This window comes from Ranitomeya imitator, chromosome 2, assembly GCF_032444005.1.
Source record: "Ranitomeya imitator isolate aRanImi1 chromosome 2, aRanImi1.pri, whole genome shotgun sequence".
In the NCBI taxonomy this organism is placed as follows: Eukaryota; Metazoa; Chordata; class Amphibia; order Anura; family Dendrobatidae; genus Ranitomeya; species Ranitomeya imitator.
This window is the reverse complement of record NC_091283.1, coordinates 359100261-359156050: the sequence shown is the minus strand read 5'-3', so window position 1 is coordinate 359156050 and position 55790 is coordinate 359100261. Positions and strand designations below refer to the sequence as shown.

Below are 55790 nucleotides of genomic sequence, written 5' to 3'. Positions count from 1 at the left end.
TCTCATGGGCACTGCACCCTTCCCTGTGCTCTTTGCTATCTGTTTCCCATTTCTGCCTGCTCTTTCTCTCTGTCTGCGTTCTCTGGTCTTTCTGACTGACACTGATATCTCACTATGTAGCTTCTTTTGTGCCCACCTATCACTGCCTCTACCTCGTAACAACTTAGTGACCCCGCACTCACGTATCAGTGCTGGGGTGTGTTAACCCCTAAGTCCCCTCTCCTCTCTGCTGCTCCGTACCTATGCTAAATACTCAGCCAATAGGCGTGCAGGGGACAATGATTAGTGATTTGGCCCTTGTGACCGCCGCAGCGTCACTCACTAATCCCACTCAGGCCTCCTGATCTTCCTAAGGGCACCTCCGTCAGACTTAATATGGCATACACAGAAACCCTGTATACTAACCAGAGAACAAAACTAGCTAACAGCAGGCAGATTAATGTGACCAAAATTCTCTCCTGACCTACCAGCACCATCTAGGGAGGCGCAGCTTGTGCGTGCAAGGACAGATAGACACAGACAGACTTGATCTCTGACCCAGGATGCCCCAAGGAATCACCATAGAGAACTGCAGAGACCCTAACCCGATTCAACTGGCTTTTTACACCGTATCTCTATCTCTCCAAGAGGACGTCTCCTCAAGGGTGAGTCACACACTCATTCACTCTTCAGTCATGTGCTAAACATATAACAAGACGTATAACAGCACATAAAATTGACCAATCCAATATGCCTTTTAAGTATCACTTGGATATTCTATGCTTCTTTGCCAAATAATATGGACGGCCTTGTAGGAAGACCTGACTATATCATACCCTGAAATCCGGCTGCAGATTGTGGGACAGTTGGAGACACAGAGAGATTGTAAGAAGCTAAGGTTCTTACCTTCACCGGTGATGTTGTCTGTGTGTCCTGGTCTCAGGTCTGCGGCTGCCGGACTTCCAGATATTGGTGGTCTTCCGTTTGGCCGCCCACCCAGGGGAGCCAAAAATGTTAGGGCGGTCTGCAAGTCAGACCCTCAGGGATATTGGATGGCTTCCAAATGTGTGAGTTTCTCCAGAGAAATGACAGACCGGGACAGATGGAGATCTGTATCAAGCCGTAAGTTTATTCCAGGAAGGACAATCAATTATATACACTTTTGAGTAGGCGTATACATTATGTCCGAGCGCCAATCAGCTGTTTATTACATATGAAATCATCCTTAATTCATCAGGTGATCCTTACATAAGAAGTGGACTATGGATAGACATGTAGTGTTGGAGGTCCTAAGTCCCATCTAGATTGGCCTCACCCCGTAAACAACTTTAGTCAATAGTCAGCAGAATCAGTCTCAGCCAGGTGAAACATGCCTGGACATATTCAGAGACATATGTATGAATTATGAGAATACATTAAGGTGGTCCCTGATTTCCCTATCAATACCAAGATCCTGGGGTTCCCACCAAACCCCCATTCAGCATTCTCCCATCAGGCACTCCCAACACAGTCACATCCAGCTTCAAGCACCAACTCTGACCGTTAGTATCATCCTGTCTCCAGCATACCATACTTAAATTATGTCTAAACCCCCAAGACCAGTAGATGTGTACCCAGATCTGCTCTTCTCTGCAGGGCTACTCACAAAGTTCACCATTTTGAGATGTGCTCTTCATACCAGTTTAGTAAATCTGGAGCTAATGCAACAAGCTGTCAGACAGCCGCAAGCCACAATTCATGGGACTATGAGCCACATGTGGCTCCCGAGCTACAGGTTGGGGACCCCTGGTCTAGGGCAAGTTATCTGCATTGCTCAGGTATCACTGTGCGATTTCATGCGGTTACAATTTAAATAAATCATTTACAAGTACGATGAACTGTGGTAAGGTACTGCATCCCCGTAGGCGATTTTACATTAAGGGGTTAAATAAAAAATGGATCACACCTGATGTTCCTACAAAGAAGGAATGGATCGCACATGTAAAATATAAGTTGTAACATGAACATGTTTAGAAGTGTAAGGTTTATAAGTTAAAGACTGTTCAGACAGGGAGATTGTGCATTGGAAATAATGAATGGCTTATGGCGGAAGAGGGAGGAGTAAATATTGGATATTTATTTTTGAGAGGCTTAAAAACTATTGCAACACTTATGTTGATGTAATAGCATATACATAAATAAATGAGAATATGAGATATTTAATGCATACTCAACGTTAATTTTTATTTGCTTTTTGAATGACATATTAGTAACTGCATATATTTTCAATTCTAGTATACAGTGGGGAAAAAAGTATTTAGTCAGCCACCAATTGTGCAAGTTCTCCCACTTAAAAAGATGAGAGAGGCCTGTAATTCATAGGTAGATCACAACTAAAGCATGAGAGTCAAAATGAGAAAACAAATCCAGAAAATCACCTTGTTTGATTTGGCAAGATTTATTTTGCAAATTATGGTGGAAAATAAGTATTTGGTCTTTAACAAAATTTCATCTCAATATTTTGGTATATATCCTTTGCTGGCAATGACAGGTCAAACTTTTTTTGTAAGTCTTCACAAGGTTGGCACACACTGTTGGTGGTATGTTGGCCCATTTCTCCATGCAGATCTCCTCTGGAGCAGTGATGTTTTGGGCCTGTCACTGGGCAACACGAACTTTCATCTCCCTCCAAAGGTTTTCTATGGGGTAGAGATCTGGAGACTGGCTAGGCCACTCCAGGACCTTCATATGCTTCTTACGAAGTCACTCCGTCGTTGCCCCGGCGGTGTGCTTTGGATCATTATCATGCTGAAAGACCCATCCACGTTTCATCTTCAATGCCCTTGCTGATAGAAGGAGGTTTGCACTCAAAATCTCACGATACATGGCCACATTCATTCTTTCATGTACACGGATCAGTCGCCCTGGTCCCATTGCAGAGAAACAGCCCTAAAACATGATATTGCCACCCCCATGCTTCACAGTAGGTATGGTGTTCTTTGGATGCAACTCAGAATTCTGTCTCCTCCAAACACAATAAGTTTTGTTTCTACCAAACAGTTCTACTTTGGTTTCATCACACCATATGACATTCTCCCAATACTCTTCTGGATAATCCAAATGCTCTCTAGCAAACTTCAGATGTACTGGCTTAAGCAGGGGGACACGTCTGGCACTGCAGGATCTGAGTCCCTGGCGGAGTAGTGTGCTACTGAAGGTAGCCTTTGTTACGGTGATCACAGCTCTATGCAGCTCATTCACTAAGTCCCCCCATGTGGTTCTGGGATTTTTGCTCACTGTTCTTGTGATCATTTTGACCCCATGAGGTGACATCTTGTGTGGAGCCCCAGATCAAGAAAGATTATCAGTGGTCTTGTATGTCTTCCATTTTCTTAATATTGCTCCCACAGTTGATTTCATCACACCAAGCTGCTTGCATATTGCAGATTCAGTCTTCCCAGCCTGGTGCAGGGCTATGATTTTGTTTCTGGTGTCCTTCGACAGCGCTTTGGTATTCACCATAGTGGAGTTTGGATTGTGACTGTTTGAGGTTGTGAACAGGTGTCTTTTATACTGATAACAAGTTCAAATAGGTGCCATTACTACAGGTAATGAGTGGAGGACAGAGGAGCCTCTTAAGGAAGTTACAGGTCTGTGAGAGCCAGAAATCTTGCATGTTTTTAGGTGACCAAATACTTATTTTCCACCATAAATTGCAAAATAAATCAGACAGGGTTATTTTCTGGATTTGTTTTCTCATTTTGACTTTCATTGTTGTGGTCTACCTTTGAGGTCAATTACAGGCCTCTCTCAACTTTTTAAGTGGGAGAACTTGCACAATTGGTGGCTAACTAAATACTTTTTTCCCCACTGTAAGGGTACCGTCACACAGTGGCATTTTGATCGCTACGACGGCACGATCTGTGACGTTCCAGCGATATATCCGTGACGTTCCAGCGATCTCGCTGTGTCTGACACGCTCCTGCAATCAGGGACCCCGCTGAGAATCGTACGTCGTAGCAGATCGTTTGAAACTTTCTTTCGTCGTCTAGTGTCCCGCTGTGGCGGCATGATCGCATGGTGTAACAAAGGTGTACACGATATTGTATACAATGTGCGCATAGTAACCAACGGCTTCTACATCGCACATACGTCATGAAATTATCGCTCCAGCGTCGTACATTGCAAAGTGTGACAGCAGTCTACGACGCTGGAGCGATATTGTTACGATGCTGGAGCGTCACGGATCGTGCCGTCGTAGCGATCAAAATGCCACTGCGTGACAGTACCCTAAGTTTTAAATAATTTTCTCTTTCTTGTGTACTTATACGACTGTCTCATATGTCTTCTTGTACAATCTAGTTATTTCTGTCTGATTTTTTTTTTATGGTCAAAAATATGATTTTCCAGTAAATATTTCTCACTTTCTAGGTCTGATAAAGGCTTCTTCCTATGTGGATTTTTTGATGTTTAAAAAGGTGCGATATTTGGGTAAAACATTTGCCACATTCTGAACATGAATACGGCTTTTCCCCTGTGTGAATTCTCTGATGTCTAACAAGATGTGATTTACGTAGAAAACAAATCCCACATTCTGAACATGAAAATGGCTTCTCCCCTGTGTGTATTTTCTGATGTGAAACCAGACTTGATTTATCTGCCCAACATTTTCCACATTCTGAACATGAAAAGCGCTTTTGCCCAGTATGAATTTTCTTGTGTTTCAAAAGATTTGATTTATCTGCACAACATTTTCCGCATTCTGAGCATGAATAAGGCTTCTCTCCAGTGTGAGTTCTCTTGTGAATTACAAGAGACGATTTTTGGTTAAAATATTTCCCACATTCTGAACATGAATATGGTTTCTCCCCTGTGTGAGTTTTTTTCTGGTGTTTAACAAGATGTGATTTGTTTGCAAAACCTTTCCCACATTGTGAACATGAATATGGTTTCTTCCCTGTGTGACATCTCTGATGGCTAAGAATATGTGATTTTTGTGCAAAAGATTTCCCACATCCTGAACATGAATATGGTTTCTCCCCTGTGTGACTTCTCTGATGTCTTACAAGATGTGATTTATTTGCAAAACTTTTCCCACATTCTAAACATGAATATGGTTTCTCCCCTGTGTGACTTCTCTGATGTGTAACAAGATATGTTTTATCTGCAAAACGTTTCCCACATTCTAAACATGAATATGGTTTCTCCCCTGTGTGACTTCTCTGATGTCTTACAAGATGCGATTTATATGTAAAATATTTCCCACATTCTGAACATGAATATGGCTTCTCCCCTGTGTGTATTTTCTGATGTGAAACCAGACTTGATTTATCTGCCCAACATTTTCCACATTGAACACACAAAAATGGCTTCTCCCCTGTGTGAATTCTCTGGTGTTTCAAGAGCCTTTGTTTGCTTACCAAACATTTTCCACATTCTGAACATGAAAAGGGCTTTTGCCCAGTATGAATTTTCTTGTGTTTCAAAAGATTTGATTTATCTGCACAACATTTTCCGCATTCTGAGCATGAATAAGGCTTCTCTCCAGTGTGAGTTCTCTTGTGAATTACAAGAGACGATTTTTGGTTAAAATATTTCCCACATTCTGAACATGAATATGGTTTCTCCCCTGTGTGAGTTCTTTGATGTCTAATAAGAGTTGATTTTTCTGTAAAACATCTCTCACAGTCTGAGCATGAAAAAGGCCTTTCCCCTGTGTGAAATTTCTGGTGTTTAACAAGATGTGATTTATTTGCAAAACCTTCCCCACATTGTGAACATGAATATGGTTTCTTCCCTGTGTGACATCTCTGATGTCTAAGAATATGTGATTTTTGTGCAAAAGATTTCCCACATCCTGAACATGAATATGGTTTCTCCCCTGTGTGACTTCTCTGATGTCTTACAAGATGCGATTTATTTGTAAAACATTTCCCACGTTCTGAACATGAATATGGCTTCTCCCCTGTGTGATTTCTCTGATGTCTAATAAGATGTGATTGATATCCAAAACAAGTCCCACAATCTAAACATGAATATGGTTTCTCTTCTGTGTGAATTACCTCATGCTTATCAAGATTTGATTTCTGGCTAACATATTTTCTATACTTAGAACAAGAAAATCTAGTATCCTCTGTGCTAATTGTTTGTTGTGCAACAAAAAACAATTTGAGAGAACTTTTTTCATACTCTGAACATGAAAATAGCTTCTTTGTTGGAAGAGTATTTTGATTTTTTACTCCCCATTTGTCAGTTTGATTTTCCTTAATAGCCTTTGATGGATCAGAAGATAGGACCTGTTTCAAATTATCAGATGATAGATCTTTTCTGTGAAGGGATGAAGGTATATCTGGAGAAATGGCATTCACTTCAGTTGTATCCTGTGTGATCTCAAGGTCATCTGATTTAAAGATTGAAGATGTCAGTTGTTCCTCTGATCTCCTGGTACAGTAATCTGTCAATAATAAAAAAAACAATTACTAATTTTGAATAAAATATCCTTAAAATTATATATTTTTTTATTTGTATATAAAATATTTATAAAAATTCCATGTTATGTTACAAAATATTTTTTTTTCGACCAATACAAAAACAGTTCACAATCTAAGGGCTTGTTTTCACTTGCGAGGAACACGTCCGTGTCTCGCATGTGTAAACGAAGCTCTGGCGCCAGCACTGTGGAGCAGAGCGTGCGGCCGCATAGCAACACATGCAGCCGCACGCTCCGCTCCGGAATGCCGGCACCAGAGCTTCGTTTCCACATGCGAGACACGGACGAATATCTCGCAAGTGAAAACAAGCCCTAATAGTAACTCTTAGACCAGGAACCCTCTATGTTAATTCTGCCTCCAAATATTTTTAATTTGTTACAGGTCGAGGGTCTTCAGGTGGATTGAGAGTGGAATAAAATATTACAACAACCTGTGTGTTTATTTAATTAAAATACTTTGCAATATTGTGTGTGTGTTTTTTTTAACCATTTCATGCTATTGGATTAATAATGGATAGGTGTCATAATTGACACCTCATCATTATTAATCTGGTTTAATGTCACCTTACAATACCAAGGTGACATTAACCCTTCATTACCCCATATCCCACCGCTACACGGGAGTGGGAAGCGAGTGGCCAAGTGCCAGAATAGGCGCATCTTCCAGATGTGCCTTTTCTGGGGTGGCTGGGGGCAGATGTAATTAGCCAGGGAGGGCCAATAACCGTGGACCCTCTCTAGGCTATTAACCCCTTCATGACACAGCCTATTTTGACCTCAATGACCTGGCCGTTTTTTGCAATTCTGACCAGTGTCCCTTTATGAGGTAATAACTCAGGAACGCTTCCACGGATCCTAGTGGTTCTGAGAATGTTTTTTCGTGACATATTGGGCTTCATGTTAGTGGTAAATTTAGGTAAAATTCTGCGTTTATTTGTGATAAAAAAGGAAATTTGGCGAAAATTTTGAACATTTCGCAATTTTCACATTTTGAATTTTTATTCTGTTAAACCAGAGAGTTATGTGACACAACATAGTTAATAAATAACATTTCCCACACGTCTACTTTACATCAGCACTATTTCGGAAACAACATTTTTTTTTGCTAGGAAGTTATAAGGGTTAAAATTTGACCAGCGATTTCTCATTTTTACAACGAAATTTACAAAACCATTTTTTTTAGGGACCACCTCACATTTGAAGTCAGTTTGAGGGGTCTATATGGCTGAAAATACCCAAAAGTGACACCATTCTAAAAACTGCACCCCTCAAGGTGCACAAAACCACATTCAAGAAGTTTATTAACCCTTCAGGTGCTTCACAGCAGCAGAAGCAACATGGAAGGAAAAAATGAACATTTAACTTTTTAGTCACAAAAATGATCTTTTAGCAACAATTTTGTTATTTTTCCAATGGTAAAAGGAGAAACTGAACCACGAAAGTTGTTGTCCAATTTGTCCTGAGTACGCTGATACCTCATTTGTGGGGGTAAACCACTGTTTGGGCGCACGGCAGGGCTTGGAAGGGAAGGAGCGCCATTTGACTTTTTGAATGAAAAATTGGCTCCACTCTTTAGCGGACACCATGTCACGTTTGGAGAGCCCCTGTGTGCTTAAACATTGGAGCTCCCCCACAAGTGACCCCATTTTTCTTTCCTCAAAAATGATGTTTTAGAAAGCAATTTTTTATTTTCACAAGGGTAACAGGAGAAATTGGACCCCAGTTATTGTTGCGCAGTTTGTCCTGAGTATGCTGGTACCCCATATGTGGGGGTAAACCACTGTTTGGGCGCACGTCGGGGCTCGGAAGTGAGGGAGCACCATTTGACTTTTTGAATACAAGATTGGCTGGAATCAATGGTGGCGCCATGTTGCGTTTGGAGACCCCTGATGTGCCTAAACAGTGGAAACCCCTCAATTCTACCTCCAACACTAACCCCAACACACCCCTAACCCTAATCCCAACTGTAGCCATAACCCTAATCACAACCCTAACCCCAACACACCCCTAACCACAACCCTAACCCCCACACACCCCTAACCCTAACCACAACCCTAATTCCAACCCTAACCCTAAGGCTATGTGCCCACGTTGTGGATTCGTGTGAGATTTTTCAGCACCATTTATGAAAAATCCGCGGGTAAAAGGCACTGCGTTTTACCTGCGGCCGCGGATTTCCAGTGTTTTTTGTGCGGATTTCACCTGCGGATTCCTATTGAGGAACAGGTGTAAAACGCTGCGGAATCCGCACAAAGAATTGACATGCTGCGGAAAATACAACGCAGCGTTTCCGCGCGGTATTTTCCGCACCATGGGCACAGCGGATTTGGTTTTCCATATGTTTACATGGTACTGTAAACCTGATGGAACACTGCTGCGAATCCGCAGCGGCCAATCCGCTGCGGATCCGCAGCCAAATCCGCACCGTGTGCACATAGCCTAATTCTAAAGGTATGTGCACACGCTGCGGAAAACACTGCGGATCCGCAGCAGTTTCCCATGAAAAATCGCTGTACACATGCTGCAGAAAAACTGCACGGAAACGCAGCGGTTTACATTCCGCAGCATGTCACTTCTTTCTGCGGATTCCGCAGCGGTTTTACAACTGCTCCAATAGAAAATCGCAGTTGTAATACCGTAGTGAAATGCGCAGAAAAACCGCGGTAAATCCGCGATAAATCCGCAGCGGTTTAGCACTGCGGATTTATCAAATCCGCTGCGGAAAAATCCGCAGAGGACCAGAATACGTGTGCACATACCCTTAGGCTACTTTCACACTAACGTCGGAATCTCCCCGTCGCAATGCGTCAGGGAGAGATTCCGACGCTAGCGTTTAGCTCATTGCACAATGGAGGCAGCGGATGCATTTCTCCGGCGCATCCGCTGCCCCATTGTAAGGTGCGGGGAGGTGGGGGCGGAGTTCCGGCCGCGCATGCGCGGTCGGAAAAAGCGGTCCGTCAGGAGCAAAAAACGTTACATGTAGCGTTTTTTGCTCCCGACGGTGCGCAGAAGCACGACGCATCCGTCGCTCGACGGATGCGACGTGTGGCAATCCGTCGCAAATGCGTTGTCAATATAAGTCTATGGGGAAAAAACGCATCCTGCAAGCACTTTTGCAGGATGCGTTTTTTCTGCAAAACGACGCATTGTGACGGATTGCAGAAAACGCTAGTGTGAAAGTAGCCTAAGAAGAAATAAGGAATCCAGCTCAACGAGGTAGTGAAAAAAACTTCTTTCTTTATTCACTTTTTCACTGAGATTCTTCATGATTAAGGGTGCTTGGTCACCAGAAACGCGTTGATATCGCTTTTTATTTTTTGTAACTGCTGATGTTTTTATCCTCCACTGAATATATTTCCAAGTGAATAAAGAAAGAAGTTTTTTTCACTACCTCGTTGAGCTGGATTCCTCATTTCTTCTTTGATTTCCTACGCCCTGACACAGCGGTTCCGTGCTCCGAGTCTCCAAGGATGTCGACCATGGTGAGCTGGACTTTGTTCTATGTTGCACATACCCTAACCCTAACCCTAGTTCTTACCCCAATCTTAGTGGAAAAAAAATAAAAAATTTCTTTATTTTATTATTGTCCCTACCTATGGGGGTGACAAAGGGGGGGGGAGGTCATTTACTATTTTTTTTTATTTTGATCACTGTGATAAAACCTATCACAGTGATCAAAATGCACATTGGAACGAATCTGCCTGCCGGCAGATTCGGCGGGCGCACTGAGCATGCGCCCGCCATTTTGGAAGATGGCAGCGCCCATGAAGAAGACGGACGGATCTCGGGAGGCTCGGTAAGTATGATGGGGTGGGGGGAGCACGGGGGGGTGGATCGGAGCTCGGGGGTGGTGGATCAGAGCGCGGGGGTGGATCGGAGTGCGGGGGGGTGGATCGGGGCGTGGGGGTGGGTCGGAGCACGGGTGGGGTGGATTGGAGCACGGGGGGGTGGATTGGAGCACGGGGGGTGGATCGGAGTGCGGGGGTGGATCGGAGTGCGGGGGTTTGGATTGGAGCACGGGGAGCGGACAAGAGCAAGGGGGAGCGGACAAGAGCACGGGACTGATCGGAGGACTGGGGGGGGGATCGGTGGCGGTGGGGAGGCGGGGGGGGGGCAGACCAGTGTTTCCAGCCATGGCCGATGATATTGCAGCATCGGCCATGGCTGGATTCTAATATTTCACCAGTTTTAATAGGTGAAATATTACAAATCGCTCTGATTGGCAGTTTCACTTGGGGCGGTGTAGCCACAGGGGGGGGGTGTAGCCACCCCCCCTGGGCTGTACTACCACTCCCCCTGTCTCTGCAGATCGGGTGAAATTGGAGTTAACCCTTTCACCCGATCTGCAGGGACGCGATCATTCTGTGACACAGCATATGCGTCCCAGGTCGGATTGGCACCGACTTTCATGACGCATACGCTGTGTCACAGGTCGGGAAGGGGTTAATATCTGCCCTCAGTCACTGGCTTTACCATTCTGGCGGAGAAAATTGCACGGGAGCCCACGCCAATTTTTTCCGCCATTTAACCCTTTAATTTAATAGCTAGACAGCCCAAATTTTGCACATACACACTACTAACATTAGTAGTGTGGATTATGCAAAAAAATGGGGATATGACATGGTTTACTGTATGTAACCATGTCTCATATCATGTCGGGTTTAGGAAGGAGATAGCAAAGCCGGCAATCGAATTACCGGCTTTTAAGCCATCTCGCGCTGGATGAAATATTAATATATATATATATGTGTCTCAATGATAGAATAGGTATATATATATATATACCTATTCTATGTGTACACATTTATTCTACCTATTCTATTGTAAGCTGTCAGTGTGATTTTACTGTACACTGCACTGAATTGCCAGCTTTTCTCTCTAACACCGCTGCGTATTTCTCGCAAGTCACACGCATGGTCCGTGTGTAATCCGTATTTTTCTAGCCCCCATAAACTTTCGTTGGCGTATTTTTTGCGCAATACGGTGACAAACACAGCATGCTGCAGTTTTCTATGGCCGTAGAAGACCGTATAATAGGGATCAGTAAAATACGGCTGATAGGAGCTGGGGCATAGAGAAGCATTGTACCGTATGCAATCCGTATTTTCAGCACCTCTCTTACGTCCGTAAAACACGGTAGTGTGACGCCGGCCTTACAACACCATTTTTTTTTTAGGGACCACATCTCATTTGAAGTCATTTTTAGGGGTCTATATGAAAGTAAATAACCAAGTGTGACACCATTCTAAAAACTGCACCCCTCAAGGTGCTCAAAACCAGATTCAAGAAGTTTATTAACCCTTCAGGTGTTTCACAGGAATTTTTGGAATGTTTAAATAAAAATGAACATTTAACTTTTTTTTCACAAAAAATTTACTTCAGCTCCAATTTGTTTTATTTTAACAAGGGTAACAGGAGAAAATGGACCCCAAAAGTTGTTGTACAATTTGTCCTGAGTACGCTGATACCCCATATGTGGGGGTAAACCACTGTTTGGGCGCAAGGGAGAGCTCGGGAGGGAAGGAGCGCCGTTTGACAGGAATTGAGATGGGACGCTATGTTGTGTTTGGAGAGCCACTGATGTGCCTAAACATTGAAACCCCCCACAAGTGACACCATTTTGGAAAGTAGACCCCCTAAGGAACTTATCTAGATGTGTGGTGAGCACTTTGACCCACCAAGTCCTTCACAGAAGTTTATAATGCAGAGCCGTAAAAATAAAAAATCATATTTTTTCACAAAAATGATCTTTTTATTTTTGCAAGTGTAAGAGAAGAAATTGGACCCCAAAAGTTGTAAAATTTGTCCTGAGTACGCTGATACCCCATATGTGGGGGTAAACCACTGTTTGGGCGCATGGCAGAGCTCGGAAGGGAAGGAGCGCCATTTGACTTTTCAATGCAAAATTGACAGGAATTGAGATGGGACGCCATGTTGCGTTTGGAGAGCCACTGATGTGCCTAAACATTGAAACCCCCCACAAGTGACACCATTTTGGAAAGTAGACCCCCAAGGAACTTATCTAGATGTGTTGTGAGAACTTTGAACCCTCAAGTGTTTCACTACAGTTTATAACGCATGGCCATGAAAATTAAAAAATCTTTTTTTTTTCCACAAAAATTATTTTATAGCCCCCAGTTTTGTATTTTTCCAAGGGTAACAGTTGAAATTGAACCCCAAAAGTTGTTGTCCAATTTGTCCTGAGTACGCTGATACCCAATATGTGGGGGGGGGGGGAACCACCCTTTGGGCGCATAGCAGAGCACGGAAGGGAAGGAGCGCCATTTGGAATGCAGACTTAGATGAATTGGTCTGCAGGCGTCACATTGCGTTTGCAGAGCCCCTCATGTAACTAAACAGTAGAAACCCCCCACAAGTGACCCCATATTGGAAACTAGACCCCCAAGGAACTTATCTAGATGTGTTGTGAGAACTTTGAACCCCCAAGTGTTTCACTACAGTTTATAACGCAGAGCCATGAAAATAAAAAATCTTTTTTTTTCCACAAAAATTATTTTTTAGCCCCCAGTTTTGTATTTTCCCCAAGGGTAACAGGAGAAATTGGACCACAAAAGTTGTTGTCCAATGTGTCCTGAGTACGCTGATACCCCATATGTTGGGGTAAACTCCTGTTTGGGTGCACGGGAGAGCTCGGAAGAGAAGTTTTACTTTTTCAACGCAGAATTGGCTGGAATAGAGATCGGATGCCATGCCGCATTTGGAGAACCCCTGATGTGCCTAAACAGTGGAAACCCCCCAATTATAACTGAAACCCTAATCCAAACACACCCCTAACCCTAATCTCAACGGTAACCCTAACCACACCCCTAACCCCGACACACCCCTAACCCTAATCCCAACCCTATTCCGAACCGTAAATGTAATCCAAACCCTAACCCTAACTTTAGCCCCAACCCTAACCCTAACTTTAGCCCCAACCCTAACTGTAGCCCTAACCTTAGCCCCAACCCTAACCTTAGCCCTAACCCTAATGGGAAAATGGAAATAAATACATTTTAATTTTTCCCTAACTATGGGGGTGATGAAGGGGAGTTTGATTTACCATTGATAGCGGGGTTTTTATCGGATTTTTATGACTGGCAGCCGTCACACACTAAAAGACGCTTTTTATTGCAAAAAATATTTTTTCCGTTACCACATTTTGAAAGCTATAATTCTTTCCATATTTTGGTCCACAGAGTTATGTGAGGTCTTGTTTTTTGCGGGACGAGTTGATGTTTTTATTGGTAAAATTTTCTGGCACGTGACTTTTTTGATCGCTTTTTATTCCGATTTTTGTGAGGCAGAATGACCAAAAACCAGCTATTCATGAATTTCTTTGGGGGAGGGGGGTGTTTATACCATTCCGCGTTTGGGAAAATGGATAAAGCAGTTTTATTCTTCGGATCAGTACGATTACAGCGATACCTCATTTATATCTTTTTTTATGTTTTGGCACTTTTATACGATAAAAACTATTTTAGAGAAAAAATAATTATTTTTGCATCGCTTTATTCTCAGGACTATACATTTTTTATTTTTTCGCTGATGATGCTGTATTGCGGCTCGTTTTTTGCGGGACAAGATGACATTTTCAGCGGTACCATGGTTATTTATACAGTACCTGTCTTTTTGATTGCGTGTTATTCCACTTTTTGTTTGGCGGTATGATAATAAAGTGTTGTTTTTTGCCTTGGTTTTTTTTTTTTTTTTTTTTTTTAACGGTGTTCACTGAAGGGGTCAACTAGTGGGACAGCTTTATAGGTCGGGTCGTTACGGACGCGGCGATACTAAATGTGTACTTTTATTGTTTTTTTTTTTTTATTTAGATAAAGGAATGTATTTATTGGAACAATATATATTTTTATTATTTATTTAGGAATTTTATTTTTTTTTCCACACATGTAAAAAATTTTTTTTTAACTTTTTTACTTTGCCCCAGGGGGGGCATCATATTTTATTGACAGATCGCTGATCTGACACTTTGCTGTGCACTGTGTCAGATCAGCGATCACACAGGCACAGCAGGAACGCTTACCAGCGCTTGCTCTGAGTAGGCGCTGGTAAGCCACCTCCCTGCAGGACCCAGATGCAGCCCCGCGGCCATTTTGGATCCAGGCCTGCAGGGAGGAGGAGGTAAGAGGCCGTCGCAGCAACGCGATCACATCGAGTTGCTCCAAGGGTCTCAGGGAAGCACGCAGGGAGCCCCCTCCCTGCACGATGCTTCCCTATACTATCGGAACACTGCTATCATGTTTGATCGCAATGTGCCGGGGGTTAATGTGCTGGGGGCGGTCCGTGACCGCTCCTGGCACATAGTGCCGGATGTCAGCTGCGATAGTCAGCTGACACCCGGCCGCTCTCCCCCCGTGAGCGCGGCTGATCGCTCTGGACGTACTATTCCGTCCTTGGGAAGTAGGGCCCACCCCACATGGACGGAATAGTACGTCCAATGGTAGAAAGGGGTTAATTCTGCTTCAGTGCACATTAATCCTGCACTCTATGCTGAGCGCTTACACCAGGGTTTCCGAAGTAAATCTCTGAAATACGTGATTCAGACGGAACGTCCAGAAGAAGGTTTCCTATAATGAGGCAGATGGAGGCACTGTGGACACCATCCGGTAGCGTCCGTCTTTTTATGATTGCATTAAAAGTGCCATTGGACACAGTTTTGTCCACTTCCGAAAAGAAGGACACAGCTGAACAGAGGCCAGACGAAGTCCAGAGTAACTCTGCTGCCTCATTATAGTGAATGAATCACGGTGGCTCAATGGTTAGCACTGCAGCCCTGGGTTCAAATCCCACCAAGGACAACATCTGCAAGGAGTTTGTATATCCTCCCCGTGTTTGCGTGGGTTTCCTCCGGGTTCTCGGGTTTCCTCCCAAATTCCAAAGACATACTGATAGGAATTCTAGATTGTGAGCTCCATTGGGGACAGCGATAATAATGTGTAAAGTGCCAAGGAATATGTTAGCGCTATCTAAAAAAATAAAGATTACTATTATTATTAATCCCTCATGTTTCATCTGAATTAAAACACAGAGATTTAGATGGAAAACTTACTTAAAGTAAGTGTTTAGCGTAGAGCGCGGGATAAATGTGATCCTATACGTTATGTAAAATGTTCCCAATAAAAGCTTCAACTCAATCCACAAAAAAACAAGTCCCCACTCAGGTCTGTCATTTGTTAATATAAGGGTTTTCTCATCCACAGCCGCTTCTGCAGACTTCTCCATCTTCTGCTGCAAATCTCCATATGATGCCCTTAAAGATAGCAGTGTCATTATAATGCTCCTGAATAAAAATATCTGCCCTACGCTGAGTCCTGAATAAATAATTACCCCTCACTATATTCCCTACACAAAATATGAGCCACACACTGTCCTTCGTACAGTACATGCTCTCCATAGTGACCTCTGCTTTCCATACTGGGACCCCTCTTCATACTGTCCTCTCACACGGTGTCCTCCCTATAGGGTCCAGCCTCTATACTGTACCCTTTCATCACACTCCCCACCCCTTGGTATACTCTTTCCTACTGGCTGTACCCTTGCACTGTCCCCCCATGCTAATCCTCCAATACTCAGTCTCTATTCTGTGCCCACTCACTTTTCTACCCAATACTGTCTCCTCACACTATTTCCCTCCCTCCTCATACTGTCTCCTCTCACATCCCCCGTTTACCATACTGTCTCCTCATATATTTACCCCCTCACTCTCTATACTGTCTGCTCACACATACCCCCGACTCCACATACTGTGTTTGCACACATCAATTCACCCTCACTCCCCATACTGTGTCCAAATACATTTTTCCCATGACTACTCATACGGTGTCCGCAAGCGTTCACCCCCATAGTCTGCACCCATCCCCCCACTCACCATACTGTGTCTGCACCAATCCCCCATACTGTTTCTTCATACATGCCCCCTATACTGTTTCTTCATACATGCCCTAAATCCCCCATCTCCAATCCAAATCTTCCCTCACACATTAAATCTACCCATCCCCAGTCCAAATCTCCCCCACACACAATAAATCCCAGCATCACCACTCCAAATCTCCCAACACAAATTAGATCCCTCCACCCCCACTCCAAATCCCCCCATCCCCACACTAAATCCCCCGTGCACTTAATCTTCGGTGTCTTCAGCTCCACTGGAGCACTTACCACCAGTGTTCACCTCTGCAACGCGGGCCAGTAACATCAGCAGCATGATCACATGACCTGATCACACTGATGGCATCACTCTCAACCGGCGGTCAGAGCTTCAATTGTACTCGCATCTGTTAGACGTAAGTAATATTGAACACTGGTGTGCTGCATCTTCTCTGTGCCGGCTGCCAGCTTGACAGCCGGCAAAGTGGACAAGGGAATACCAGTCTGTGGGTGGCAGAATGCAGCCACCAAAGGAAACACTGCGGATTGCCACATTAGGCGGCCCTCCTGCTGGCTGCTCCTGGGACACATGCCCTGGCTGCCCCCCTAGATATGCCTCTGATTACAAATGCACTGGAAAAGCGAAATGACTCCTCTCCTTTCTAAAGAAATGTTGTAAATTCTGAGCTCCCAAATCCAAATGCCCCCCTCCCTCCTGAGCCCCACAGTGTACCTAAACAACATATTTCTCCAAAAGCACACGCTGGGGATAACGTCCTGGTGACTGCAACGAACTGGTCACTACAATGTACTGGTCAGTACAATGGCAGTTTGCAATTTTCATTCTGCAACATCCACTGCTGCCTGTTTCTGGAAAACAGCCATGGAGTCAAAATCGTCACTACACCTGTAGATGAATTCACAAAGGGGTATAATTTCCATAATGGGGTCACTTGAGGAGGGATTCTGCTCTTCTAGCAATTAGGGGCTTGGTATATGGAGCCTGCAAACTGTTCTAGGAAAATTTGCACTCCAGGTACAAATAGCGCTCCGTTCCTTCCGAGTCTCTCCATATGGCTAAGCAGTACTGTACAGTCACATATGAGGTATTGCCACGTTCAGCAGAAATTGTGGGACAAGTCGTGGTGCTATTTTTACCCATTTCTTGTGTGAAAATGTAAAATCTAGGGCTAAAACTAAATATTGGTCGTAAAAATGTAGTTTTTTCACTGCCCAATGGTAAAAAATTATGTGCCGCACCCGTGGTGTCAATATGATCATTGCACCCCTAGATGAATTCATTGACAGGTGTAGTTTGTAAAATGAGTCACTTATGAGGAGCTCTGCTGTCCTGGCAACTTATGGGCTCTCCTAGTAGGTGATTTTATTGTTTGCATGTGCAGAGTCAAATCTGGCGCTCCATGCCTTCTGAGCTTTGTACAGTGCTTGAAAAATATTTATTTATTACATATAGGGTATTGGTGCACACTGAAAAAAATGGACTTCTGTTTGTTGTAAAAAAAAAATTTCTATTAGCCCTTAGAAAAATTAAAAACTTGGGGTTAAAACAACATTGTAGTGGTAAAAAGAACATTTTTTTTTTCATGGCTCAGCGTTACAAATTTCTGTGAAGCATTTGGACAAGTTCCTTGAGATGTCTAGTTTCCAAAATGGGGTCAGTTTTGTGGCTTTTCCATTGGCTAGGCACATCGGAGGCTCGTCAAACGGGACGTGGCATCTGCTTTCAATTCAAGCCAATTGTTCCAGCAAATTTTGCATTCAAAAAGTCAAATGGTGCTCCTTCCCTTCCGAGCTCTGCTGTGCACCCAAACAGTGGTTTTCTCCATCATATGGGTTGTCGACATGCTCAGGAGAAATTGCACAAGAAATTTTAGGGTCCATTTTTTCCCTGTTACCCTTGTCAAAAATAAAAAAAATGGGGTCTGAAGTAATTTTTTTGAGAAAAAAAAGTTAAATGTTAATTTTTTTTCCACATTTCAAAAATTCCTGTGAAGCACCTAAGGGTTAATAAACTTCTCCTAGAATGTGGTCGGGTGTGTCTACTTTACATCAGCACAATTTTTGAAACATAATTTTATTTTGTTAGGAAGTTAGAAAGGTCAAAAATTTGACCAGCGATTTCTCATTTTTACAACAAAATTTACAAAATCATTTTTTTTAGGGACCACATTTGAAGTGACTTTGAGGGGGTCTATATGACAGGAAATACCCAATAGTGACCCTATTCTAAAGACTGCACCCTTCAAAGTGCTCAAAACCATATTTAAGAAATGTATTAACCCTTCAGTTACTTCTCAGGAACTGAAGCAATGTGGAAGGAAAAAATTAACTTTTTTTTTTTCACAAAAAATTTACTATAGACCCAAACTTTTTATTTTCACAAGAGCAACAGGAGAAAGTGGACCACAAATTTTGTTGTGCAATTTCTCCGGAGTACGCTGATACCCCATTTGTGGGGGAAATTGTTGTGAATTCTGCTTCTGGGCTCCCTCCGGTGGTTGTTGGTGGTAATGCAGTTGTCCATGAGTCGCAGTCCTGGTCAGGTATTTCTGCTAATTGCAGTTCTGACTGGGGTATTTAGGTGTGCTGGATTCATTAGTCCTTGCCAGTTGTCCATGGTTTTTGGAGGTTTTGGATCTCTCTCTGTTCCTCCTGCCTTGCTGCCTAATCTGCAAAGATAAGTGTCTGGTTTTCTTTTCTGTGGCACCCTTGCCGTGTGCTAAATTATTTCAGTGCTATTCGTTTGTTTATTTTTTGTCCAGCTTAGATTGTGTCTGTACATTCTCAGTCTGGTTGGATTCTCTGGAGTTGCAGATATACGCTCCACATCTTTAGTTAGATGGTGGAATTTTTTGTATCATCTGCTGTGGATATTTTTGGAAAGGTTTTAATGCTGACCGCTTAGTATTCTGTCCTATCTTTCCCTATTTAGTTAGAAGTGGCCTCTTTTGCTAAATCCTGTTTCCTGCCTACGTGTGTCTTTCCTCTTTACTCACAGTCAATATTTGTGGGGGGCTGCCTATCCTTTGGGTTTCTGCTCTGAGGCAAGATAGTATTCCTACTTCTTTCTATAGGGGTATTTAGTCCTCCGGCTGTGTCGAGGTGTCTAGGATTTGTTAGGCACACCCCACGGCTACTTCTAGTTGCAGTGTTAAGTTCAGGATTTGCGGTCAGTATAGTTTCCACAACTCCAGAGAAAGTCCCATGCGGCTCCAAGGCCACCAGATCATAACAGGAAATCTACTGTTTGGGCGCATGGCAGGGCTCAGAAGGAAAGAAGCGCCAGTTGGCTTTTTGAATGTAAAATTTACTGGAATCATTAGTGAACGCCATGTCGTGTTTGGAGAGCCCCTGATGTGCCTAACCAGTGGAAACCCCCCACAAGTGACCCCATTTTTTATTTTATTCAGAGGTATAGTGAGCATTTTTAATCCACAGGTATGACACACAATTTGATAATAGATTATCAAATTGAATACATCATCAATACTGTAGAGCGCAAGCGCTCTCTACTCTAGTTCACTCGGGTATGCACCGAAGTGGCATGCTTGAGTCCCTACCCTGCATGTTTTGCAACACCCAAAAAAATGGGGATCCACGATACTTTGTACATACCCGAGCACCCAATGCACTTGCATTTAACACTAGCCATCATATTGTCATCATTTTTTTTTACTTTTGAAAAAAAAAAACTATTCTAACTCCAACCCTAACCCCCAACCCACACCCTAATATAACCCTAACCCAACCCCAAAGAATAGAAAAAAAATTAAAAAAATGTATTTTATAATATTAATCTAACTAAGGGGGTGACAAAGGGGGATTTTACTTACTTTTTTTTTCTTTTGATCACTGTGAAAAGGTCATTCATAGTACCAGTGTAGTGTGTTTTGGGGTGGCATCATTTCTCTCTCCTCTGTCATGTATATCATGTCAGAAGAGAGAGAAATGATTTTATCCTTAGGCCGTGATCATATTCTCCAGGGTCTCAGTTATGCCCGGTAGCCAAGACCCCAGATATTTTCCGACTCTGTGGAGTGCTATAGCCTTATTCCCAATCGCCCTTTTAAAACGGCAATGACGGAATAAGGCCCCTTAGCGGCCGCCGTTTTAATGCGTATGGGCGGTCGTTAAGGGCATACATATTAATAATTTTGAAAAAATTTTATATTTTAAAATGTTTGGCAAATTTCAGATATTTTTATATATAGACGTAAAATATATCAGCCGACCCTTACCAGTAACTTAGTGTGCAATATGTCACAGAAAATGACAATTTCAGAAAAACTGGGATCTGAAGAAATATTCCGTGGTTGTCACCATATCACCCTTAAGAGACACGTCAGATTTAAAAAATGAGGTCTGTATAAAAAATAAATAAATAAATATTGGAGCTACTTTGAATCCTGACCAGAAAAGTAGAGAAAATATTAGTTCTGCCAAGATTGTGCAGTAATTTTAATTCCTTCGGATAAAAAAAAACATGAAATTCATGACAGAGTCAGTAGAGCCCTCAACTACACAGCTTAGAGATATATCATGGGATAAGTCTGACTTTTTTTCTTTAATTTAGAGTAATCCTTTTTAAGGTTAGTTGGTTATTTTTAAAGGAGACTGAAAAGTCAGTATAAAGGGATACTTTGTTGTTATTGTACAAAAATTGGCCCTCACTGCAAATGGGATGATGTCTTGGTCATATCACCAAACGTTGATCACAAAGATTCAAACTGGTCTTGTAGCAACCCTATGAGCTCATTAAGAAGCACAGAAGGGAAGAAGATAGATTTATCCTATATGACGCCCGGATTCTAGGAAGGTAACAGTATCATTATCCTCTGCTTTATCTTAGAGGCACATTACATGAATAATATTTTTTTCCCATGAATTTCTAAGTTGTCAGCACATTCTATCAACTGAATTTGTAGTTTGGAGAACTGACGAAGAACCTCCAATGCCCAAAGTAACTAGAACAGTTTTGGGTGAAACAGCATGTAGTGGTCTAGAGGCAAGATGGCTTGGCCACGACTGTGATATGGCCAGACAACACTACTGATAAAGCAGCCACAGCCAGTGACTCAGAAGAATCTGGAAACTCTGCATTTAATGGTTACTACTCACCTGGGGAGTCATATGTTGGAATCTCCTCTTTACACCACTCATCACCCATAACAAATGTCTCTGTAGTATTAATATGGGTCAGATCTTCACCCTGAAACAAATATTCTTGAAGTCACAGACAGATGTAGAAGTCACATCTATGGTCAGCTCTAATACTGCCATCTCCACAGTTCTTATTATTTAAGTTTAAAACATATAATACTGGTGGATAAAACAAGACTGAACACAAGACCTTCACAGCCGTCTACACATCATAGGGGAGATTTCATGACACCTTCTCTCCATCTACCTGATAATCCTGAGGAACACGGGAATCTTCTTGTTTACAGTCATGTGAGAGAAGAGGACGGGGACATCTCTCTGGTGTTGTCCTCTTACTGGAAAGAACTGGAGGAAACACATACAGGGACTGAATTCATTCTTTACATACAGATAATTATAGGCCATGTGTATTTAGCCCTTATTACCTGGTGATGTGAGGGGCTGGGGAACCTCCATCATGACGTCCTTGTACAGATCTTTGTGTCCTTCTAAATACTCCCACTCCTCCATGGAGAAATAGACAGCGACATCCTGACATCTTATAGGAACCTAACACATACAATGATACCGTCATCCCCTCTATCCTTTTATAGCATTACTTTATAACGTCCCAGCACTTCCAGCAGCATCACCTCTTCAGTCAGCAGCTCAATCATCTTGTAGGTGAGTTCTAGGATCTTCTGATCATTGATGTCATGTATCAGGGGGTGAGGTGGAGGCCCCATGATTGGGCTCAGGGATCTTCCCCATCCGTGAGACAAAGGGGTCTGACCGGGCTCACTAGAGATCTTCTTCACTACTGTGTAATCCTGGTTATGGAGAGACACATTAATAAATCTCACTACAGACATTTCCAGAATCCTCACTTCTCCAGATCTGTCCAGCTGTTATTCCCATAGATAAGAATGCAGTAATGTGATGTCATATGAATCTCTCACCTCTCCAGTAAGCCAGGAGAGGATCTCTAGGGTGAAGTGTAATATCCTCTCCTGTATTTTGTTCTTGTCTATATCCATCCTTGATGGGTAAATCAGAAAAATGTTTTTGTATAGAAGATCCGAAACTGTAGGAATCTGAATGGGAAGAAAAATGTAACATCATAATGGATCCTGTGTAATAACGCAATTAATGGACAAAGGAAAAACATAGTAAGAAACATAGTGAAGATTTTGTATTTATGATTTGTTGGAAAATTATGATGCGGAGGCAGTTTTCTGACTGTCACATACTATTACATAATACTAATTGCATGGGTTGTTTGAGTCCTATGATACTGTGTTCAATAGCGACCATCTCAACAAGGTGGTTAAATGTTGCATTAGCATCTCCCTATGTGATCGCAGGGTGCCGATTGTTGCTATGGTAGTTAGGAAAAATAATAAACATTCTGGTACTTGAAGATTGATGACACAAAAGCGAATCTTCTTCTTGAGTAATGAGGTCTCTGTTTAGATGTATATATAATTTTATCCCCCCATTTTGCTTTGGGAGAAGAGAATAGGTGATTAAAGACATTTTAGTGTAATTTCCTTTTGCAAAAACCATGATAAAAAATATCTGATTGAAAAAAAAAAAGTGTCTCACTTTCCCACCATTTTATTTGTGCTCTCAAATATCAGTTTGGATTCAAAAGAAAAAGCATTTAAAATCATAGAAAATGTGTTCAAAGACATAAAGAGCTGAGACAGAAGATGCTTCATCTACAAAAGTCTACATAACAGTGAGGATTGCCAGCTCAGAATTTCCTTGACTTTTTCTTGGCTTCAGGAGCTTGGGAACTGCAATATAGCAAGTTCTAAAGTAAAATCCCTTTCTTATTTAGTGTAATATGTTTTTTGTACAATTTGTCAAAATACATAATTGCCCCCCCTGAAAGTCATATTCTAGGTATGATAATGCTTTCTCCACAAGTGGGATTTTTGATATTTAAGAATGTATCAACTTTGCTTAAAACTTTGCCACAATATGAACATGAAAAAGGCTTATCCCCTGTGTGAGTTCTCAGGTGCTAAACAAGAACAGATTTCCAGATAAAAGATCTCCCACATTATGAACTTGAAAATGGCTTCCCCCCTGTGTGAATTTTCTGGTGCTCAACAAAAGTCGATTTCCAGTCAAAATATTTCCCACATTCTGAAAATAAATATAGTTTCTCCTCTGTGAGAGTTCTGTGATGTAAGATAAGATGTGAATACAAGTGTGATATCACAGTTAATTAACAAGAACTGATTTCTGTAAAAAAAAAAAAAACATTTTCTACATTATGAACATGAAGATGGCTTCTCCCAAATGTGAATTCTTTCATGCCTAATAAAAGCTGATTTCCAGTTAAAATATCGCCCACAGTTGGAACGAGAAAATCTCTTCTCCTCTGTGTGAATTTTTTGATGTTAAACTAAAGATGTTTTGAGGGGAAAACTATTTCCATGTTCTGAATGTGAAAATATCTTCTCTGCTTGAAGAGCAGTTTGCTTTTTAATGCCTCTTTGGTGACTTTCATATTTCTTAGTAGTCTGTAATGAATCAGAAGATAGGACCTGTTTCACAGGAACAGATGATTGATCTTTGCTGTGAGTAATGACATTCACTTCAGCTATATCCTGTGTAATCTCGGGGACATCTGATTTAAAAACTGAAGATGTCAGCTGTCCCTCTGATGTCCTGGCACCGTCATCTGCCAACAAATAAAACCAATTATTATTTTTGAATAAAATATCCTTGAAATGTATATTTTTTGAACATTTCTAATTAAAATGTCCATTGAATTATTCACTAAGACAATGACAGATCACAGTCTAATAGGCCTCATGAACCAGTGGAGCATGGTGTTTAACTGTTTTTTTCAAAGTGCCCCCAAATATTAGAATAAAAAGCCACCAAAAAATGATACAAATAAAAACTTCTACTCATCCCGCAAAAAAATAGTTCCCACTCAGGTCCATCATCTGTCAGTGGAAATACAGAAGTTACCACATTATTAGTAACTCAAAAGCTCTTGAAAAGCAAAATGTCAGGGGGCGTGTCCTGACAGCCATGTGAAGCAGAAATCTGGAGCTGAGCATCCAGGCTAAGTAACAGCATTGACCCAGCATACCTTCTCAGAACCGGTCCTGGACCTGTGTGAAGGTGTCCAGAACCAAAGGGGAAGCAGTATGTACAAGCTAGAAGTTGAGATGACTCGAAGCAGGAGCCAGAGAGAGAGAGATCGTGATAGTGAGATCTCCAAGATGGCACCTCCTCACAAAACCTTTGGTAGTGACAGAGCAGCAGAGATGGCAACAATCAAGCTGGGGAGATTTGCAAGAGCAGTGGATGACTCTCCCAGACATCCTGTGAAACACATGCCTGGGCAGGTACTGGAGGAGATGGATGATGGGGAGAGTAATGAGGAGACACAGAGGAGCATAACAAATAAGAGAGGCTGAGTCAGACCACCTGAAGGATCAATTGCATACAACTACAAATACAAGACTATAAAGAGCCAACTCTCAAAAGATGTCTACACAGCTATAAATGGCTGCAGCTCTGTCTTAGATGGCCTCGGGCAGCAAGTGGGAGATATCCAAGAGGACATTAAATGAATAAAGTAGGACATGCACAATCTAATGAAAGGGAGGGGGAGGTGAAGAAAAGAGTGAGTGTGGTATACAGAAAGATGTTAAAATAAACAAAACATCAATACGGTTCTTAACAAAGTGGATGACTTGGAGAATAAGTCAAGAAGAAATAATTTAGATATTGTGGAGGTTCCAGAAAAGGAAGAAGGTCCAGATTCTCTCGTATTCTTTGAATCCTGGCTGCTAGAGATTTTCAGCAAAGGAAGCCCTGACATTGTTTTTTGCCATAGAACGAGCACACAGGGTACCCACTCGTTCAGGACCACCAGGTGCACCACCCTTTCCTATTATTAAGACATAATCCTGCGCAAAGCTAGAGACCATCAAGATTTATCCATCAATGGTACTAGGTATCCATATATCTGGATTTCTTAGTAGAAGTACAGAGTAGAAAAGCGCAATTCATGGACTTAAAGAGAAGACTGCTTGCGAAACAGGTGCCATACTCCATGCTGTACCCGTACATTTGAGAGTGGTTGTGGTGGGAAACGTACAGATGTTTGATAACCCAAAAGAGGCAATGATCTGGATGGACATTAACGAACGGACCTTGCGCCCTGTAAATGGAGGAAGGAGCATTTCCTGAAGCATACCGGTGATACTATATATAACTAATTTTCCTTCCTCTCTCTTTTCTGCGGGGGAATTCTTCCTTTGTTTTTCTCGTAGAGGTTAAGGACGGGATATGTCCATGCTGGTCTGATGGTTGTAACCCACTAGTACTAGGGGGAGTAAGATCTGGAGACAAATTTAAAGAATTTATTTTATAAACCAAAACCTAGAAAAATATATAATCTATTGGTGCTAAACTCAGGCTAATTAATAGCCCTACCCTCCTCTGGTTTGGAGGTATAGGTTTTGTTATATGTTGTATTATGTTTGTATTGTTAGATAAATGGGGAATATATTCCAGAAAATCTAAAAACTCCATCGAAACTTCCAGGAAAATCAGAAAAATAAAAGGGAATGGCTATATACAGTGCTAAAATAATTATTGCGGTATTGAATATCCCCCCTGCATACTCCTTACATTTTAAAGATAATATTTTCCTTTGCAGGGAATTTTCCGGAACCCCCAGTAATTGTGGTGGCGGAGTTTAATGCCTATACAAATCCCTATTGGAACAAGCATAATTCAGGTCTATCTCTCAAAAGGTCAGACCCACATCTCTATACTATATACTAAAGGAAATGGGAATAGCGGACCTTTGGCATCTAGCTCTCCCAAGAATTAAACAATACGCATGTTACACCTCATCACATATGTTACTGTCCAGCATAGATTTGGTGCTAAGTAATACTAGCATTTTGGATTACAGTAAATCCATAGAATTCCTGCCTAGGAATATACGGTATCTGATCACTCACCAATGATGGTACGGTTAATGGTGGTGGAAGCAGGTCCTTGGGAAGGTCTATTTGGCGTCTACATCCTTATTGGCTGCAGATCATAAAAGGATCCCTCCCAACTAGTATTTTGGAATACTTCGGTTACAATGAGGGACAGCCGGGGGGAATGTAGTGTGGGAATGCGATGAAAGCTTTCATTCGAGGCATTTGTATTAGTGAAATCAGCTAAATAGAATTCAAAACATGAAATCATAGGAACTGCAGCATGAGGTCGTAATGCGAGAAGCAAACTATATAGAAAATCCATCGGAACCGAATAGGCAGCAGTGGGAGTCATCTCAGAGGGACATGACAGATCATCTAATGGAGTTGGCATCCCAGAGGCGTATGTTCACCAAACAAAAATATTTTATTGATGGGAAAAGTGCGGGACATTTCCTGGCACAAGAAGGGTCTTTACATAATTAAACTAGTATCAGCTTCACATGTCTTGTCCACATTAAGGACATACTAAAGAGAAATATAGATAGCGTAAGAAGATGACAGATCTCTACACTTAGACAGTATAAAGCTCCCTAAACTGACTGTAGATTCTAGTATGCTTGGACTGTTATGGAGAGACTATATGGCATATGAAGATATACTGAAATCAAACTTATATGGACGCTTTGCTGAATATATATTATATTAGACTCATGTAGCTTTAAGGTTTTCTGATTCACTGTCACAAGACTAAATTCTGTTGATCACTCTGTACCAGGATGTACCAGGATACACCCAGTATCCAGATGGACTTTAAGAAAGGCTGTGTAAATCCCCTACCCTTATCTAGAGTAAAGTATCTGCACGAAGGTGAATCGATCGCCAATAAACCAAAGATAAGTAGAATGCGTGCCTAGACAGATGTCAGCTTGACCCAAAGGCGCCATCAGGGCGATAATGGTACAGGAATAGATTAAAAGTAATAATCATTAGAATAATGATTATATAAGTAATAAAGATAATAATATAACATGTAAAGATCAAAAGAGTTTTCTGATAAGTGTTAAGTTGGAACAACCCAATGATGTAATGTGCTTTACTCCTATAAAAGGAGGCAATCTGCAAACCATTAAACCAGGCTAGAACCATTTGAGACACGATCCACTGTGTCCTGTGATTCTTTCCTCCGGCCGTAATACTTCCCATCCAATTTGACCACAGACAATTAAGACGGGTCGCACCCTAGTGTGACAGAATTCACAGCTGGCGCCCAACGTGGGGCTCAGGACGATACCCAGACGACCACAGCCGCACCACATCTCCCCCAGGACGAACGTCATCGGTGGGAAGAGTCTGCAGCTCTGAACAAGGTAAGAAAATATCTCATCTTACCTGACCCCTGTATACGTCCTCCCCTGGGTTGAGATAGTTGGCTGTCGTCCCTGGACAATAGACCACATTTGAAAGTCCTGAGTCTACGAACCTGGTCTGATATATATTTCCTTAATTGTCTGTATCTGTGTGTATTGTCCAGTCCGACTGAGGGTGTGTCTAGTGTCTACTCATAAGCCATCCCACACTACACATGGGCTGTTAGATCAGCTAAGTGCGGAGGGGGGAATGGTTATAGAACCAACACGCAATCGCCCTGGTTCCGGCCTTAGACGGTCGAAGAGCTATACTCATACAGGTGCCCACGTCCGGCCATTCGCCCCATAGTTCAAAACAGGGGTCTGGTGACGTGGCTGACACGGCATACACATATATGTGACAATTGATTCAAAGGATTGTGGCATTGCTATACCCCTCCGCAGTAAGATCAACTGTACTAACCGAAGTTGATCATTAACTAAATTACTGCCCATTGCAGCTGAAGTACCAAAGTTCAGCCCTAGTTGTCTTGGTTACAGAACCAGTGACGGGAAGGGAAACGCATTTAACTATTGCATTACTACTCACAGTAGTCTCATGTCTTGCCCTCACTGTGTACACACACTCATACTTGCTATATCTCACAAGAGGGTTGGCGCATTATCAAAGTACTAGACACACCCGTCCGCAGATTCAACACTGGTTATACCACCTTTTCTGCCGAATTTCCAGAATTTAAAGTGTTTAGACTGAACATTCACGCTAAGATATCTGTTCCTAGTCCTGAAGGTACATTACTACACCACATTAGAGAACAGTGAGTTGTCAGAATAACCAGAGAACACAGGGATAGGAGTGGCAGATAACATAGAAGCAGTTGGAGATGCTGAGGTGATATCAGGCAGCAAGGAGAAGCCGGTCATAGTACACAGATAAGGACAAGCAGTGAGAATCCGGTACAAAAAAAGCTACAAAAAGGAAATTAGTATTAGCTAAGGAGAATAACTGTGTGTGAAAGAGAATGATTGATATATGAGATTCCCTGTTTGACGTTTGCAAGACGTATGTATGATAAATAAGGATTTAAGCATAAAAATCCTGCTTGTATAAGGGAATCCAATTAGGTGTGGTCCTTGGCCGATTGGTGCCAGGACAAAACTGAGGAACGCTAATAGTGAAACACATAGTCACATGTGTATGAGATAAGCTGAAACCAAATATTTGTCTAACTGATATTTGGGGAGGCAGCAAGTGAACAACTGTGCTGAATGCTTTGCAGATTGTTGTATGGGTTCTGTAGATAGTGTGTTTTTGTTTTTAGGAAATAGAGAGTAGCAGAATCCAGACAGCTAGGTTTTTCTTTTTCTTCTTTTTCACGCCAAGCGTATATGCGTTGGAAATAGAGCTCCTTTCTAGCACGCATACGTATATAGGTTCTGATGTTTCACCCATATGGAATATAGTGCCAAGTATTGTGAACAACCATTGAAGTACATTAATCTGCATTGTACTGAAGGGTTTGCTTTTGTTTTTCTGGGACTTTTTGTGTTTTCATGGTTGATAGAAATTAGGATTACTTGGAACATTGTAAAAGGCCAACCCCCAGCACAAATTTTGTAGATGTCGTGCCCAGATTGCAAGGAGGGTCTGCTACTGGCCATTTCGCCAGAAGGATGGTGGATCGTAAAAGCGGTACATTTAGGCTATAACCAAGAGGATACTGGGTTTGGACCCCTGTCAGATAGATTCCCTGAGTTGAAGTGTTTCCGACTTAACGTTCACGGGACTATCCTGTGGGCCCCGGGAACCTTGTTGAATCACATAGAGGACAATAATCTCTGGTATCCCAGTGACATACCATTCAGGTGCCCCCTGAACAGAGGGAGACCAGAAGATTACGTCCAGATTGCAAAACACTTTGCTTACCTCTGTGGATTTCAAATGTAGAATGGTTTGCCTCTGACACATAGACAGATCAATAGAGGGCAATGTCATGTTGATTTAGAATATATAAGCATGTTGATAAGAAGGAACTACTGTATAGGTTGTATAGAATTGTTCACTGTAGACTGATAAGAGAAATTGTAGAAGGGAAAGGAAAGTTGTTTGAAAGCATTTGAAGAAGCAATAAAAGGTGTGCCAGATAAGACAGCCCAGTAAATGTACAAAGAATTGGCACTCTGCCAACTGTCCAAAATTCGTACATAGATTCTATGCCCCAAGTACGTGGTGCCCTATGAACAAAATTTTCTGCTTTTGATTAGTTGTTAAGTTGTTGAAGTCTTAAATTTTTGGCTTTGTGCCAGAGAAACTTTCTTTGAGTTTGAATCCATCTACTCTTCTGCACTAAGGAAGTGTATTCAAAAGGGGGGAAAAATACTAGTAAAATACTGTGTTTTTGCTGTTTCTGTATATTGTATAGCCCTTATGGCTCAAGCCACTGCAGTTTTCTCATATGTCTCTCGTGTACCTCTCATTAATCCAGATGTTGAGCTTTTTGTAGATGGTGGAAGGAGCATCGGAAAGGATGGACGGTTCTATGCTGGATATAATATGGTCACACAGCATGAGGTAATAGAAGCAGAACCACTCCCTTCTTACATCTCCCAAAAAGAAGTGGAGCTGACGGCACTCATTGAGGCGCTTAGAGGGGCAAAAGGGAAGCGCTGCAACATCAATGTGACATCAGAGTATCTTTTTGGAGTGACCCATAAGTTTGGCCCCATATGGTGGGCAAGAGGTTTTCTTACAGCAGCAGGCATTCCTGTCAAACACTGGTACCTCATTAAGCAGGTGATGGATGCACTACTGCTCCCGAAAGAGGTTGCCATAGTTGAGGTAAGGGCACACAGGAAGTTCTCTACCAACAAGGCACGAGGCACGAACAAGGAGGTCCAAGCAGCCACAGGAGCTGCCGGAAGATGGCGACATGAGACCCCTGAGGCACCTCTATGGACCATGGTAAGCACTAAGTATAACCAGTTGACCTTCAGTATCTTACAGGCTCTGACTCGGGGATCCACCGGGAAGGAGTCAAAGGTCTGGTCACGGAGTGGTACTTGGGACCATGCAGGTTTGTGGAAGGTGGGACAGCGGGCGTGTCTGCCAAGATATGTGTACTCTGTGACGACCCAAGGGGCTCACAACCCGATACACTGGTCTAAGAACATTTGTGCCACGGAAGAGGAAAGGGTCACTCACAATTTCATAATGCTCCCTTTTGGATTCTACTCAGGCATGTACCCCATTGCACAACACAGGTAGTATAGGCAATGCACTACAGACACATGCCCAAGCCTCTCTACCCGTTTCAATGACTGTAGACTGCCATCATACAACTACCACCAGGTAGAAATGTATGTGCTCGTGTGTGTTGATCTCTTCCTAGGATAACCAGAAGCCTTCCAGATGCCAAGAAGCTACAACAACAGGGAGGTAATACGCAATGTTGTGTAACTGAGGTCATATAGGGAAAATGCCCCCTTCCCAGTCGAAAACCAGTCAGCAAAGACCACTGCCAAACTCCTCTTTGAGATAGTTTGCAGGCATGGGCTCCCAGAAACCATGGAAAGTGATCACTGCTAACCTCACAAAAGGGATATGGGACGCACTCGGGACCGAGTTAGCTCTACACACTCCATACCACCCGCAGAGCAGCGGCAAAGTTGAGAGGGATATGGGACATTGAAGTGCAAAATGCTGAAAGCAGCACAAGAGACAGGGAAACCATGGCACGAGAGTCTTCCCTTTGCACTGTTCAGTGCCAGGCACACACCATCTGGTCCTACCAAACTTAGCCCATATGAGATCCTGTTTGGGAATGCCCCCAGGTTAGGATTGTACTTCCCACAGCAGTTGTCTATGCAGCATGACACTTTGACTAAGTTTGTGATTGAATTAGCTAAACACCTGACTAAAATACATTCTCGAGTATTTTCATCCATCCCAGATCCTTAGGACCTAGAAGGAACCCACCAGATCCAGCCCGGTGATTGGATCCTGACAAAGAGGTTCAACAGATGCACCCTCGAGCCCAGATACGACGGCCCGTACCAAGTCCTGTTGACCACTGCCACAGCTGTGAAGATAAAAGGAAAGCCCACATGGATCCACGCTTCCCACGGCAAGAAGGTGCCGGATCCAGATCCAGAGGCCAGTGGCGGCTGCCACCCTTCATCCATCTGATACTTATCCTTTACCTGACCCCAGCAGTAGCCAGTACTCAAGGGGCCATCTCCCTTGAAGAGGGGATAGTTACTTTTTGGTATAATGTCTCCACCCCCAGGGTTACTTATCAATTTGACTATTGCCTCATAGTTGAATGCCCAGGTCCAATGGGACAGTTTGATATATGGCTAGGCACTCAGTTCATCTGTGTCACCGCAGCTGAAAGGGGGGAGGGGTCAAACTGTGAAGATTGGACACTTGTTGGGTGGCACACCGGAGAAGGAAATTGGGGATATCAACCAGCCCTAGCCCTGCAACGCACAGACAAATGGGGGGCCAGCTTAATCACCCGTATGTCTCTGACCAAAGCCCCGTTCAAAGGCAAGAGAGGGTATCTGGGTTCAATTCTCCCTATCCCTGCCACCCACTGTCCCAAGGAGGGATGCATAATTCTCTACCTCACTATTGACAATCCCTCAGAAAATGACCAAGGGTTATACGTACTAGGCTCAAGTACAAAGCTTGGTAGGGAAGGGGAAGGTGACAAAATGGGAAAATTTCGATTGAAAAATCTTGCCCTCAGGTCTATATCTGAGGATGTAGAGAACAATGACCCCATACCAGGAGCCAAATTCCTCGTAGATCTAACCTTTGAAGATAAGCTTGCTATAGAAACAGGATTCTCTGACTCCAATGTCTGGCTAGAGTGGGTAAGATACACTGTTACTAATGCAAATCGCTCCTCATGCATAGCTTGTACCACCGCCAGACCCCATTTAGGCACAGTACCATTCCCAATAAACCCACGGCTGGATGAGGAGGGATTCTTATGTGCCTTATCTCTGTACATGAATAACCAACCTGGTCACTCACATAAATGCCAAACTGTATCCCACTTATACCCTCCTTACCAAAGTAGTGAACCAACTGGCCATGGGATTACCCCCTATCCAGGGAATTACACCTGTTTTCAAAGAAAAGGTGCTGGCCGACAGGTAGATAACTTACCACCTGAATACTGTAATAACCAAGTGATCCCGGTCCAGGAAGGCACTCCATACAATGATTCCTTGTTTGTAGGACAAATTTACCAATTGCCTGATGTATATTGGCTATGTGGCGACATGAAAATCAGGCCTAGACTTAATACCCCATGGAAAGGACAATGTGCCATGGTAAAAGCCCTTATGCCCTTTCATATATTTGATCTACCTAGCTGGGACCAAGTACTCCAAGAAGACCACCTGCCCCAAAAAGTAAAAAGGGAGCTACGAGGTTCTTTTGACCCCCATATCTATATAGACACTATTGGGGTCCCACAGGGAGTACCTAACGAGTTCAAAGCCAGAAATGAGGTAGCAGCTGGGTTTGAGTCAATAATCCCCATGATTGGGGTAAATAAGAATGTAAAATGGATAAATTACCTATACTATAATCAACAGAGATTTGTTAATTTTACTAGAGATGCTATAAAGGGACTCGTTGAGCAATTAGGTCCCACATCCATCATGGCCTTCCAGAACAGGATGGCCCTAGACATGATCCTAGCAGAGAAAGGTGGAGTCTGCAAAATGATAGGTACTAGCTGTTGTACTTACATCCCTAACAACACTGCTCCGGACGGAAGCATAACCAGGGCACTTAAAGGCCTTACTGACCTATCAAAAGAATTAGCCCAAAATTCTGGGGTAAAGGATCAATGGGACACCTGGTTTGGGTGGTGGGATGGGTGGCAAAGAGCACTCACAAAGTTTGGAATAGCTATTCTAAGTGTTTTGATTATATTAGCCTTAATTCTATGTTGCATAGCTCCATGCCTTAAGAAAATGATGATGACAACCATGGAAACCACAGTGATGACCATGCATGCTGACTTTGAAGATCCCATAGACGAAAGATGCTGCTGTGAGACCATGAGAGGACTGCCATATCCACCTCCCCCTGAATACGTCTGCCTGAAGCACGCCGATGAGGGAGAGACTAGGATCTGACTCCTTCTGCGCAAAGTCCGTTAGGAGGGGGTCCATCTACTAGAGATGGATCGTCTCGTTTATACGGTGAAAATTAGTTAGTCACATTTAGGCAATGGAGCAGATCGATAGGTTCGACGAGATTAGGGTTTTTGATTCTGCATATCTCCAAAGGGGGGACTGTTATGGAGAGACTATATGGCATATGAAGATATACTGAAATCAAACTTATATGGACGCTTTGCTGAATATATATTATATTAGACTCATGTAGCTTTAAGGTTTTCTGATTCACTGTCACAAGACTAAATTCTGTTGATCACTCTGTACCAGGATGTACCAGGATACACCCAGTATCCAGATGGACTTTAAGAAAGGCTGTGTAAATCCCCTACCCTTATCTAGAGTAAAGTATCTGCACGAAGGTGAATCGATCGCCAATAAACCAAAGATAAGTAGAATGCGTGCCTAGACAGATGTCAGCTTGACCCAAAGGCGCCATCAGGGCGATAATGGTACAGGAATAGATTAAAAGTAATAATCATTAGAATAATGATTATATAAGTAATAAAGATAATAATATAACATGTAAAGATCAAAAGAGTTTTCTGATAAGTGTTAAGTTGGAACAACCCAATGATGTAATGTGCTTTACTCCTATAAAAGGAGGCAATCTGCAAACCATTAAACCAGGCTAGAACCATTTGAGACACGATCCACTGTGTCCTGTGATTCTTTCCTCCGGCCGTAATACTTCCCATCCAATTTGACCACAGACAATTAAGACGGGTCGCACCCTAGTGTGACAGAATTCACAGGACAGGCCATTAACAGTAGAAGGGATGGAGGAGGCAGAGAGTAAACTCCAACATTAAGAAGGCCAGGGGTCTAAGAGAATTCCATAAAGAATATGGGGAGATATTGTTACCAAAATTATTGGGAGTTTTTGAGGAGGCCGAATCAGTAGGAATATTGCCCACATCTAATTAAAGCAATTATTGTCCTAATCTTGAAACGGAAAAAAAACAGAGTACCCAGAATTGTATCATCCAATATCCCTACTCCCTTTAAATATAAAAATATTAGTCAAAGTTCTTGCCAATAGGTTAAATAAAATGATAACGGAAGTGATCTATGAAGAGCAAACATGATTTATGCCTAACAAATCTACGGCAAATCTATCAACATTAGATGGTTATGTCTTACAATACAAATGAGTAATAACGAGTCTGGAAACAGAGCAATAATATCCCTCAACGCTGCGAAAGCTTTTGACAGTGTTGAGTGGAATGATTTATGGAAAGTATTAGGCAAAATTGGATTTGGTCATAGGTTCATAAATTGGGTCAAAATTCTCAATGGGTCACCGTCTGCAAGATTGAGAGTACATGGTCGATTGTCAAGGCCATTTCAGTTGGGGAGGGGTACAAGATGGGTTCCAGCTCCTTTCCGGTTTGCATTAGCTAGTGCGTCGCTGGCATGTAAACTGACAGATTCAAAGGACTTCATTGGTTTTAAGTGTAATAATATAATAGAAAAGTTGAGTCTGTATGCCGATGACATGCTATTTTACGTGGGCGATATACAGCTCTGGCAAAAATTAAGAGACCACTGCAAAATGTTCAGTTTGTCTGATTTTTTTCTTTATAGTTATATTTTTGAGTAAAATGTAAATTGTTCTTTTATTCTATAAACTTTTGACAACATGTCTCCGAATTTCAAGCAATAAATTTTGTTGCTTTCTTTTTTCTGAAAAGGAGAAATGGTCCAAATTAGAACAGTGCTTTCAGACCTCAAATAATGCAAAGAAAACAAGTTGATAATCAGTTAGAAGTAACAATACTAATGTTTTAACTCAGGAAGAGTTCAGAAATCAATATTTTGTGGAATAACCATGATTTTTAATCCCAGCTTTCATGCGTCTTGGCATGCTTTCCAACAGTCTTTCACACTGCTTCTGGCACAAAAATGTAAGCAGTTCTTCTCTGTTTGATGGCTTGTGACTATCCATCATCCTTTTGATTACATTCCAGAGGTTTTCAATGGGGTTCAGGTCTGGAGATTGGGCTGCCCATGACAGGGTTTTGATGTGGTGGTCTCTTAATTTTTGCCAGAGCTGTAGAGTAATCTTTTGGACAAATATTCACTGATATAAAAGGCGTTTGGTCATAGATGAAGGCTAGAAATCAATTGGCATAAGTCATCTATATTACCACTGGATCCTCTCCCACATATGGAAGCAATTGCATAAGTTCAGATACAAGTGGTGGAACAGTTTTATCCCTTAGTGACGGAGCCAAATTTCTGAAATTTGACCAGTATTAATTTATGTGGTAATAACTCTGGAACGCTTCAACATGTCCCATTGATTTGGCGGCTGGTTTTTCTTGACATATTGCATTTTATGATAGTCGGAAATTTAAGTTGATATTTTCTGAGATTTGTTTATAATATATAACAAAAATTTGCAATTATCAAACTTTGAATGATTATTCCTTTTATCCAAAAATAGTCACACCAGAAAAAAACATTAATAAATAACATTTTCCTCCTGTTTCCTTTACATCAGCACCATTTGTGAAATGTTCTTTTATTTTGTTATCATTTTAGAAGGTTTAACAATGTAGCAGTAATTTTTCATGTTTTCAAGGAATTTACAAAACGTATTTTTTTTTTAGGAACCTATCCAAGTTTGAAGTGACTTTGTGGGTCCTATTTATTGGAAACCCCCCAAAAATTACACCATTTTAAATACAGCGTATATCAGCGTATTCAAAATTGCTTTCAGGTAGTTCAGGTAGTTTCACCTGTCTTTCACTAGGGGGACTTGTCAGGGAGTCACAAAAACACTGAACTTTAGGAAGGCAAAGTTTGACCAGCTTAGAGATGCCCTTAATCTGGTAGACTGGGACAATATCCTCAGAAATAAGAATACAGATAATAAATGGGAAATGTTTAAGAACATCCTAAATAGGCACTGTAAGCGGTTTATACCTTGTGGGAATAAAAGGACTAGAAATAGGAAAAACCCAATGTGGCTAAACAAAGAAGTAAGACAGGCAATTAACAGTAAAAAGAAAGCATTTGCACTACTAAAGCAGGATGGCACCATTGAAGCTCTAAAAAACTATAGGGAGAAAAATACTTTATCTACAACACTAATTAAAGCTGCCAAAAAGGAAACAGAGAAGCACATTGCTAAGGAGAGTAAAACTAATCCCAAACTGTTCTTCAACTATATCAATAGTAAAAGAATAAAAACTGAAAATGTAGGCCCCTTAAAAAATAGTGAGGAAAGAATGGTTGTAGATGACGAGGAAAAAGCTAACATATTAAACACCTTCTTCTCCACGGTATTCACGGTGGAAAATGAAATGCTAGGTGAAATCCCAAGAAACAATGAAAACCCTATATTAAGGGTCACCAATCTAACCCAAGAAGAGGTGCGAAACCGGCTAAATAAAATTAAAATAGATAAATCTCCGGGTCCGGATGGCATACACCCACGAGTACTAAGAGAACTAAGTAATGTAATAGATAAACCATTATTTCTTATTTTTAGGGACTCTATAGCGACAGGGTCTGTTCCGCAGGACTGGCGCATAGCAAATGTGGTGCCAATATTGAAAAAGGGCTCTAAAAGTGAACCTGGAAATTATAGGCCAGTAAGTCTAACCTCTATTGTTGGTAAAATATTTGAAGGGTTTCTGAGGGATGTTATTCTGGATTATCTCAATGAGAATAACTGTTTAACTCCATATCAGCATGGGTTTATGAGAAATTGCTCCTGTCAAACCAATCTAATCAGTTTTTATGAAGAGGTAAGCTATAGGCTGGACCACGGTGAGTCATTGGACGTGGTATATCTCGATTTTTCCAAAGCGTTTGATACCGTGCCGCACAAGAGGTTGGTACACAAAATGAGAATGCTTGGTCTGGGGGAAAATGTGTGTAAATGGGTTAGTAACTGGCTTAGTGATAGAAAGCAGAGGGTGGTTATAAATGGTATAGTCTCTAACTGGGTCGCTGTGACCAGTGGGGTACCGCAGGGGTCGGTATTGGGACCTGTTCTCTTCAACATATTCATTAATGATCTGGTAGAAGGTTTACACAGTAAAATATCGATATTTGCAGATGATACAAAACTATGTAAAGTAGTTAATACAAGAGAAGATAGTATTCTGCTACAGATGGATCTGGATAAGTTGGAAACTTGGGCTGAAAGGTGGCAGATGAGGTTTAACAATGATAAATGTAAGGTTATACACATGGGAAGAAGGAATCAATATCACCATTACACACTGAATGGGAAACCACTGGGTAAATCTGACAGGGAGAAGGACTTGGGGATCCTAGTTAATGATAAACTTACCTGGAGCAGCCAGTGCCAGGCAGCAGCTGCCAAGGCAAACAGGATCATGGGGTGCATTAAAAGAGGTCTGGATACACATGATGAGAGCATTATACTGCCTCTGTACAAATCCCTAGTTAGACCGCACATGGAGTACTGTGTCCAGTTTTGGGCACCGGTGCTCAGGAAGGATACAATGGAACTAGAGAGAGTACAAAGGAGGGCAACAAAATTAATAAAGGGGATGGGAGAACTACAATACCCAGATAGATTAGCGAAATTAGGATTATTTAGTCTAGAAAAAAGACGACTGAGGGGCGATCTAATAACCATGTATAAGTATATAAGGGGACAATACAAATATCTCGCTGAGGATCTGTTTATACCAAGGAAGGTGACGGGCACAAGGGGGCATTCTTTGCGTCTGGAGGAGAGAAGGTTTTTCCACCAACATAGAAGAGGATTCTTTACTGTTAGGGCAGTGAGAGTCTGGAATTGCTTGCCTGAGGAGGTGGTGATGGCGAACTCAGTCGAGGGGTTCAAGAGAGGCCTGGATGTCTTCCTGGAGCAGAACAATATTGTATCATACAATTATTAGGTTCTGTAGAAGGACGTAGATCTGGGGATTTATTATGATGGAATATAGGCTGAACTGGATGGACAAATGTCTTTTTTCGGCCTTACTAACTATGTTACTATGTTACTAACCCTTCAAGGGCTTTTCAGTAATTAATGCAAAATGGCATAACATGAATGAAGTTTATTTTTACCACCTAAGTGTTGATAACTTCTGAACAGGCTGCTATAGCCGTCAGACTCTAAGGCCACTATTTGGCCATGAAATGCCATGGCAAACATCAGTACCACATGATCAAGATCTCAGGGTGCCGATTAACTATCTAGATGCTGTAGTCATTTTTTACAGCAGCATTTAAGGGGTTAAACTACTAATCAGTAGCGTAGCTACAGGGGGAGCAGAGGGTGCGGGCGCCCCGGGCCCAGAGCTCTGAGGGGGCCCACCCGGAGCTACACTACTGTAACTGTATCGGCGCGAGCAGCGCGCCGATACAGTTACATTCTGCGCCAGAGCAGGGAGAATCGATCTCCCTGCTCTGCCGCTATGGAACCCTTGAGCAGGTGGGGGGCCCGGTGCAAGCATTGGGCCCCCCGCCTGTGATCGCAGGGTGTCAGCTGTACCGGCATTTAGCCGATACAGCTGACCGCAATGATGAGGGAACGAGCGCTGCGCTCCTTCCCCCATCATCCCCCTGTATGTGTCGGCGTCTGACGTTGCCGACACTGACAGCGGGCGCAATGACGTCACTGCCCGGAGCCCGCTGTCAGGAGATCAGCGGGAGCAGCGCAGGAACCAGAATGAAGAGAGGTGAGTATTTTTCTTTTATGGGTGCTGCTGCCTTATTACAGGGTCTGCCTATGGGGGGGGCTGCCTTATTACAGGGTCTATGGGGGCTGCCTTATTACAGGGTCTGACTATGGGGGCTGCCTCATTACAGGGTCTGCCTATAGGGGTGCTGCCTTATTACAGGGTCTGCCTATTGGGGTGCTGCCTTATTACAGGGTCTGCCTATGGGGGTGCTGCCTTATTACAGGGTCTGCCTATAGGGGTGCTGCCTTATTACAGGGTCTGCCTATTGGGGTGCTGCCTTATTACAGGGTCTGCCTATTGGGGTGCTGCCTCATTACAGGGTCTGCCTATAGGGGTGCTGCCTTATTACAGGGTCTGCCTATAGGGGTGCTGCCTTATTACAGGGTCTGCCTATGGGGGTGCTGCCCTATTACAGGGTCTGCCTATGGGGGGGCTGCCTTATTACAGTGTCTGCCTATGGGAGCTGCCATAAGCTATAGAGTCTGCCTATAGGGAGTGCATTATACTATATTGTGGACTATTTGGTGCATTATGCTACGGTATATGGAGGCTATCTTAGGGGCCATCATACAGTATGGAGATTACAGTGTGGGGGTCATTATACATTGTTGGAGCCATCAAAAAGTTTGGGGGCTACTAAGGGGTCAGTATACTGTGTATAAGAGAGCATCATACTGTGTATAGGGGAGCTGTACAGGGGGAGACTCGGGACTTTATTAAATGTAAAGTGGGCACTTATTGTTATAGGGGAACTCAAGTTACTGTGGCCATCAAAGGGGCACACAGGGCATTATTACTTTCTTGGGACAAAATATGGGCACTGTTTTCTAGGGCACTTGCACCTGGCATTACTATATTGTAGAGGGGTGCTTTAGAATTTAGAAGGCACAGAGAACCACACAGCAGGTGCAGTAATAGGGACACATACTGCAGCAGCGGCTCAGTATTGGGGTATCAGGTGCAGTAACAGGGACACCTACAGCGGCTCAGTATTGGGCTTATCAGCAGGATGAGGAGTTTGTGCAGGTTGGTAATAAATGTTGATAGGGCTGGAATATGAGAAGTGAAATGTGTCTTTGTTGTATTCTCTGCAGACGAGTCCTGGCTGGAAGAAGTTGTCATGTCGGTCTGGGCTAGATGGAAAAGACGAGAAAAATGAACAATTCCATCAGAAAGGACGTCAGCGGTAAGACATTATCTATAACTGTGCTGTGATCTATGTTCTGTAGGACTGGTATCTACCACTGACCATATGGCAGTAATATCCATATTGATGTTTATATAGAGATTATCTTCAGTAACAGTGCGGTCATCTGATGAGGTTCTCCTCCAGTATTAGGGCGCGTCACCGAGTTGTAATCAAGGTTACCTGGTTAGGGGCCCACTCAGAAGCTTCGCCCCCCCTGGACCAAAACCCTAGCTACGCCTCTGACTACTATAGTTGGTATCAACACTGATCGTGGCTGATGCAGCATGTTGTCAACTATAGTGGACAGCCGACAGCTGCTGGATTGTCACCCATTGGGGAATGCTAGCCTCTTATATCTCAGGTCAGTAAAAAAGACATATTGGTGGTCACTAAGAGGTTAAATATCTAGGTGTGGTAGTCGGTTCAAATATTAAAGACTATTGTTGTGAATTCCGTTATTGAACTCCCTCCTGTGGTCATGAATGGTACTTCGGCGAGTTCTGTCCATGGACTCCCTCTGGTGGCTGTGAGTGGTGCTGCTGCTTCTGAGGTTCCTTCCACAGGTGACGTAGTTAATCCTTTGGCTGGCTGCTCTATTTAACTCCACTTAGATCGTTACTCCATGCCAGCTGTCAATGTTTTTGTACTGGTTCAGTTCTCTCCTGGATCTTTCTGGTGACCTGTCTACTCCAGCAGAAGCTAAGTCCCTGCTAGTTTATCATTTGTTTATTGTTTTCTTGTCCAGCCTGCTATCGTGATTTTGCCTTGCTAGCTGGAAGCTCTGGGATGCAGAGTGGCACCTCCGCACCGTGAGTCGGTGCGGAGGTCTTTTTGCTCACTCTGCGTGGTCTTTTGTAGTATTTTGTGCTGACAGCAAAATTACCTTTCCTATCCTCAGTCTGTTTAGTAAGTTGGGCCTCCCTTTGCTGAAACCTATTTAATTTCTGTGTTTGTGGCTTTCATCTTTACTCACAGTCAATATATGTGGGGGGCTGCCTTTTCCTTTGGGGAATTTCTCTGAGGCAAGGTAGGCTTTATTTTCTATCTTTAGGGCTCGTTAGCTCTTAGGCTGTGATGAGTTGCATAGGGAGCGTTAGGAGCAATCCACGGCTATTTTTAGTGTGTGTGATAGGATTAGGGGTTGCGGTCAGCAGAGCTCCCACTTCCCAGAGCTTGTCCTGTGCCAGTTTAACTATCAGGTCGTTCCGGGTGCTCCTAACCACCAGGTCCATAACAGACTATACAGCGTTGAACATTAACCCTTTACTAGATTGAGATTCTTTTTAAAAAAACGCGTGGTGCAAATTGCCTCTGTCTGTAATAGGTCGGGAGAATCTCATTAAAGTGATTTTGATGTCACAATTGTTGTATTCTCTTCACAATTCCCCATGTTGGATCCCTCCTCCCATATTCCGGAAGGTGCAGTCATTGTTCAGAGAATTGATATGATGCAAGTGAAATGCAAGGATAAAATTGGCGTCACTTCAAAAGGGACAAAACTGAGGAAGGTTTGGCGATTCCAGATCCATGGATATATTTTATAGCTTCACAGATGTAACATCTTCGTGGGTTTGAAAAAAAGAGAGTAAGGGCAAGAATAGCAGTCCTTTGAGACAAAAGATAGACGTCGCAGGGACCTGTAATATCATCCAGTCTGGCAGTATGAGTGTGTGCAACAAGGCTGTGGAGTCAATAAGACATACCTCCGACTCAGAGTCCTCAATTTCCCTGACTCCAACTCGACAACGGAGCAAATACATAAAGTGCAGCACAGATTCATACCAACTAAAAGCCTAAATCCGTAATAGACATTTATAGGACATCTCATAACTTTCCCAAATTATTATAAAAAAAAGTACGTCACATCCTGCATTGAACTACTGTACCCAATTTATTATATATTTTAGGAGTCAGTTAAATTTATACCGACTCCACCAAAGTCGATGCCGACTCCATGATTCCGACTGCACAGCTTATTTTGTTTTTTGTCTGTCCTTCTAATCCTGACCCAACTACCTGACTTTTCTCCTTGCCATCTCGCACCACAGAACAGCCGCTAACACCATGGCCCCAGCTTACGGGTACCAGTATTAGTTCAGTTCTATGTATAGGGGTTACAGGGGTTAAAAGGTGACAAGTGGGACAATCCTTGAGATCTGTAAAATAAAGTTGCTAGCACCATGCCTGTTTGTGGTAGCCATTTTTTGAGTTGCCAGATAAACACAAACAGTGCCCCAGTTATATTGGGCCTGAAAATTATTCCAGGAATAACTGAATTCCAAAAGCTAAATGCCATGTGCCCTGACAGGTGCCCGGACAGTAGTGTATAACCGTATATAGAGTATTGCCATATTAAAAAATTGGAAAATAATTAGTAAGGTATAATTGTTTCCTATTATCCTTTGTGAAAATGAAACAATTGGGGCTAAATCAACATTTATGTGAAAAAAAAAATATTTTGCATTCCACTTTGTGTTAATTTCTCAATGTGGTTTTTGATACTATGAAGAGTGCAGTATTCTAAAATCTTAGCCCCTCAAAGTATTTTCAAAAGTAGTTTCTTACTTTAACCCCTTCCCGACATGTGCAGTACATGTACTGCTCTGCGGGACACCCCACAGCAACGCCCACAATCAGTCCAAGCACCGATCGCGGGCATTTAACCCATCTGATGTCGCTGTCAATAGTGACAGCATAGATGAGCCCACTCCCTGTGCGCTTCCATCAGGACAACTTGATGCAATCGCGTTGTCCTGATGTTCTCCATGGAGACCCCCCAGCCCCACAATGGCCACAGGGTCCTTCCAAGTCCTGCAGGGAAGGTGGCTTCCCTGTGCGTGCAGACGGCAGGACCTGAGGCACCTCCTCCCTCTGACTGTCAGTCGCTGCTCCGATGTTCTGCAGTGCAGATGCATGGCAGAACATTAGATCACAGATCTGTTGTAATACAGTGATGTCCAAGGATGGGACAATGTAAAAAAAAATTTTTTAAAAAGTGTTAAAATATTTTTTACAAAATCCTCAAATAAAGAAAAAAAATTCTTCCAATAAATACATTTATTTATATAAATAAAAAAAAAAACAATAAAAAGTACACATATTTTGTATCGCCGCGTCCGTAACAACCAGCTCTATAAAACTGTCCATCTAGTTAACCCTTTCAGTAAACACCGTAAAAAAAAATTAAAAACGAGGCAAAAAACAATGCTTTATCGTCATACCGCCGAATAAAAAGTGCAATAAAACACGATCAAAAAGACAAATGCAACTAAAAATGGTACAGCTGAAAACGTCATCTTATCCCGCAAAAAAACAAGCCATCATACAGCTCCATTAGCAGAAAAAAAAAAGTTATAGCTCTCAGAATAAAGCAATGCAAAAATAATTATTTTTTTCTATAAAATAGCTTTTATTGTGAAAAAGCGCTAAAACATTAAAAAAAAACTATTACCCAAAGAATAAAGCTGTCTTACCAATTTTACCACAAGCGGATCTGTATAATCTTTATTTTTTTATATAATAATCTTTATTTTTATATAGCGCTAACATATTCCGCAGTGCTTTACACACATTAACATTGCTGTCCCCATTGGGGCTCACAATCTAAATTCCCTGTCAGTATGTCTTTGGAATGTGGGAGGAAACCCACGCAAACACGGAGAGAACATACAAACTCTTTGCAGATGTTGTCCTTAATGGGGCTTGAACCCAGGACTCCAGAGCTGCAAGGCTGCTGTGCTAACCACTGCGCCACCGTGCTGCACATGTATAAAAAATAAATAAAGCAATACCTGAATTGCTGGTTTTTGTTCATTCTGTCTCACAAAAATCGGAATAGAATGCGATCAAAATATGTCATGTGCCCAAAAATGGTACCAATAAAAACATCAGCTCGTCCCGCTAAAAACAAGATCTCACATGACTCTGGAAGCATTGTGGACGCCGTGTGACCTGTGATCCGGCGGTGTCCGTCTTTTAAGGGTTGCACAAATGTGTCGTTGGCACACCGCTGAACAGAGGCCAGATGGATTCCAGAGTAAGTCTGTTGTCTCATTATAGTGAATGGATCCATTGGGGTTTCATCTGCTGTCACGCCACACAAGAGATTTAGATGGAAACCCCAATATAATTGCTCAGCGTAGAGCGCCAGATAAATGTTACGGACAATGTTCCCAATAAAAACTTCCAACGCAATCCACAAAAAAGCAAGCCCCCACTCAGATCTGTCACCTGTTAACGGAAATATAGGGGCTTCCACGTTACTGGTAGCACAAAGGCTCTGGAAAAGCAAAATGGCTCCTCGCTCGCCAAAAGAAATTCAGTAAATTCTTCGCTCCCAAATCCAAATGCCCTCCTCCCTTCTGAGCCTCAATGTGCCTACACCACATTTAGCGCCCACATGTTCGGCATTTCTGTAGTGATCACAGCCCACCTAACTTACAGGTGAATGCCTCCAGAAGCACAGGCTGGGCATAATGTACTGGTGACTGCAACGTACTGGTCACTACAACGACAGTTTCCAATTTCCACTCAGCAACATCCACTGCTACTTGTTTATGGAAAACACCTTGGAGTCAAAATCATCACTACATCTGTAGATAAGTTCCCAAAGTGGTAAAAATTTCAAAATGTGGTCACTTGAGGGGGGGGGGGGGGGGGGGAGTCTGCTTTTCTAGTACTTATGAACTCTGTACATGGAGTCTGCAAACTATTCTAGGAAAATCTGCGATCCAGGAGGAAAATAGCTTTCAATCCTTTGCGAGTCTTTCCGTATGGCTAAACAGTACTGTACAGCCACATATGGGGTATTTCTACATTCAGCAGAAATTATGGGACAAATTTTGGTGACATTTTAACCGTTCTCCCAGTAAGAAAATGTAAAATTTTGGGGGTAACACAATTTTGGTGGTAAACATGTAAATTATTTTTTCTTCACTGCCCAATGGTATAAAATCCTGTGACACACCTTTGGTGTCAAAATAATCTCTTCAACCCTTGATTAATTAATTGAGAGGTTTAGTTTGTAAAACGGGGTCACTTATGGGGGGTTTCTGCTGTTCTGGCACCTCAGGGGTTCTGCCAATGTGACATGGTACCCTTAAACCAGTGCAGCAAAATCTGCACTCTAATATGGCACTTCCCTTCTGAGCTTTGCACTGAGCATCAAAAGTAGTTTTTGACCACATATGGGGTCTCGGTGAACTCAGGAGAAATTGCAAAACAATTTTTTGGAGTCCATTTTCTCCTATTACAGTTGTGAAAATACAAAATTTGGAGCTAAAAAATGGGCAGGAAAATTTTTAATTTTCACAGCTTAACGTTATAAACTTCTGTGAAGCACCTGGGGGTTCAAGGTGTTCACCACACATCTAGATAAGTTCCCAAAGGGGTCTAGTTTCCAAAACGTTGTCACTTGTTGGTGGATTCCACTGTTTAGGCACATCAGGGGCTCTCAATAACCGACATGGCAACCTCTAATTATTCCAGGAAATTTTACATTCAAAAAGTCAAATGGTGCTCCTTCCCTTTCAAGCCCTGTCATGCACTAAAACAGTTGTTTTCCTCCACATATTGGGTATCTGCACACTCAGGAAAAATTGCACAACAAATTGTATGGAGCAATTTCTTGTTTTACCCTTATGAAAATACAAAATTTGGAGCTAAAAGAGATCTTTGAGGGAAAAATTTGATTATTTTTTTCATTTTCACAGTTCTACATTATAAACTTCTTTGAAACACCTGGGGGTTCAAGGTGTTCAATACACATCTAGGTAAGTTCCCAAAGGGGTCTAGTTTCCAAAATGGTGTCACTTGTTAGCGGGTTTCTACTGTTTAGGCACATCAGGGGCTCTCCAAACATGAATAAGTGGGATCCATTTAATCGTTCCAGAGTTATGACCTTGTAAACTGATAGTGGTCAGAACTGTAAATATTGGGCTGGTCAGGAAGATGAAAATAGATCTTGGGGTGAAAGGGGTAAAAAATAGTTCTGTAAATATAATTGTACAATGTGTCACGGAAAAAGTATTTCAGAATCATTGCAATCAGAAGAAGCATCCAAAGTTATCACCACAAAGTGACGCGTCAGATATGAAAATGGAGGAACATAAAACTGTCTGCTGGAAGTGATTAAATCAGAGCATTTTTGGGAACTAACTACAGTATTAAAAAAAGTTGCTATAGACAATAACAGATCTACTGACATGATCAAACTCCACAGTCTTCATAAGTAAAAAAAAATAGTAAGTAGAGAACCATCTCTGGAGTAATTAAGAGTATGCGACTTGGTACTCCAAACTATCCTTGTGGTAATATTTTTGTCAGGTGAGTTTCTCTTGAAGAAATATTAGAAATTTAAAGAGAACATACTAAAATAGAGCTGAGGTGTCTTAAATTTAGATGTTGGGCATCTGGTATAGGCAAGGACGACCTTTTTTTAAAGACTATCAAGGAGTTGCAGAATCATAAGTGTGGGGTAGGGAAATCCTATCACAATGAAATAAAGAATGAACCTGTGAAAAAAAAAAACATAGGACAAAAAAAGATACATCACCATCCAGAACATATGTTTAGGGGGAAGAGTGTTTGTAGAGTGTTTGATCACACACACACACGTAACAAAAGAGGGAAAGAACTACCGACTACCATAGAAACTGCATCTGTACCCAAGTAGTCCCTGTGCAGGCTAAGAAAGGCCCTAGTCACATAACTAAATACACCTCCTCCCACCTGGCTCCCTAAAAGACCATCGATGGGTCTCCTGTACCTCCTGATGAACAAAAGGGGAGGCCGCACACAAATCCAACAAACGTAGAGGAAATCAAGCAGGGAGATACGACAACCCAGGGTAAGAAACTATCAACACGTTCACAAGGGATAGGAAGGGATAAATTAGGAGAACATAAAAACAAACAAACGGAATAAATGAAACCTTCCAGACCTCCAAACATAGAGAAGAAGGGAAAGGAGCTGGGGAGGAAGACTCACAGATTTGCAGCAGGAAAAATAACTGGGGCTTACCTGACAAAGAAAACACCCAGCAGTGGAGCTGGATCTCCAAACACGAGTCTACATAGAAGTATAGTCAGCAAGTGAGGTAAGTGAAAGGTGAACATATATAGCCCATTCCAAATGTGATAGGACATAGCCAAAAGGGAAAATGGAAAACATCTGGAGAGAAACCAACCAATAAAAAAAAGCAAAAAAAAACCATCAGCATTTGGACAGAGCCAAAAAGGACTGTAGCCCAGCAGAGAAGGAAACCAACCAGGCAGCAAAAGGTCATTGGATCGAATCCCAAAACCGAGCCATGACATAGAGAAACTATTAGTGCTTCCCATTTCAGGAATGATGGTGCAGTAATCTAAATTAGTCGAATTAAAAATAGGATGCCATGAAACCAGGGCTCGAGCCATGTCAACACATCTCCTGCAGATGTGAGCAAATGTATGTCAGAGCCAGCAGTCAGGCACAGATTAGAACTATGTCATGACACAAGTGTAATGTTTTTTGGGTAGTTTATTGCAATTCTCTTTGAAGTTATACATTTTTAATAGAAACTGAAAAGTTGGTATACAGGGAAACTCTGTTGTTATTGTAGAGAAATTTACACTTGGTTCTAACTGTATATTTAATTGTTGATCATAAAAGTAAAGTTTGGCCAGAAAGACTGTACCTGGTCTTTTAGGGACCATGTGAGCACACTCAGAAGCACAAGGGGGAGGGAAGGAAGATTCATCCTATATGATGCCAGTTTTCTAAGAAGGTAACAGCATCACTACTGTTTGATTTCTGTTAGAGGTCCACCATACGAATAATATTTTCCTTCAACAGATTTTCTAACTTTTGGCCACATTCCATGTGCGCTGTGATTTGGCTTTGTAGTTTACAGATCTGGGCAGGTAAGGGTCAGGATCATCTGATTCTAGGAGGAAGGAGGATCCTCCAGATTGTAAACTCTATGGAAGGGGGTTTAATGCCCAAAGTAATTTGAAGAGTTTTGGGTGAGTAAGAATGTTGTAGTCTGGAGGCAGAATGGTCATGACTTGATTGGGATATGGCCGGTTATACCGCTGATAAAGGAGACACAGCCAATGTCAGGATTCTGTTCCCTTACTGCAAATTGACCCTTAGTGGCTGTTATTATTCACTTTCATTATTGAGCTGCTTTTCCACTCCTCAGAAATAGAGGCGTCTATTGTGGTTCTATCATCTCCCTTTACTAACTAAGCCGATGTTAGACCTATGGAAACCATCTTGCTTCCTTTGTGGGCTTACTTATAGCTACATGGAGCTTACACTCTTTGCTTGAATAATGTGTCTAGCCTTTAGTCTAATTTCCAGTCTCCTGCTGCTGATAAATGTCTTACCCAGACTTTCAACACTTCTTTACTATCCTGCTCCTACAATTCCTAGTGCTAATTCCAAGAACTTCCACTACCACTTGCTGTTCCCCACTCATGCTTCTCCGGCCATTGGATTGCAGCCGTGCTCCACCAGTATCATAACAGCCAGTGACTGAAAAGTATCTGCGAGTTCTCTGCATTTAGTGGTTACTACTCACCTGGGTAGTCGTATGTAGGAATCTCCTCTTTACACTGTTTATCACACCTCACATATGGATCTGTATTATTAATATTTGCAATTTCTTCATCCTGAAACAAAAATTGTAAAAGTCACTGATAGAGAAAAAAAACTGGTGGATAAAATAAACAACTTAGTACAAGACTTTTACAGCCGTCCACACATCATAGGGGAGATCTCATGACCCTTCTCTCCATCTACCTGATGATCCTGAGGAACAGCTGGATTTTCTTTTTTACAGTCCTGTGGAAGAAGAGGTCGGGGACATCTCTCTGGTGTTGTCCTCTTACTGGATAGAACTGGAGGAAACACATACAGGGACTGAATTCATTCTTTACATACAGATAATTATAGGCCGTGTGTATTTAGTCCTGTCTATTACCTGGTGATGTGAGGGGCTGGGGAACCTCCATCATGACGTCCTTGTACAGATCTTTGTGTCCTTCTAAATACTCCCACTCCTCCATGGAGAAATAGACAGTGACATCCTGACACCTTATAGGAACCTGACACATACAATAATACCGTCATCACCCCGATCCCTTCATAGCATTACTGTAGAATGTCCCAGCATTCCCAGCAGTGTCACCTCTCCAGTCAACAGCTCAATCATCTTGTAAGTGAGTTTTAGGAACTGCTGGTTATTGATGTCCTCATGGATCTGGGGGTCAGGTGGAGGCCCCATAATTGGGCTTAGGGGTCTTCCCCATCCCTCAGACACAGGTTCCTGACAGCTCTCACTATAGGTCTTCTTCACTACTGTGTAATCCTGGTAATGGAGAGACACATCAATAAATCTCACTACAGACATTTCCAGAGTCCTCACCTCTCCAGTTCTGTCCATCTGTTATTCCCATAGAGAAGAATGATGTAATGTGACGTCATCAGAATCTCTCACCTCTCCAGTAAGCCGGAAGAGGATCTCTAGGGTGAGGTGTAATATCTTCTCCGCCATCTTGTCCCTGTCCCTATCCATCCTTGATTGGTAAATCAGAAAAATTATTTTATGTAGAAGATCTCCACTGAGAGGATCCAATATTGTAGGAATCTGAATGAGAAGATGAGCCGATGTAGCAGCATAAAGAATCCTGTGCAATAATACAATTACTGGAACTAATAAGGAAAAAATAAAAAGAGATATAGTGAAAATGTTGTATTTACGATTGGTTGGAAAATCACTTTACTGTTACTGTACATCACGATGCAGAGTTAGTTTTCTCACTGTCACATTCTATTACATAATACTAATTGCACGGGTTGTTTAAGTCCTACAATACTGTGTTCAATAGCGACCGTCTCATCTAGGTGATTACAGGGTGCGGATTCCTGCTAACTACCATGGCAGCACTGTTGAGTCTGAGATGAAGTCAGAATCGTGAAGTTGGTGTCCATTTTGTGGGAGTCAGAATCAAATGGACCGACTCCAAAAATATATAATAAATTGGGTTCAGTAGTTCAATAAGCTAAAATATCCTATAAAATGTCCTATAAATGTATGTTCTATTCCTGATCTAAGGATCTCGGATTTTAGTTGACATGAATCTGTGCTGCACTTTATGTACATGCTCACTTGTGAGGCAGTGCTATGAAGTCGGAGTCGAAGTTATGGAGTCGGAGCTGGAAGTCAGGGAAATTGAGGAGTCAGAGACGGAGTCGGTGGTTTCCCTTACAGACTCTACAAATGTTCTGGTACTTTGAGATTGATGTCATAAAAGTGATATTTTTTCCCAAGTAATGTGATATTTCTGTTGGAAATTCGTAGAACGAATATTCCTTATAATATTCCCTGAGTGAGCAGACACTGTTCTTCACAGGCTGGAAGTATGTGCAGGGAGCCAGAGGCAATCTCATTAGTAGCACCAGACAGGAGTAGCCGAGGGGAGGAGCTATGAAGACGAGAGATACCACCTCATTAGGTTGTGTAAAGTAGAGCAGCGTGCGTCGGTGCATGATAACACAGGAAGAGACGAAGAATGAGTGATAACAGCACACAATCGTCTCCTGCCGAAGATGAGAAGTCAGTCGTTGAAAGTGGGCCGGTGTAAAGAAATTGAGTAATTTGATTTAATTCGATGATAGAGGCATTACAGAATTCTTTTCTATTTAGGAGAGACCAAGAAGACAGCAGTGGATACAATTTTGAAAATGATGAGCCTAATTTCATCTCATATAAAAAGACTGACAGCAATGATGATGAGCCTACTTCTGTTAGTTCAGGTTGCAGCCGGACTATAAACCATCATCTAAACAAGCAAGCCTGCAACAAATTCTATGTATAATACCTTACTGAAGGTTACATCAATGCTACAGAATAATTTAGCCGTGCTCTCTATATTTTATAATCTACATTCATAAAATAGTAATGGAAAGCTTAAAGTTGGTTGCCCAGATGTAGCCATCGTTACTCTAGCCATTGTCGCTTTGAAAGCTGGACCTAACGCGTCCATCTACATTTTTTTAGTGCAGCGCGATGGGTTAAGTAGTGCAATGGTTTACTCGGTTTTTTTTCTGCATTTCTCATTTCAATAGCTGGACATTAGACTGCACTACTGTACGTGGAAAGCTATAATAAATATATTACATATGCATGCAGCTAGTCACTGCTCACAGGCAAGCCGTGGAGGCTAGATGGTTAAGAGGTTCGGGATTAGATACTAATAAAGCTCGTCATAAACAAAGGGGCAAGACAAAGGCGTAGTCAGGTCACGGTCAGGATTTCAGGAAGATAGAGAATGAAGACAGAGGGGCTAGACAAACATATGGTCAGAAGCAAGGTCCCAGGTAGGGTAACAATTAGGCTTGGTTCACATTGCGTTCAGGGGCAACGTTAAACGGAGTACGTTACACCGCGGCATAACGCGGTGTAACGTACTCCGTTAACGCCGCCATTGAATGCAATGCCGGACGCATCGCCTAGCGCACGCCCACAATGGGCGTGTGCTAGTGATGCACCGTCATTGAGTGACGGACCCGAGACGCGGGCTGCAGCATTTTCGGGTCTGTCCCTGCTAGCGCAGATGGAGCTAGCAGAAGCTCCATCTGCGCTAGCGTGATGTAGCGCCGGCACTTGCGTTAGCAGCAGCCCGTTAGCGTATGTGCAGAACGGGCTGCTGCTAACGCAATGTGACCCTAGCCTTAGTGATGAGCGAATATACTCGTTATTCGAGATTTGTTGAGAACGCTCGGGGGTCCTCTGAGTATTTTCCCTAGCAACCAGGCAACCCCCACATGTACTTATGCTGGCTAACACATGTAAATCATTCAGCTGCGGCAAGAAAAACTAAATCTCCGAGCACTAATAAATACTCGGAGGACCCCCGAGCGTGCTCGACAAATCTCGAGTAACGAGTATATTCGCTCATCACTAGTAACAATATAACTAAGACTAAGCAAAGGAACACAGGGCAAGCAAACTCCACAGAGCATAAAGTACAACTGGTTGTAATTGGAGGCAGAGAGCCAGCTAAATAGGCAAGTAATCACTCTGAACAGGGTAGAGGAAACCCCGCACGCCCTGGCCCTGATTGAGCGGTATGACAATCACAGGTCATCCAGGTCTTTTTTATATCTTTGGAATCCATGTTTTTAAAGATTTCACACTAAACTTTTGATATATTGTCTATTGTTGGATTGATGTGCAGATTTCTTTCCTCCGCACACTTTCATTACTTGGCTGAACTTCACCAACGGAACGGCACTTTCCACACAGATTTCAACGTCCAGCAATGGACTGCAAGGTGCGGTGAGCTCAATATCCCCCTCTCCTCTTCCTACATATCGTTCATCCAACAAGTCATCAAGGCTCCAGATCGAGCTGAAGGCCGCTAAACAATAATAATAATTGTTACAAAAGTAATTGGGCAGCACGGTGGCGCAGTGGTTAGCACAGCAGCCTTGCAGCGCTGGAGTCCTGGGTTCTAATCCCACCTTGGACAACATCTGCAAAGAGTTTGTATGTTCTCTCCGTGTTTGCGTGGGTTTCCTCCAGGTACTCCGGTTTCCTCCCACATTCCAAAGACATACTGATAGGGAATTTAGATTGTGAGCCCCATCGGGGAGAGCGATGATAATGTGTGCAAACTGTAAAGCGCTGCGGAATATGTTAGCGCTATATAAAAATAAAGATTATTATTATTAATTGTACATTTAATACTGAGATAATAGAGGAGCGGCCGTCTGTCCCCTGCTCACCAAATATATGAAGAGAAGCAGATCAGTTACATTATATGGAGCCGAAAATGGCGACAAAATAGGCCTCTTTTACATTTCAGTCGGTACGGGGCCGTCGCAAACAGTCGGTCCGACGGACGTTATACAAATAGTGCACAATGTGGGCAGCGGATGCAGTTTTCAGACGCATCTGCTGCCCATTATGAGTTCCGAGGAGGGGGGAGCGGAGTTCCGGCCGCGCATGCGCGGTCGGAAATGGCGGTTTTGACGGATGAAAAAACATTACATTGAACGTTTTTTCATCACGACGGGCCACAAAGTAACGACACATCCGTTACACGACGGATGCGACGTGTGGCCATACGTCGCAATGCATTGCTAATGCAAGTCAATGGAGAAAAAACGCATCCTGCGGGCAACTTTGCAGGATGCGTTTTTTCTCCAAAACGACGCATTGCGACGTTGGTCAAATGACGAAAATGTGAAAGAGGCCATACAGAGAAATGGGAGAAAGGTCCCAGCACTAGAGATAAGGGAGGCAGAGGGCACAGTGGTGTCAGCAATGAAGGGGTTACTGCCCCCTGTGCCCAGTAATGGGGAATCTCCAGCACCTACCTCCACCTGCAGAGCCGCACACCACATATATGGCTGCTCTGTGCGCACAGGACCTGTGATGAGGTCACAGGAGGGGAGGAGTCAGGGGGTCACATGATCAGGGGCCTCAGTGTATGCAGGACTCTGCTGTGCTGGTTGTCATGGTGCTGGATGAGGAGAAGTTTATGTGTGGGGTCAGGAGGGGTTTACAGGGTGGATGTAGCAGAGCCGTGTGTACGAGGTGTACGGAGCGGAGCTGCGTGTGTACGAGGTGTACGGAGAGGAGCCGTGTGTACGGAGCAGAGCCATGTGTGTACGAGGTGTACGGAGCAGAGCCGTGTGTGTACGAGGTGTACGGAGCGGAGCCGTGTGTGTACGAGGTGTACGGAGCAGAGCCGTGTGTGTACGAGGTGTACAGAGCGGAGCCGTGTGTGTACGAGGTGTACGGAGCGGAGCCGTGTGTGTACGAGGTGTACGGAGCGGAGCCGTGTGTACGAGGTGTACGGAGCAGAGCCGTGTGTGTACGAGGTGTATGGAGCAGAGCCGTGTGTGTACGAGGTGTACAGAGCGGAGCCGTGTGTACGAGGTGTACAGAGCAGAGCCGTGTGTGTACGAGGTGTATGGAGCAGAGCCGTGTGTGTACGAGGTGTACGGAGCGGAGCCGTGTGTGTACGAGGTGTACGGAGCAGAGCCGTGTGTGTACGAGGTGTACAGAGCGGAGCCGTGTGTACGAGGTGTACGGAGCGGAGCCGTGTGTGTACGAGGTATACGGAGCAGAGCCGTGTGTGTACGAGGTGTATGGAGCAGAGCCGTGTGTGTACGAGGTGTATGGAGCAGAGCCGTGTGTGTACGAGGTGTACGGAGCGGAGCCGTGTGTACGGAGCAGAGCCGTGTGTGTACGAGGTGTACGGAGCGGAGCCGTGTGTGTACGAGGTGTACGGAGCGGAGCCGTGTGTACGAGGTGTACGGAGCAGAGCCGTGTGTGTACGAGGTGTACGGAGCAGAGCCGTGTGTACGAGGTGTACGGAGCAGAGCCGTGTGTGTACGAGGTGTATGGAGCAGAGCCGTGTGTGTACGAGGTGTACAGAGCGGAGCCGTGTGTACGAGGTGTACGGAGCGGAGCCGTGTGTGTACGAGGTGTACAGAGCAGAGCCGTGTGTGTACGAGGTGTACAGAGCGGAGCCGTGTGTACGAGGTGTACGGAGCAGAGCCGTGTGTGTACGAGGTGTACAGAGCAGAGCCGTGTGTGTACGAGGTGTACAGAGCGGAGCCGTGTGTGTACGAGGTGTACAGAGCGGAGCCGTGTGTGTACGAGGTGTACAGAGCAGAGCCGTGTGTGTACGAGGTGTACGGAGCAGAGCCGTGTGTGTACGAGGTGTACGGAGCGGAGCCGTGTGTGTACGAGGTGTACGGAGCGGAGCCGTGTGTGTACGAGGTGTACGGAGCAGAGCCGTGTGTGTACGAGGTATATGGAGCAGAGCCGTGTGTGTACGAGGTGTATGGAGCAGAGCCGTGTGTGTACGAGGTGTATGGAGCAGAGCCGTGTGT

General features: G+C 42.9%; 1 protein-coding gene across 1 annotated transcript; it reads right to left on the bottom strand.

Annotated features, from left to right (window-relative positions):
- Positions 1-2080: 2080 nt before the first annotated feature.
- On the bottom strand, positions 2081-54305 carry LOC138663810 (zinc finger protein 420-like). The gene is made up of 13 exons (XM_069750151.1): positions 54264-54305; positions 50377-50591; positions 50068-50247; positions 49861-49984; positions 49680-49777; positions 49459-49549; positions 24049-24185; positions 22450-22584; positions 22144-22320; positions 21937-22060; positions 21759-21856; positions 21470-21560; positions 2081-6412 (listed from the first exon to the last, which is right to left on the bottom strand). The coding sequence occupies exons 2-13, from the start codon at positions 50452-50454 to the stop codon at positions 4386-4388; spliced, it is 3360 nt and encodes a 1119-aa protein (XP_069606252.1). The 5' UTR covers positions 50455-50591; positions 54264-54305; the 3' UTR covers positions 2081-4385.
- Between the last annotated feature and the right edge of the window lie 1485 nt (positions 54306-55790).

Excerpts from the sequence above, each read along its gene's own strand:
- LOC138663810 (XM_069750151.1), bottom strand. The coding sequence starts at position 50,454 with ATGGATAGGGACAGGGACAAGATGGCGGAGAAGATATTACACCTCACC. Across the intron at positions 49,985-50,067 it reads TTGAGCTGTTGACTGGAGAG|GTTCCTATAAGGTGTCAGGA; the intron begins GTGACACTGCTG and ends TGTATGTGTCAG. Across the intron at positions 6,413-21,469 it reads TCCAACATATGACTCCCCAG|ATTACTGTACCAGGAGATCA; the intron begins GTGAGTAGTAAC and ends TATTATTGACAG.